The 72089-nt window shown below is 37.7% G+C and overlaps 1 long non-coding RNA gene across 3 annotated transcripts; it reads right to left on the bottom strand.

The window, feature by feature from the left end:
- Nucleotides 1–20320: 20320 nt before the first annotated feature.
- Gm35632 lies at nucleotides 20321–69237 on the bottom strand. Of its 3 annotated transcripts, XR_380302.1 has the most exons (4): nucleotides 69186–69221; nucleotides 68336–68375; nucleotides 67198–67392; nucleotides 65051–65376 (listed from the first exon to the last, which is right to left on the bottom strand). It is a non-coding gene; the product is annotated as a predicted gene, 35632 (long non-coding RNA). The 3 variants fall into 3 exon arrangements; XR_871637.1 differs by lacking the exons at nucleotides 65051–65376; nucleotides 68336–68375 and adding an exon at nucleotides 20321–20371 and having other exon boundaries at nucleotides 67198–67338; nucleotides 69186–69237; XR_380301.1 differs by lacking the exon at nucleotides 68336–68375 and having other exon boundaries at nucleotides 67198–67338; nucleotides 69186–69237.
- Between the last annotated feature and the right edge of the window lie 2852 nt (nucleotides 69238–72089).

Here is a 72089-nt window from a genome sequence, read left to right as displayed (position 1 = left end):
TTTTTGGAGGCACTCAGAGCTATGAGTTTTCCTCTTAGAAATGCTTTCATTGTGTCCCATAAGTTTGGGTATGTTGTGGCTTCATTTTCATTAAACTACAAAAAGTCCTTAATTTCTTTCTTTATTCCTTCCTTGACCAAGGTATCATTGAGAAGAGTGTTGTTCAGTTTCCAAGTGAATGTTGGCTTTCTATCATTTATTTTGTCATTGTCAGCCTTAGTGCATGGTGATCTGATAGGATGCATGGGACAATTTTGATATTTTTGAATCTGTTGAGGCCTGTTTTGTGACCTATTATGTGGTCAATTTTGGAGAAGGTACCATGAGGTGCTGAGAAGAAGGTATATCCTTTTGTTTTAGGATAAAATGTTCTGTAGATATCTCTCAGATCCATTTGTTTCATAACTTCTGTTAGTTTCACTGTGTCCCTGTTTAGTTTCTGTTTCCATGATCTGTCCATTGCTGAAAGTGGTGTGTTGAAGTCTCCCACTATTATTGTGTGAGGTGCAATGTGTGCTTTGAGATTTACTAAAGTTTCTTTAATAAATGTGGCTGCCCTTGCATTTGGAGCATAGATATTCAGAATTGATAGTTCCTCTTGGAGGATTTTACCTTTGATGAGAATGAAGTGTCCCTCCTTGTCTTTTTTGATGACTTTGGGTTGGAAGTCAATCTTATCAGATATTAGGATGGCTACTCCAGCTTGTTTCTTCATACCATTTGCTTGGAAAATTGTTTTCCAGCCTTTCATTCTGAGATAGTGTCTATCTTTTTCTCTGAGATGAGTTTCCTGTAAGCAGCAAAATGTTGGGTCTTGTTTGTGTAGCCAGTTTGTTAGTCTATGTCTTTTTATTGGGGAGTTGAGACCATTGATATTAAGAGATATTAAGGAAAAGTAATTGTTGCTTCCTGTTATTTTTGTTGTTAAAGTTGGCATTCTGTTCTTGTGGCTGTCTTCTTTTAGGTTTGTTGAGAGATTACCTTCTTGTTTTTTCTAGGGTGTTGTTCCCGTTCTTGTATTGTTTTTTTTTTTTTTTTTTCTGTTATTATCCTTTGAAGGGCTTGATTCGTGGAGAGATAATGTGTGAATTTGGTTTTGTCATGGAATACTTTGGTTTCTCCATCTATGGTAATTGAGAGTTTGGCTGCGTATAGTAGCCTGGGCTGGAATTTGTGTTTTCTTAGTGTCTGTATAACATCTCTCCAGGCTCTTCTGGCTTTCATAGTCTCTGGTGAAAAATCTGGTGTAATTCTGATAGGCTTGCCTTTATATGTTACTTGATCTTTTTCCCTTACTGCTTTTAGTATTCTATCTTTATTTAGTGCATTTGTTGTTCTGATTATTATGTGTCGGGAGGAATTTCTTTTCTGGTCCAGTCTATTTGGAGTTCTGTAGGCTTCTTGTATGTTCATGGGCATCTCTTTCTTTATCTTTGGGAAGTTTTCTTCAATAATTTTGTTGAAGATGTTTGCTGGTCTTTTGAGTTGAAAATCTTCATTCTCATCCACTCCTATTATCTGTAGGTTTGGTCTTCTCATTGTGTCCTGGATTTCCTGGATATTTTGAGTTAGGATCTTTTTGCATTTTCCATTTTCTTTGATTGTTGTGCCGATGTTCTCTATGGAATCTTCTGCACCTGAGATTCTCTCTTCCATCTCTTGTATTCTGTTGCTGATGCTCGAATCTATGGTTCCAGATTTCTTTCCTAGGGTTTCTATCTCCAGTATTACCTCACTGAGTTTTCTTTATTTTGTCTACTTCCCCTTTTAGTTCTAGTATGGTTTTGTTCATTTCCATCACCTGTTTGTTTGTTTTTTCCTCTTTTTCTGTAAGGACTTCTACCTGTTTGATTGTGTTTTCCTGTTTTTCTTTAAGGACTTGTAACTCTTTAGCAGTGTTCTCCTGTATTTCTTTAAGTGAGTTATTAAAGTCCTTCTTGATGTCCTCTACCATCATCATGAGATATGCTTTTAAATCTGGGTCTAGGTTTTCGGGTGTGTTGGTGTGCCCTGGACTGGACGAAGTGGGAGTGCTGGGTTCTGATGATGGTGAGTGGTCTTGGTTCCTGTTAGTAAGATTCCTATGTTTACCTTTCGCCATCTGGTAATCTCTGGAGTTAGTTGTTATAGTTGACTCTGTTTAGAGATTGTTCTTCTGGTGATTCTGTTACCATCTATCAGCAGACCTGGGAGACAGATTCTCTCCTCTGAGTTTCAGTTCTCAGAGCACTCTCTGCTGGCAAGCTCTCTTACAGGGAAGGTGCGCAGATATCTTGTGTTTGGACCTCCTCCTGGCCGAAGAAGAAGGCCCAAAACAGGACCTTTCTCAGAAGCTGTGTTGCTTTGGCAGGTCCCAGAAGCTGTCAGCTTCTGTGGTGCAGACTCTCACTTGTGCAGACTAAATTCCTAAGTTCGGTGGAGTCCCGGAACCAAGGTGGCGTCCGCTGCTCCTGAGTCTGAGACCTTCCGAGCCAGTTGGACACCTGTCCTCTGGTCGGGTCGGTGGCCGGCTGTCTGAGGCCCGCAAAGGGTGCTGCCTCAGTGGCTCTGTGCCTCTGCCTGTCCCAGAAGCTGTCCGGTTCTGTCTATTTTCTTTTCTGAGTTTACCTTATTTTTCTTAGCATGATAATTTTCAGTTCTACCCCTTTTACTATAATAAGAGGTTCATACTTTTTTTTTTTTTTAAATCAATGGTAACTCAATTGCTGGATGCAACAACTAAAATCCTAATCTTTAAGCCATATTAAATATAAATTCTCCAGTGGTGAATCCTGGTGGATTCACTAAACTGGGGGCCACTTGTAGCTACATCTTGTCCTCCTGCTGTCCCCGTCCAAAAGCTCATATCTTTCTCCTGCCTCTTCTCTTCCTCTCTTTGACCCAGAAGTTCTGCCTCCTCACACAGTGATTGTTTTCTTTCTTTATTAGAAGGGTCACATGAAGTCCTGAGTAAGTGATTTACTCCTCATCCCAAGTTGCCCCCTTAGGGAAGCTGAATTACCATAAAAATACAAACAACACTAGCATTATCCACAACACTTCCCCTTTTCTGTCCAATTAAAAGATTCTTTTATCTCAGATATAAATTGAGAAAAACTATCACCATTCTGTAATTTATAAAGTGCAAAATACATGTTAACACCCAGTTCATCATCTTTTTTTTTTTCAATTAAATAGAACACTGTTATCTATCCTAACTTAAAAGAGGCTTATAAACCCATGTCATAATCTGGTTTAGCTTATATAGTACCTGAAAACAATCTTTTAAATATATTTTCTCAATGTTAAATAGCCTGGGTTGGCTATGAAACTATAACTAGTCTTTCAACCCTATCAGAAAACCTGAGAACAACCAACACTATCTGAAAATATAGGAAGCCTAACACAGCTTCCGGAACTAAGACAAATTGGAGAGAGAGCTGTCTGCCTATACAGCCCCAGTATGCCAGGAAATTGGAGCATAGTCTTCAGCCTTCTGGCCCAGGATATTCTGAGAGACCTTGAAAAACAGAAATTATTAAGGACTAGCTTATTCTGTCTCAGTAGAGCTAAGCTATCCTAACTTGTAACTTGTGTCCTCTCAAGAGCAGTATAGGTCTGGAGGAGAAAAAGTCAATTTCTGCCCAGTAGTCACTTAGCCACAATGTACAACCTCACCTGGAGGTAGAGATGCTCAGTTGTTTCTTTGAATCCATGAATGAGGAGCTGTTAGGTGTCAGCTCCTTGCAGGCAGGTAGCTGCGAGGAGAGAAGCACAGGACTGGTTCTCACCTGGGCTGAGCAAGATGGTGAGTGTTGGCGACACTCAAAGAACCACATGGGGCCAGGAGTATTGTCAAAGCAGGAACTCTACTTTATTGCATCACCCTCTTGCTTATATATGTTTGGAATATAGGGTAGGGGGGGTTGGTGGGGTGAGATGATGTAGGAGGTGGTGAAGGGTGACAGAGAGTATGGGACAACTAACAGGGCCAATGGTAAAACTTCATATAAGCAATGGTGAGGCAAAGGCAGGGTCAAACAGGTCTTGCTGAGTCAATCCTATATGTAAGTGACTGAGACAGGTCTCAAAACTTGAGACAGGCTTAGGCTCTCACACAAGGCTGCAGGCTCAGGTTTGACATGTCCCAACAGTTAGGAGCAGATTTGTCTCAACAACAAGTGAATAAATAACATTAAATGCCACATTCTGTGGGTTTCTGATGTTTTTGAAAACCAACTATCTATGTAATCTAGACTGTTGTCTGTTAACTACTCTCAGCTATTTCTAATTAGAATATCTGAACACCTCCTAATGATAAACTCAGAGCCATGAATTTGCTATCTGGCCCTTAACTCACAGGCTTAAACATCTCAGATCAGTTTGTAAATGGAATTTATAGAAGGACTGGGTCCAAGCCTCCTACTTTTCTAATTTTTGTTGACAATAGAGGAAATTTATACCAATGAAAATCTAGATTCTGTATCAAAATAAATTCTGTACCAAAATAAGAAATTATGACTTCAACTTAGTAACTATTGTAAAGATTTCTACCAAATGAGATTTTGGTTGCACAGTCAGTTCTAGCTATTTCCTCTCTGCTCATGTTATGACCGTTTCAAGATTCAGTAGAAAGTCAACTAGAATAACCACCTATAGAAACCCCAAATCCAGGGAACTGGGGAGACGACTCTTCATAACTTCTGTCAGCTGAATACAGGCATTGAGATAAGATTGGGGGTCGAGGAGGGGGTTAGGGAAAATGGGGGAATTGGTTGGCTTTAAAAGGCCACACCAATGATTGTTTTAGTCTCTGATGTCTGTGTCCTGATTGGATCCAGCTGAAAGTGCAAGAGATCAGGAGTTCAAAGCAGGTCAGTTGAGCATGTTTGACAATGAGACTCACCAAAGCTGATACAAATATATACATTTATCTGTATATAAATCTATCCTAAAAGGAAATAATTCCAAAAATAATTCCAAAGCTGTATATGCTGTAATATACACATCTCAAAACAAAATTTTAGTATCATCAAGATAACTGTTTCGTTTGATTCTCTAGAATCTAGTCCTCTGGGAGTCTCCCTTCATCATATCTGATCCATATAAACCTGGAAGGTGCAATCACCTTTTGTAAAAATGCAAAGACAAAACCTTTCTCCCAAATCTGTGCTTCCCTGAGCCAGTAACCAGAAAAACCTTTAGATTGACCTCCCTTCCAGAGGATAATATAACCACAAAACTCAAAATCACACCCATTTTGAGAATTAAAACAATCCAAAACAAATGGAGTAAACTAAAATACTGTATTTGCCTATTCTTAGGCTTTTTCTATTTTGTCATGCCAGGAAATTAACCCAAAATTCCTGTGGAGCCCATGTTCTAAGAATATGAATTATCCTTCAGGACTTCAAAGCTTCCCTAAAATAATCTTTTTCATACAATCTCCCTACTATCACCCAAAACCTTTTTTCTTATTGTGAAAACCTATTCTCAGGCCTTTTTTCTAATCTTTCATGTCAGGATAATTAATCCAAAATTCCTGTGGAGTCCATACTCGAAGAATATGAATTATCCTGCAGACCATCTATTTGTTATGCTTTCTACCTGGAGCCACAGATTTCTATTTATTAATACCTGTTCATAATAGGCAAATATCTTTGATCTTTATTTGGATTCAGTGACTAATTTTCCCTATCCTAGTTCTGAATCACGGGCAAAGTTCCCCACATGATTCGGACAAAATATGTATATAAATCTATCCTAAAAGAAAATAATTCCAATTTTATAAATTCATAGTTCAATCAACATCTTCCCCAAGAAGTTGGCAGCTTCCATTCTTCATCTCTCTGACTCAAAGCAGCTATCTTGTCTTTCCGTATCAGGGGACCTCAGAGCCCTCTTTCTTTGTTTAAGGTTCCCATGCTTGGGTCATGTGACTTGACTTCCCTAGCTTACCAAACCTCCAAATTTCTAACTTAATTTCTCACTCATAGGCTGAGAAACTTACATTTCTAGTGGATTCTAGCCTGCCATGTTGGACACCCTCTGTAGCATGAAATATTAATAAAAACCAATCTAAGCTATGCTGGCAGGTTCTAGCAGACTGGCCAGCCAGGCACTGGCAGGCATGGCTGGCCTGTTCTCATCTAGTAGAGACTCTCTGACTCAGAGCTCTGAAATCTCTCCAGCCAGCTTGCTAAGTTCCCACTGGCCGGTCACTACCATGCCAGCCCTACACTTTCAAATTTCCATGGTGTTTTCAGATCCATTTCTTGCAATCCCATGCTTTGCCACCATACATTTCTCTCTAGAACCCAGTTGAGCAGGCACATGAAGGAAAACACCACACAAACTTAGTTCAGAGTCAATGGTAATTAAATTGCTGGGCACAACAACTAGAATCCTAATCTTTTAAACCATATTAAATATGAACCCTCCAGTGGCAAATCCACCTAAACAAGGGGCCACTCATAATAACAAAGTTATTATGGTTACAGGCTTTGGGAAGATGCAACTTGTCCAATTTACATGGTGTCTGGAAGTAACACCAGATCAGTGTTTGGCCTTGATCTCGCTCAGGGCAACCTGGATCTCTCTTCTCTTCTGCAATTTCTTGGATATCATACTTCTTGTGAGTCTCTCTAGCAAAGGCTGGTTTGGAGCTGAGTTTCTTGAAAGCCCGTCCATGGTTTTAGAGTTTGTATACTTCCAGTTTATACATGGGTTGGATTATCCATCAACTGATCCATTCTCTGACATTTTAACAGTCATTGATTATCTGTAGGTTAGATTATCTAATAATTAGTTTTGCTCTCTCTTTTCTTTTATGAAAAGCAGATTAGGTGAGACAGACAGTGCAATTTCCAACAACTCAAGCCCTGTCTGCATCACTGTGGTGGAGCCATTAGATTCATTCTTTACTAAGAAAACCATTGTATTGTATAGGTATGCCACATTTTCTTAGTTCTTTCATGTGTTGATGGGCAGCTAAGCTAATCAGCTTACATTACTTATCAACTGAGAATCAACTGTCATTAGTGTTGCAATAATAGTGATGTTTAGGAATCTTTCCAGGGTACAGATATGCACAGGACATATGGTAGCTGTCTTTTCAGCTTTTGGAAGAGTGTCCATATTTATTTCCATACTGGATGTCAAACATATGTAAAGGTATCTTCATCTATATATAATAATAGTACCTACCACCCTCTTTGTCCATCTCATCAACATCTTTCATTTGCATATGTTAAAACATACCAATTATTTCAATTATTTACTTATTTATTGATAAAGTGCATACATTATTTTATGACATAGTGCATGTATGGAAATCAGAGGACAACTTTTGAGAATCAGTTCTCTCCTTCCACCATTTAGGTCCCGGGAATCAAACTCAGGTTGTTATCCTTGACAGCAAGCAATTTTTTCCATTGAGCCATCTTTCTAACCTTGTTTTGCTTTAAAATGGATAGCCATACTAATAGAGGTAAGGTAGACTTCGTTAATTTTGATTCCATTTATTAATTGCTCATTTATTCTTGATTTTTTTTCAGAATTTTGTGTCTGTCTTACCTCAAGTAGGATGATATTTTCTAGTTCCATCTATTTGCCTGCAAATTTCATGAAGTCATTGATTTTAATCACTATGTAGCACTCCATTGTGTATATGTACCACAGTTTCTGTATCCATTCTTCTGTTGAGGGACATCTGGGTTGTTTCTAGCTTCTGGCTATTATAAATAAGGCTGCTGTGAACATAGTGAAGCATGTGTCCTTATTATATGCTGGAGCATCTTTTGGATTATACGCCCAGCAGTGGTATAGCTGGATCTTCAGGTAGAACTACTTCTAATTTTCTGAGAAACTGCCAGATTGACTTCCAAACTGGTTTTTACCAGCTTCCAGTCCCATCAGCAATGGAGGAGTGTTCCTTTTTCTCCACATCCTTGCCAGCATCTGCTATCACCTGCAGTTTTGATCTTAACATGGAATCTCAAGGTTGTTTTGATTTTCATCTCCTTGATGACTAAGGGTGTTGAACATTTCTTTAAGTGCCTCTCAGCCATTCAAGATTCCTTAGTTGAGAATTCTCTATTTAGCTCTGTACCCCATTTTAAAATAGGTTATTTGGTTCTCTGGAGTCTAACTCCTTGAGTTCTTTGTATATTTTGGAAATTAGCCCTCTATCAGATGTAGGGTTGATAAAGATCTTTTCCCAATCTGTGGATTGCTGTTTTGTCCTATTGCCAGTGTCCAAACTTGAAGCAACCCCACTAAAACTAGGAACAAGACAAGGCTGCCCACTCTTCCCCTATCTAGTCAATATAGTACTAGAAGTCCTAGCCAGAGCAATTAGGCAACAAAAGGAGATCAAAGGGATACAAATTGGAACGGAGAAAGTCAAGATACCACTATTTGCAGATGATATGATAATTATATAAGCAGCCCTAAAAATTCCACCAGAAAACTCCTATAGTTGATCAACAACTTCACCAACATGGCTGGACATAAAATTAGCTCAAACAAATCCGTAGCTTTCCTCTACTCAAAAGATAAATGGGATGAAAAAGAAATTAGGGAAACAATACCTTCACAATAGTCACATACAATATATAATATCTTGATGTGACTCTAACCAAGCAAGTGAAACATCTGTATGACAATGGAAAATGGAAAAATCTCCTATGTTCATGGATTGGCAGGATTAACATAGTAAAATTGGTTATCTTACCAAAAGCAATTTATAGATTCAGTGCAGTTCCCATAAAAATTCCCATAAAAATTCCAACTCAATCCTTCACAGAGACAAAGAGCAATTCATCTGGAATAACATAAACCCAGGATAGTGAAAACCATTCTCAACAATAAAAGAACTTCTTGGGGAATCACCATTGCTGACCTCAATCTTCACTGCACAACAATTGTGAGAAAAACTACATGGTATTGGTACAGAGATAGGCAGGTCGATCAATGGAATAGAATCAAAGACCCAGGAATAAAACTATGATCATTTGATCTTTGACAAAGAAGCCAAAACCATACAGTGGACAAAAAGACAGCATTTCCTGCAAATGGTGCAGGTTCAACTGGTGGTTAGCATGTAGGATAATGTAAATTGATCCATTGTTATCTCAAATCCAAGTGGATCAAGGACCTCCACATAAATCCAGATACACTGAATGTAATAGAAGGGAAAGCACCTCAAACACATTGGCACAGGGAAAATTTTCCTGAACAGAACACCAATGGCTCATGCTCTAAGATTAACAATTGACAAATAGGTTCTGTCCTATTTTTAACCATTTTATTTCTTTCTCTTGCCTTATTTTTCTTGCTGTGACTTAATGCTGTTTTTTGAAAAAGAGTGGAGAGAACACTTTTATTTCTGACTTCACACAAATATTTTTTATTTCATTTACTATGATATTATGTTTAAGTCTGCCATTTAAAACATTTATTATATTATGGTTGTACTCTTATTCCTAGTTTCTTCGTAGATTTTATTATTAGGGGATGTTGAATTTTTTTAAAGGGATTTGTTTATTGAGACAATCATGTAATTTTTGTCTTTTGTATTTTTATATAGTATATCACAATTGTCTATTTGTATATCTTGAATTGTCTCTAGATCACTAGAATGTAGTCAAGTTTATTACTGTGTTTGTCACCAAGTTTTGTTTGAAAATATTTTATTCAGAATATTGTTGTCTGTGTTCAACAACGCTCTGGTCCGTTCCCAGTGTCGGCTTCAGTTAGAATGTGGGCCTGTTAATTTTGATTTTGTTTTGCACTGTTAGATTTCTTTCCCTTTTGTTTAGAAGGTGGATTGGGAGGAGGTTCTGCTTTCTCATAATTTTGCGTTTGCTTCTAAGTTGAGATATGTTTCCTTTGTGAACTTAGTAGCCAATATTTCATGACTGTCTTTCATATTATACTGTTGGTTTTAGACTTCTTTATATATTCCATACTTTTCACATCTTTCTTACACTAACCAATTGTTTGTTTTCTTTTGGGTTTATAGGTATTCTGGGGAGTAGTATTTACTCCTCCTCTGCCATCTTTCTTCTGTGAAAAATTCAATGTTTATTATTCTACATATTTGGTTCTTATTCTGCACTTTAAGATACTATAAAGCATTTATTAAACTCTTTGACATTAAAATATTAGATTTTGAAAATACAGGTAAGACTTCAATAGTGTGTATGGGAATGCACTAAATAGTATGCACGGGGATACAATTTCTCTCTTTTTTGTCTTTTAAGAAGTTAAAGTTTTAAAATTTTACAATACCTAAACTTTTGAATTAATAACTAGTTGACAAAACATTTAAATACATGGCTGTAAAGGGGCAGTGACTAATTGCACTTTTAATCAATTTTCTTAAGGAGCAGTTGTAACTAGAAGGCTTGCAAAGTTATTAAGAGTCACATGTGCATAATTTATTTATTTATTAACTAGAAATATGTATAAGCAATTGTAAATTTGAGAATAGTATCTGAGGGATGAACAATTTAAGCAATTGCAAGCTCAGAGATATGGCATTGACTATTAACATACAAATTAAGGTTTGATTGTTTAGCATTTTAAAACACCATCTACAGCACACAACTAGATCATCTGTGCTGGAACAGGGAAAACTGTGTCTTAAGACTCTGCCTCACAGAAGCTAGTTGGGCCCATGTGGGCCAACGATTGGCTGGGAGGATGAGAAAAATGACTTTATAATAATGTTTTCTTTTTGGCCAAAGAATTGTTTTGGGCACAACCAATTTTTAATTACCAATTAATAACAATTATAAAAGCTTTATTTTTTGTAGAAACTTTTGTAGTAAACCAAAACCCTAAGTAATAAAAGGATATTGTCTCTGAATCTTTTGGGTGAGAGCAAGGATTTAAGGTAAACTTTAAGAAGCATTAGTTAATAAAATACTTTTTACTTAGGAAACAATATACACTGAAAGATTAAAACTCTTGGCTTCTTGTATAGAAACAGAAACAATACAATTTTTTCTTACATAATGTAAAGTTACATTAGCCATACCTAGAGGCAAAATTTTCTAGTGATTACAGTTCACTAGAAGCAAAACTCTTTGAATTTAAGCATTATTTTAAACATCTGAATAGATCTGTAACACTGTTAAAAAGAAATTTTCTTGAACACAGGGAAAAAAAAATTTTAGGCACTGTTTGCAAAACAAAAGAAAGGCCACAAGCCGCTCTGGGGCTGCCCAGAACTCTGCATTGACTCAAACGTAAAATACTTTTTAATCTGAGCATCTTGGCCCTCTTGTAATAAGGACCGATTTTAGAGAAACAATATAACTGTCTACGCCTCTAAATTTTGATACTCTTTCTTAAGATGACTTACAGTTAAAACGTTCTTCACAACTTTAGTGTTGTGAAAAAATTGCCTGTACTATAGTTTTTTGTCAGGCAGCAACTATAACCAAACTGTTTGTCTAATCTATTTACAAAGACAAACATAACTACATAACTCTGTTACAGTTTTGTTTGAAGTGAGCTGTATGAGCGCTCTCATAAGATGATTACTCTTGTAATTATCTTAATTACAGTATACAGGTGAATTAAAGATCTTAAATTTGAAATCAAACTGCAAGCTGCAGTCAATGGAACAATAGCAGTTTTAACCATAATTTTTAAGTTTTTTGTGCAAGGTTAGGATAATACCTATAACCTTGGGAAAGCAAAACCCAAGTTTAAAACAATTTATTATCTTTAAAATCATTATTAGAAGCATTACTATCATATTACGAAGTTTGGATGTCAATTAATACCTATGAATACCTATTAAAGCAAGCTTTAATGCTTTAATAAAAAGACATTGCTTTAAATCTTATCTTAAATTTTACTATTTAGGATATGAACCACATTAATTATTACCTAAACTAGAAATATCTTTAGAGACCCAGCCTCTTGGGCTGCCTTATGTCATGTGTCGGAAGGACTCTAAACTTGAGTTATCAAATTTAACACTAACCATCTGTAGCAATGTAACAATTATTAATCTTAACCAACAACTTATGAGCTGAATGTGAAGACACTCAGAGCACATTACCAATAAAAAAGAACCAAATGAAGCAGTTACATTTAGACCAATCAGAGAATAATAATTTTTGTAGCTACAATCATAAACACATTAATCATGAACCATTTATTAGCTTTTTTACTCCGAAACTTAGAGGCTGTGCACTCGCCTTTATTTTCTAAAACGAACAGTTTTTTTAGCAGGGGCCCTCCCGCCACGTGTCTGATTTTTGGATGAAACACATGGCAGCTCTCGGCATTGTAGATAAAGTTTTTTATATCATCTTTATTTTTTTTTCATTTTTTATTAGGTATTTAGCTCATTTACATTTCCAATGCTATACCAAAAGTCCCCCATATGCACCCACCCCCACTCCCCTGCCCACCCACTCCCCCTTTTTCGCCCTGGTGTTCCCCTGTACTGGGGCATATAAAGTTTGCAAGTCCAATGGGCCTCTCTTTCCAGTGATGGCCGACTAGGCCATCTTTTGATATATATGCAGCTAGAGTCAAGAGCTCAGGGGTACTGGTTAGTTCATAATGTTGTTCCACCTATAGGGTTGCAGATCCCTTTAGCTCCTTGGCTACTTTCTCTAGCTCCTCCATTGGGAGCCCTATGATCCATAGGGCTGACTGTGAGCATCCACTTCTGTGTTTGCTAGGCCCCAGCATAGTCTCACAAGAGACAGCTACATCTGGGTCCTTTCAGCAAAATCTTGCTAGTGTATGCAATGGTGTCAGCGTTTGGATGCTGATTATGGGGTGGATCCCTGGATATGGCAGTCTCTACATGGTCCATCCTTTCATCTCAGCTCCAAACTTTGTCTCTGTAACTCCTTCCATGGGTGTTTTGTTCCCAAATCTAAGGAGGGGCATAGTGTCCACACTTCAGTCTTCATTCTTCTTGAGTTTCATGTGTTTAGCAAATTATATCTTATATCTTGGGTATCCTAGGTTTGGGGCTAATATCCACTTATCAGTGAGTACATATTGTGTGAGTTTCTTTGTGAATGTGTTACCTCACTCAGGATGATGCCCTCCAGGTCCATCCATTTGGCTAGGAATTTCATAAATTCATTCTTTTTAATAGCTGAGTAGTACTCCATTGTGTAGATGTACCACATTTTCTGTATCCATTCCTCTGTTGAGGGGCATCTAGGTTCTTTCCAGCTTCTGGCTATTATAAATAAGGCTGCTATGAACATAGTGGAGCATGTGTCCTTCTTACCAGTTGGGGCATCTTCTGGATATATGCCCAGGAGAGGTATTGCTGGATCCTCCGGTAGTACTATGTCCAGTTTTCTGAGGAACCGCCAGACTGATTTCCAGAGTGGTTGTACAAGCCTGCACTCCCACCAACAATGGAGGAGTGTTCCTCTTTCTCCACATCCACGCCAGCATCTGCTGTCACCTGAATTTTTGATCTTAGCCATTCTGACTGGTGTGAGGTGGAATCTCAGGGTTGTTTTGATTTGCATTTCTCTGATGATTAAGGATGTTGAACATTTTTTCAGGTGCTTCTCTGCCATTCAGTATTCCTCAGGTGAGAATTCTTTGTTCAGTTCTGAGCCCCATTTTTTAATGGGGTTATTTGATTTTCTGAAGTCCACCTTCTTGAGTTCTTTATATATGTTGGATATTAGTCCCCTATCTGATTTAGGATAGGTAAAGATCCTTTCCCAATCTGTTGGTGGTCTTTTTGTCTTATTGACGGTGTCTTTTGCCTTGCAGAAACTTTGGAGTTTCATTAGGTCCCATTTGTCAATTCTTGATCTTACAGCACAAGCCATTGCTGTTCTGTTCAGGAATTTTTTCCCTGTGCCCATATCTTCAAGGCTTTTCCCCACTTTCTCCTCTATAAGTTTCAGTGTCTCTGGTTTTATGTGAAGTTCCTTGATCCACTTAGATTTGACCTTAGTACAAGGAGATAAGTATGGATAAATTCGCATTCTTCTACACGATAACAACCAGTTGTGCCAGCACCAATTGTTGAAAATGCTGTCTTTCTTCCACTGGATGGTTTTAGCTCCCTTGTCGAAGATCAAGTGACCATAGGTGTGAGGGTTCATTTCTGGGTCTTCAATTCTATTCCATTGGTCTACTTGTCTGTCTCTATACCAGTACCATGCAGTTTTTATCACAATTGCTCTGTAGTAAAGCTTTAGGTCTGGCATGGTGATTCTGCCAGAAGTTCTTTTATCCTTGAGAAGAGTTTTTGCTATCCTAGGTTTTTTGTTATTCCAGAAAAATTTGCAAATTGCTCCTTCCAATTCGTTGAAGAATTGAGTTGGAATTTTGATGGGGATTGCATTGAATCTGTAAATTGCTTTTGGCAAGATAGCCATTTTTACAATGTTGATCCTGCCAATCCATGAGCATGGGAGATCTTTCCATCTTCTGAGATCTTCCTTAATTTCTTTCTTCAGAGATTTGAAGTTTTTATCATACAGATCTTTCACTTCCTTAGTTAGAGTCACGCCAAGATATTTTATATTATTTGTGACTATTGAGAAGGGTGTTGTTTCCCTAATTTCTTTCTCAGCCTGTTTATTCTTTGTATAGAGAAAGGCCATTGACTTGTTTGAGTTTATTTTATATCCAGCTACTTCACCGAAGCTGTTTATCAGGTTTAGGAGTTCTCTGGTAGAATTTTTAGGGTCACTTATATATACTATCATATCATCTGCAAATAGTGATATTTTGACTTCCTCTTTTCCAATTTGTATCCCCTTGATCTCCTTTTGTTGTCGAATTGCTCTGGCTAATACTTCAAGTACTATGTTGAAAAGGTAGGGAGAAAGTGGGCAGCCTTATCTAGTCCCTGATTTTAGTGGGATTGCTTCCAGCTTCTCTCCATTTACTTTGATGTTGGCTACTGGTTTGCTGTAGATTGCTTTTATCATGTTTAGGTATGGGCCTTGAATTCCTGATCTTTCCAAAACTTTTATCATGAATGGGTGTTGGATCTTGTCAAATGCTTTTTCTGCATCTAACGAGATGATCATGTGGTTTTTGTCTTTGAGTTTGTTTATATAATGGATTCCATTGATGGATTTTCGTATATTAAACCATCCCTGCATCCCTGGAATAAAACCTACTTGGTCAGGATGGATGATTGCTTTAATGTGTTCTTGGATTCGGTTAGCGAGAATTTTATTGAGGATTTTTGCATCGATATTCATAAGAGAAATTGGTCTGAAGTTCTCTATCTTTGTTGGGTCTTTCTGTGGTTTAGGTATCAGAGTAATAGTGGCTTCATAAAATGAGTTGGGTAGAGTACCTTCTACTTCTATTTTGTGAAAAAGTTTGTGCAGAACTGGAATTAGATCTTCTTTGAAGCTCTGATAGAACTCTGCTCTAAACCCATCTGGTCCTGGGCTTTTTTTGGTTGGGAGACTATTAATAACTGCTTCTATTTCTTTAGGTGATATGGGACTGTTTAGATGATCAACTTGATCCTGATTCAACTTTGGTACCTGGTATCTGTCCAGAAATTTGTCCATTTCGTCCAGGTTTTCCAGTTTTGTTGAGTATAGACATTTGTAGAAGGATCTGATGGTGTTTTGGATTTCTTCAGGATCTGTTGTTATGTCTCCCTTTTCATTTCTGATTTTGTTAATTAGGATTTTGTCCCTGTGCCCTTTAGTGAGTCTAGCTAAGGGTTTATCTATCTTGTTGATTTTCTCAAAGAACCAACTCCTCGTTTGGTTAATTCTTTGAATAGTTCTTCTTGTTTCCACTTGGTTGATTTCACCCCTGAGTTTGATTATTTCCTGCCGTCTACTCCTCTTGGGTGAATTTGCTTCCTTTTTTTCTAGGGCTTTTAGATGTGTTGTCAAGCTGCTAGTATGTGCTGTCTCCCGTTTCTTCTTGGAGGCACTCAGAGCTATGAGTTTCCCTCTTAGAAATGCTTTCATTGTGTCCCATAGGTTTGGGTACGTTGTGGCTTCATTTTCATTAAACTCTAAAAAGTCTTTAATTTCTTTCTTTATTCCTTCCTTGACCAAGGTATCATTGAGAAGAGTGTTATTCAGTTTCCACGTGAATGTTGGCTTTCCATTATTTATGTTGTTATTGAAGATCAGTCTTAGGCCATGGTGGTCTGATAGGATACATGGGACAATTTCAATATTTTTGTATCTATTGAGGCCTGTTTTGTGACCAATTATATGGTCAATTTTGGAGAAGGTCCCGTGAGGTGCTGAGAAGAAGGTATATCCTTTTGTTTTAGGATAAAATGTTCTGTATATATCTGTCAGGTCCATTTGTTTCATAACTTCTGTTAGTTTCACTGTGTCCCTGTTTAGTTTCTGTTTCCACGATCTGTCCATTGAAGAAAGTGGTGTGTTGAAGTCTCCCACTATTATTGCGGGAGGTGCAATGTATGCTTTGAGCTTTACTAAAGTGTCTCTAATGAATGTGGCTGCCCTTGCATTTGGAGCGTAGATATTCAGAATTGAGAGTTCCTCTTGGAGGATTTTACCTTTGATGAGTATGAAGTGTCCCTCCTTGTCTTTTTTGATAACTTTGGGTTGGAAGTCGATTTTATCCGATATTAAAATGGCTACGCCAGCTTGTTTCTTCAGTCCATTTGCTTGGAAAATTGTTTTCCAGCCTTTCACTCTGAGGTAGTGTCTGTCTTTTTCCCTGAGATGGGTTTCCTGTAAGCAGCAGAATGTTGGGTCCTGTTTGTGTAGCCAGTCTGTTAGTCTATGTCTTTTTATTGGGGAATTGAGTCCATTGATATTAAGAGATATTAAGGAAAAGTAATTGTTGCTTCCTTTTATTTTTGTTGTTAGAGTTGGCATTCTGTTCTTGTGGCTGTCTTCTTTTTGGTTTGTTGAATGATTACTTTCTTGGTTGTTCTAGGGCGTGATTTCCGTCCTTGTATTGCTTCTTTTCTGTTATTATCCTTTGAAGGGCTGGATTCGTGGAAAGATATTGTGTGAATTTGGTTTTGTCGTGGAATACTTTGGTTTCTCCATCTATGGTAATTGAGAGTTTGGCCGGGTTTAGTAGCCTGGGCTGGCATTTGTGTTCTCTTAGTGTCTGTATAACATCTGTCCAGGCTCTTCTGGCTTTCATAGTCTCTGGTGAAACGTCTGGTGTAATTCTGATATGCCTTCCTTTATATGTTACTTGACCTTTCTCCCTTACTGCTTTTAATATTCTATCTTTATTTAGTGCATTTGTTGTTCTGATTATTATGTGTCGGGAGGAATTTCTTTTCTGGTCCAGTCTATTTGGAGTTCTGTAGGCTTCTTGTATGATCATGGGCATCTCTTTTTTTATGTTTGGGAAGTTTTCTTCTATTATTTTGTTGAAGATATTAGCTGGCCCTTTAAGTTGAAAATCTTCATTCTCATCAATTCCTATTATCCGTAGGTTTGGTCTTCTCATTTTGTCCTGGATTTCCTGGATGTTTTCAGTTAGGATCCTTTTGCATTTTGTATTTTCTTTGACTGTTGTGTCGATGTTCTCTATGGAATCTTCTGCACCTGAGTTTCTCTCTTCCATTTGTTGTATTCTGTTGCTGATGCTCGCATCTATGGTTCCAGATCTCTTTCCTAGGGTTTCTATCTCCAGCGTTGCCTCGCTTTGGGTTTTCTTTATTGTGTCTACTTCCCCTTTTAGTTCTAGTATGGTTTTGTTCATTTCCATCACCTGTTTGGATGTGTTTTCCTGTTTTTCTTTAATGATTTCTACCTGTTTGGCTGTGTTTTCCTGCTTTTCTTTAAGGGCCTGTAACTCTTTAGCAGTGCTCTCCTGTAATTCTTTAAGTGACTTATGAAAGTCCTTCTTGATGTCCTCTATCATCATCATGAGAAATGTTTTTAAATCTGGGTCTAGATTTTCGGTTGTGTTGGGGTGCCCAGGACTAGGTGGGGTGGGAGTGCTGCGTTCTGATGATGGTGAGTGGTCTTGATTTCTGTTAGTAGGATTCTTACGTTTGCCTTTCGCCATATGGTAATCTCTGAAGCTAGCTGTTTTAGTTGTCACTGTTAAGAGCTTGTTCTTCAGGTGACTCTGTTAGCCTCTATAAGGAGACCTGGAGGGTAGCACTCTCCTTAGTTTCAGTGGGCAGAGTATTCTCTGTAGGCAAGCTCTCTTCTTGCAGGGCAGGTACCCAGATATCTGGTGTTCGAACCAGACTCCTGGCAGAAGTTGTGTTCCACTCACTAGAGGTCTTAGGATCTCGTGTGGAATCCTGTGTGGGCCCTTGCGGGTGTCAGGCAACTCCGCTGGCAAGGTAGCCCGGGGCTCGAGTGGAGTGGAAGGGGTTTGTGCCCCAGCTCAAGCCCGGGTAGCCTGCTTCCCTATGTACCGCAGTCTCAGGTTCCGAGTGATTGGATTGGGGCAGGCGCTGTGTTCCACTCACCAGAGGTCTTAGGATCCCGTGGGGAGTCCCGTGTTGGCCCTTGCGGGTGTCAGGCGACTCCGCTGGCAAGGTAGCCTGGGGCTGGAGTGGAGTGGAAGGGGTTTGTGCCCCAGCTCAAGCCCGGGTAGCCAGCTTCCCTATGTACCGCAGTCTCAGGTTCCGCGCGATTGGATTGGGGCAGGCACTGTGTTCCACTCACCAGAGGTCTTAGGATCCCGTGGGGAGTCCCGTGTGGGCCCTTGCGGGTGTTGGGCAAGACTCTGCTGGCAAGGTAGCCCGGGGCTCGAGTCGAGCGGGAGGGACTTGTGCCCCAGATCAGGCCCGGGTAGCCTGCTTCCCTATGTACTGCAGTCTCAGGTTCCGTGCGATTGGATTGGGGCAGGCGCTGTGTTCCACTCACCAGAGGTCTTAGGATCCCGTGGGGAGTCCCGTGTGGGCCCTTGCGGGTGTTGGGCAAGACTCTGCTGGCAAGGTAGCTCGGGTCTCGAGTCGAGCGGAAGGGACTTGTGCCTATATCATCTTTATTATCCAACACAAAACATAGAACATTTATTTATACAGACTGGACACAAACATACATGAATTGAACACGAGAACAGATTGGTGCACCGGACATTAGACAAGACACAAAAGGGAACAGAGTACTCCTGCTATAAGGCCCAGAGAGAAATTTCTCTCTGCTTTTTGGGACATTTTCCTCCCTTATGATGCATTTTTTATTAACTGGGGCAATCCGCCTATTCCTTTTAATAAACCCTTTCTTTTCTCACACCTCATGTAGCTTCGGAGCTACGGCCTACCGTCTGATACCCAGCTCCTCACTGCTGAACCTAAGTGAACCAGTGCTCGGGTTTAACGCTGTCTCAGCTTAGCCCATACCTTCTCCGGTATGAATTTCCTTTATCTTTTATTTTATGGAGCTCCGAACCAGCAGCGTCTCTTCCAAAAATCCTTTGCCGTTTTTTTCAAGCCCCACGTTGGGCACCAATTGTTGTGTCTGGCCAGCAGACCACAACCTGGGTTTTAGCCTGGAAAGGCATTTTGGAAACCTGGAAGAGAAGAGGGGCTAGGTGGCGAGAAAAAAGAATGTAGCCAAGACAGTTACTCTGATCAAGGCTCCAATTTTATTGTTGTGACACTAGTTATGAAGGAAGGGGGAGGGGACCCGATTCCCACCAAATAATCTCTGGTCCAGTAGAAAGGTGCACGTGTGTGGCTCCGCAGGTTCCAGCAGTGGGCGTGACAAAACAAATGAGCAGGAAGCTCCACCCCTAAACAAGCAGGTTTCAGGCTGGGGGAGGAGAGACTACAATTAAAGATCTTCCCTGTATTGAATATCAAAAATAAGCTGATTTAATTTTCTCAGTATCACTACTCAGTCCTATGAGATTTTTTTTAAAAAATTAGGTGAAGCTTTAATCAGGAAGGTATTTATATATGTGACATTTATAATATATTATGATACATGAAATTGTTGCTAGCATAATATAAAAAGACAGAAATTAAATTGAAAAATAAGCATAGAAGTAAAAACAGTGATTGGTTAGGCATGGCTTATTATATTTTCTTTTTTCCTTATACTATTTATAATCAAAAGTGATTAAACTTATCTCACCTAAAATCTCCAAGAATAAGTCACTTATGAAACAAATTTAGGGACTATTTTAAGAAGATCTTATCTGAAGAGCAAAATATGTAATAACCACTCTTAGTAATTGTTATTTGAATGAAAGTAAATGACACATTATAGTTAAATTCTGTCAGAATTAATATTTTCCAACTTGTAATTGAAATGTACCTATGTATTAATAGTCATAATCTTCAATATATATTGCTGTTACTTACTTTTGAAATCATATTGCCTGTGATATCTCAACTATGCAGGGCACAGTGGTGCATAAATTTTATACAAGCACTTGGGAGGCAGAAGCAGGTAGGTCTTGTGAGTTAAGAGGTCAGATCAATCTACATGATGAATTGCAGGATATATCGGTGTTAGGAAAAAGACAACAAAGAAAAAAGCACAATTAATATTGTAAAATTTTGAGGGTTTTTAAAAATCTTCTATTTTGTAAGATTTTTTTGAGGTGGTGCATGGTGCAATGAGAAAAACTTTCAACTCTAAAATTAACACTATTAATCTTTTTTTTTTGATTTCTTATTGTCTTATATGTTTTCATAGTAGTTTAGTTTATTTTTCACAATTTCTGAGATGCAGAGAGAATGTCTTTAAACTTTTCTCTATTTTCAGTTGGTTTTAACATTTTCTCTTGAGTAACTAAACATAATTTGGGATGACTCAGGGAGAAGGAGTGAGTGGTGACTATAGTACAGGGTGTGTATGATGTTGCCTTTCCCTTCAGTGTCTTGAGTCACACCTTTCCTGACAAACTCATCTTTGTATTTGAGGAAAGGCCCTTATTTATCAGCCTTGTTGATTGTTATGTGGTTGTGGTGGAGTGGACTAACTCATTCCTTAAAACAATGTGTTTTTTATGTTGCGAGGGCTCCTCTTATTTCCTGTAGGTTTATGGTTTATGAAGGAGAATGAGCTAGCCTGCAAAATAGGCTATTTAATCTTCATTTGTTAAAGTTGTGGGTGCTGTGATCCTGTGATTCAGATGATATAAAGTTAAATTTCTGCTAGATTTGTCTTCTACAATTGTTCTATTTTTAAGTCACAAATAAGGTTTTATGACTTAACTAGTAAGCATGATGAATAGAAAAAACAATTCAGCATGTAATGACATTATTTATATTATTTATTTATTTATTATGTTTACTTCCAATTTCTTACAGTAATTTCAGGAATATTAAAGGATAATCATACAAAAACTTTAAACAACAATAAAACTCATGAGGTGGAAGTACATGTGTTTTAATTAGATTCATCATGTTTAATACATGTCCTTTAAACACATATAAATTAATTTATTCTTTAAACAAAGAAAGACTAAATTTTGTCCATTAGTAAATGTAAATGGTAGCTAGATGTGTATTTGACTACAGACCATAATTGTTTTCCTTCAGAATAGCCTCATTTTATTTGGATAATTATTTTTTAAATGGTTATAGAAATCCCAAAGGCTTTGGATTTAAAAACTACTATGAGCATTTTTTTTCTATTTAGTCAAGGGTTTGAATATTTTGGGCTGATGTTTTCATTACAACATCACTGATCTGATCTTACTTACAGAAATTATTACTTACAAAAATTGTTTACATTAGATCTTAGGTCTGAAACCAAGAGCTATTCATCTGTTGCCTAATAAATGAACGTTACTCACTTCTCAGAATTCGGAGAATATGATGTTTGATAAGACTTTTGAAAACAGAATTCATACCCTTTGATAGGAGAGAAATACAGTGTCCTAATCACGGGCATCATGTGTATAGGGTACATCGAACAGAATGACTATGAAAAGATACTTTTGAAGGTAGTTTTCTGCCTTCTGAAAAGAAGCACCACTGGTAACCAATGTAGTTAGTAAATTTCAGAGTGCCATGGAGGAAGTGCAGTACTATTAGCCTGCAGAATCTAGATATTAAAGTTAGCCTCCTGGACACTCTTGGGGAGAATAGAAAGCATACAAAGGAAAATTATGTGACACTTGCTATTTGAGTTCAACAATATAAAATGGGAAAACAGCAAAAGGTCTAACAGAAACCATGTTTCAAGAAAGTAAAATGTGAATACTATGCAATGAACACATTGGAAATTCAAACAGCCTAATGGTAAGGTCAGAAGCAGTGTTGAGACTCATTTAGAAGAATGCCCTAAAAACAGAGTGCAATTTACACACCCAATAATGAGAATGTGATTCATGAGCATTCCTAGGTTCTTATGAATTTAGATAAGGAATGAATGACTCGTACAAGGCCCTCAGGTTCAGTAGGGGAAAGGGTTAAAAAAGTGGTGGTTATAGAAATCCCAAAGGCTTTGAATTTTAAAACTACTATGAGTACATTTTGTTTTATTTAGTTAAGGGTTTGAATATATTGGACACATTTTTTTCATTACAACACCATTAATGTGATTAGTATTATAAAATATTTCTTACAGAAATTATTTACATTATACCTCCCCTCTTGTGCCAGTAACCCCCTGCTAATAGCTGTGCTTGCCATGTCATTGTCTATATGCACTATTGTACAGAAAACACATTCTGCTTTAATTCATGCACAGGCAGTGACAGTCAGAAGTATGGCTTGGAGCTATATAATAACAAAAGGGGAAATCTTACATTATAGAAATAAGTCATGCTATGATTTAGAGAAGTAGGGTGATATAATTGCTTCTTAACTGTTTCTTTAATTACTGAGTATACAAAGTTCGGAGCTGAGATGGAAGGAAGGACCATCCAGAGACTGCCCCACCTGGGGATCCATCCCATATACAACTATCAAACCCAGACACTATTGCATATGCCAGAAAGATTTTGCTGACAGGACCCTGATATAGCTGTCTCTTGTTAGGCTATGCCAATGCCTGGCAAACACAGAAGTGGATGCTCACAGTCATCTAATAGATGGAACACAGGGTACCAGTGAAGGAGCTAGAGAAAGTACCCAAGGAGCTAAAGGGGTCTGCAACCCTATAGGAGGAACAATAATATGAACTAATCAGTACCCCCCAGATCTGTGTCTCTAGTTGCATATGTAGCAGAGGATGGCCTGTCAGCCACTAATGGGAGAAGAGGCTTTTGGTCTTGCGAAGATCATATACCCCAGTACAGGGGAATGACAGGGCCAGGAAATAGGAGTGGGGGGGGTTGGGGAGCAGGGCGGGGAGAGGGTATAGGGGGCTTTAGGGATAGCATTTGAAATGTAAATGAAGAAAATATCTAATAAGAAAAGAGAAAAAAAGAAAAGAAATTTCACCCATTAAAAAAAGAAAAAAAAATATTCTTACATTATAGAAATGTCATGCAATGATTTAGAGAAGTAGAGTGATATAATTGCTTCTTAACTGTTTCTTTAATTATTGAGTATACCTCTTTCTTAGGTATTTTAATTTTTAAATTTTGAATTAAGTGTTACTTAAGAATTATTAATTTATAATTGTAAATGAATGTTTTACTTAACCTTTATGTTCTCATTATGTATAAAAGTAATAATTTGATCACTAAAATATTCATTAAAATGAACTATTAGCAATGAATATTTAAAGTAAGATTCAGGAGAAAATAACGGTTTACTTGACAAAAAATGTTATGGCTTTGGATGAGGCTAGGTTGGTAGAGTGCTTGCCAAGTACACATAGAACCCTGGGTTTGATCCTTAATACAGTTTATACTGGGCAAAGTAGGGCATACCTGTCATCCTAGCACTCAGGAAGTAGAAGCAGAAAGGTTAGAAGTTCAATGTTATCCTCATAACTTAGTGTTCAAGGTCAACCAAGGCTACAAAAGGTACTCTATCAACACACCAACTAAACAAATAAATAAGATCATTCCAAATGTCAAAGAGATATTTCAGCAAATAGAATATATGTGTAATGTATCTAAGGAATCTTCATTCTTTTGTCTTTAGCATTTAGTAACATATGACCATCTTAATGTAGCTTGTAAAGTATCAGAAATGTAGTGAGAGTTTTGGTTTCTTAAAAAACTCAGTTATGTTACATGAATATGCTTTTGTTTTAATCTCAGGTATAGGATAAGAGGCTGCTTCATAGCAGGTGATTGTAATTTGCCCCATGCACTTGAATAGGTATGATCTTTGCCAGCTACGTAGAGTTTAATCCTGGGAAATCTGGAGAGGGTATAAATGGGAGAGCCCCAAGAGAGTCTGTGGCAGTTGCTGTTGGTCCATGCTGCTGTATTTGTTGTTGCATTTGCTGTTGCTGGATTGCTGGTTTATTGGTGCACTGGCTTGCTGAATTGATAGATATTCTGACAACATAGATTGGACTTGCCCTTAGAAATTCAATGCCCCTTATCTTAGTCAGGGTTTTTATTCCTGCACAAACATCATGAACAAGAAGCAAGTTGGGGAAGTATTCGGCTTATATTTCCATACTGCTGTTGATCACCAAAGGATGCAGGACTGGAACTCAAGCAGGTTAGAAAGCAGGAGCTGATGCACAAGCCTTGGAGGGATGTTCTTTACTGGTTTGCTTCCCCTGGCTTGCTCAGCCTGCTTTCTTATAGAACCCAAGACTACCAGCCCAGAGATGGTCCCACCCATAGGGGGCCTTTCCCCCTTGATCACTAATTGAGAAAATAAATGCCTTACAGCTGGATCTCATGGAGGCATCTCTCCAACTGAAGCTCCTTTCTCTGTGATAACTCCAGCCTGTGTCAAGTTGACACCCAGAACCCACCAGTACACCCCTAATCAGCAGGAAGTAGCCTAAAAAAGTCTATATCCCCTTTCTCTCTAGTCTTCTTTCTCTCCTATTTAGTGTTGGATGTTTAGAAGGCCTTGGGGTAGAAATAAGAGTTAGAAAGTAGGTAGAAATATAAGAACCTAATAAAACAAATAAAATAGTAAAAACAAACAAACAAAAAACCAAAACCATGCCAACGTACAAATACACTTGTGTGTGTTTAGAGTTAGTGATAATTTTTTATTTGCCTTCAACCTATAATACACAACTATAATTCATTCCTAAAAGGTTTTACTGTTTTTTTAACTTTCCTTGATTTATCTACCTACCAACCTATCATTTATTTTCCTGCTTATCTCCCTACATAATCAACACACAGAAATTATAAATATGATGTAGCATATGATGTTATGTCATGTCATGTGCTTTTTGCATAATGCTCAAATACAAATAAGCGTACCTATTTCTTCAAACATGTCTTTATAATGATTTTTAAATTTTTTTGAAATATCTATCTCATTTTTGCTGTCATACTCACCCTAGTTTATAACAGAAAACCAGAAGTCACATGTTAAGTATATACTCCCACTGCCTTACACTCCTATCCCTTTTCTGCTTCCAACTGCAACTCAGTATCCACTGAAAAATTTTCTTCCATCCCTCCTTCCTCATTCTTTTGAGCCTCTAATAATCTCTATTATACTTTCTATGTGGTAGACTTTTTCAATTTCCACATATGAGGAGAGATTGTAGAATCCATGTTTCATGTCTCATTTGATATAATTGACTTTGGTTCTATATTTTATCAAAATGGATGAAATTTTTCTTTTATAATAGTGGGATAGCATTTACTTCTTTTTATACAACATATTTTTGATACTTTAGCATTTCTACTTGTTTTTTATGACTAACAGTGCAATCAATTTGAGGCATGTAGACTTGTCTTGAACATAATGATTTAATTTCATTTTATATACCCAATTAGTGGGATTGCTAGATTGCAATTCTATTTTTAATTTCTTGAAGAATCCTCATAGAATTTTCTATGGTATCTTCATTAATTTATATTCCAATCAAAACTAGATATTTCCCTCTGTTCATATCCCTGCCAGCAGTAGCCCTTCTTCATATAACAACCATTTCCTTTTATTCTCATTACTTTCTTCAACTCTTTCCATGTTTTTCCTCTTCTTCAATTCCTGAATTCCTATTCCTTAATTATTATTATTATTACATATATGTGAATAAATATATAAATATAATCTGCTGAGTTCATTCAGTATTGCCTGTATACACAGGACTTCATGACTGACTACTGGGTATTGGATAATCAGTTGGGGGACTCCTTCCTGGTGAAGACTACTCTTGCTTTCAGTGCTCCTTAGTTGTCTCTAGTTCTTTGTCTACAGGTAGAGATCTTTGAGATTTCCCCCTTTAATGTTAGCAATATTTATGGATTTTTTTCCTTGTTAAGGTTTCGTTTAGGTTTCATATTTGTGAGGTATCATGAGTGAAGCTTTCCTGTCATTTTGAAGAGACAATCTTATAAGTCTTATAGAAGATCTTGTGGTCCTCCGGCTTTTAGATCTTTTTTTTTCCCACCTCCTCCTTGGTGTCCCATGAGGCTTAGGTTTAGGAGCTGTGTTGTAGATACATCCACTGGGCTTGGGTACCCAACACATATTAATTTTTTGCATTTTGACAAATCATGGAGCCACACCCCCTAGTCATGCCTAAACTGTTCACTGGAGAAAAAAATATGCAAATATATGAGCTCATGAAGGGATTCTCATCCAAACCACCACAATATGTATAGGTTATGTGCATATTCTTGTTACACATGCATATAAAAGTCAGAATACAACCTTGGTATTTGCTGATGTTCCTCAGAAGCTATCTACCTTGTCTTGAGATAGGATCTCTAATTGGCATGAAACCATTGGTAGGCTAGATCCCAGAGCGCCTCATATCCCTATAGACCCACCAGTGGGATTTCAGACACACTACACAACACTTGATTGACTCAGACAGCTCAGTCAGTCAACAAGTTCTCCAGCACAGGAGTGAGGATTAAAAAGAAAAAAAAAAAAGACAATTAGACAACATTGTAGCATGACCCCAGCCAGTTCTGAGGCTGAGGCATATTTAATTTTTCCCAATCCACTTTTATACCATTTTAATTATATGCAAGTATTAATGGCAAGTGGTACAATGAAGAACAAGCAAGACAATAAACACAGATTGTCAAGGAACAATCAAGACAATAAACAAAGCCCCATGATCACTCATGTGGCCACTGTTTCCAAGGGCTTATCAGGATGATCAAGATATCTGAGCCTACTTCTCCATCATAGCCCAAAGTCATATTCATGCCTGAAGCCTACTTCTTTGTTCCACCCTAAAATCAAATTCTTGCCTGAACTTACTTCCTTGTCATGGCCTAATGTCATTTCCTTGTCCTTGGCCAATGTCAGATTCCTGCCAAGTGGGGGGTGGGGGGGGTGGCAAGGTTCTCCATACTTGATATTTCAATTGACTGTTGAGGTTCAAACCTAGGTCCTCATGCTTATGTAGAAAGTATTTTACTGAATACAGCCCCAATAATATAATTTTAAATGTGGAACTTCAAGCTATTTGCAAACCTATAAGCTTAGTTCTAGTCCCAGGACCTTTCCCAGTAAGTCGTATTCTCTGCTTGTTATCCATCATTTCTTCTCAATGTGTCCCCCATTAGTGATCACCACACCAACAGAAATAGCTCCAGATAGGTGGCCTTCAAATCTACTTTCTTTGTTTTGACTGAGGAGATACTTCATCCGTTTTCTATCCTTCCCTCTGCCTGCCATACCACCAAGCTTAGCTCCAGATCCATGATTTCAGAGATATCTTTCCCTGGTTCAATTAAACACCTCATCCACCAGTTCTTCCTTCTTTATCTCAGGTTACATATCTCCTGGACTAACCCAGTCTATTAGATTAGACAAATAACCAAAGAAAGAAATCCCTATGGCTAGGTCAAGTAACCAAAACAAAACAAAGACAGAAACAACAACTATCATGAATGGTCAAGGCATCCTGTCTCCCATCAAACCCACTAGTCTTATAGAAGGGTTCTCTACTGAGACCTACATAAATAAACTTCAGGACACAGAATTTACAGAATAATTATAAACTTTATCAAGTAATTTAAAGAAGACCTAAGAAAACATTTCATCAATTGAACCCCAAAGAATTATAATAAATGTATTAGTGATGTCCAAGAAAATACAAATAACCAGCTGAACAAAATGTTGATGAGAATTTAGAATTTGAAGACCAAACTCAACAAAGAGAGAAAGATTGTGGGAACACAAGATAAAATGAAGATGAAATTGAAAGACTCATTTAAGTAGAAACAAAATGAAGCAAACAGACGATAACAATACTCAGAGATAAAGTAAACTATCTAGACAAAATAAACAAAGAATATGAAAAACTTAAAGAGCAGAGGAAAAAAAATTAAGGAAATGTGTGGTACTGGTGAAAAGACAAAATATTCAAATTATAGTCATGTATGAGGGAGAAGAATCCCAAATTAATGGCACAGACCAGATCTGTTCTGGATTATTTTATGTCAACTTGATATAAATTAAAATCATCTGAGAGGAGAGGCCTCAATTAGAAAATGCCTCCAAAAACTGAGTGTAGGCAAGCCTTGAGGGCATTTTCTTCATTAGAGACTGATATGGGGGGGGCAGCCCATTGTGAGTGGTGCCATCTCTGTGCTGATGGTCCTGGGTTCTATTAAAAAAAAAAAAAACAGGATGAGCAAGCCATTAGAAGCTAGTAAGCAGCACTCCTCTCTGATCTCTGCATCAGCTTCTCCCTCTAGGTTCCTGTCTTCACTTTCTATTCTGACTTCTTTCAATGATGATGATTTGAAAATCTAAGCCAAATAATCCATTTTCTTCCAGAGTTGCTTTGGTCATAGTGTTTGATCACAGCAATGGTAACTCTTAAGGAGGAAAGGATCATTAACCAGATTAGAGAAGAAATCTTTCCCAAACTAAGACACACCCATACAGATAGAGAACACTAAATAGACAAGACCAGAAAAAAAAAAAAGTACATCATAGCTGGGCGTGGTGGTGTATGCCTTTAATCCCAGCATACCATATTTAAAACAGTGATTATACATAATAAAGGAAGTGTAATGAAGCCTTGAGAGAAAAAACTCAAGTCACATAATAAAGGAATATTCATTAGAATAAGAACTGATTTATTATGGAAAATTTGAAAGCCAGAAGAGTCTGGAGCAAAAAATTTCAAGTTCTAGAGACTGTGATTGCCAAAATAACTGCAAAATTGTCATAATTGAAGAAAACTTTCCATGTTACACATGGCATAAAAGATCAATATCTTATAACAGTAGCTTCAACAAACAACCACAAAAACAGAATACTGGAAGCAATACTTTGAATTGAAAATAAGAATAAGCCAAACCAAGTGAATCTTGAAAGAAAACAAAGCTATAATTGAAAGAAGTACAAAACAGAACAAAGAACATAAATTTGAAAAAAAATTATCAAAATGATTATACATGTTTCAACATTATTTCTAAATATTAATGGCCTCAACTTTTCAATAAAAATTACAGGCTAGCTAAATGGATTAAAAAAGAAAACCCATCCAATTACTGTCTATAAGAAACTCCCCCATCTTAAAGTGAAAGAAAGGAAAAAATTATTCTAAGCAAATGTGATTAAGAGGTAAGCTGAAATTGCCCTCCTATAAACTTCAAACTACAAATAATTGAAAGGGACAAAGAAGGTCACTTCATTATAAACGAGATTGTTTAATCAGGAAAATATCATGATTCTAACATACACCAAATTATAGTAACTCAGTTTTATAAAAAGAATTTTAATAAAAGTAAATATAAAGATTAACACAAATCCTACAATTGTAGGGGATTTTTAGAACTCCACTTTCTCCAATAGGTAGGTCATCTGAACAGAAAGTAAACAGAGAAAACTCAGAATTAAATGACGTCTTACATCAAGTGAACCTAACATACATCTACAGAATATTTCACCCAAACATCAGAGAGTATGCCTTTACTTAACAGTACACAGAGACTTCTCAACTATAGGCTACATGCTGCATCACATAACAAATCTTAGTTAAATACAGAAAAAAATGGAATAATTCCATGTATCCTATCTGACAATTATGCAGTAAACCTAAAGCGAACAGCCAGCAAAACTCCAGTAAGCGTATACACTCATGGAGATTAAACAGCTCATTGCTGAATGATGAATTGGTTAAAGAAGAAATCAATAAAGAAAGGAAATATTCCTGGAACTAATTGAAAATTAAAGTAATACAACAAAACAAAAGTTTAATGATGTATTTAAAGTAGTTCAAAAAGGGGAGTTCCTAGTCACAAGTATCTATATTAAAAGGTCTGAAAGGTCACAAACTTAGTGATACAAAAAAATAATTTTGAAAAAACAAGAACAAACAAATTCAAACTGTATAGGCGGCCAATTATAAATAATAACAGGGCAGAAATTAATGAAATAGAAACAAATAATAACATAAATAATCAATAAATTGTAGATTTGGCTTTTTAAGATGATAAGTAAAATTGACAGACAGTTGGGTTAACTAACCAAAAGAAAGAAATAAAGAAAGAGATGACTCAAATGAGCAGGAAAGAATTACAAGAGACAGAAAAAGAAACACAGAATAATACAAAGGAAAATCTTTAAGAACTGTATGCCATTAAGTTGAAAAATCTAAATGTACATGAATTTCTTGATTCATCCAATCTATTAAAGATAAACCAAAAAGAGAACAACAATCTAAATAGACCTGTAATGCAGGAAGAGATTCAAAATGTAATAAAAGCCGTCTAACTAAAAAAAGGCCAGGCTCAGATGGACTTCCAGCAGAATTCTACCATACTTTTTTTTTTTTTTTTTTTTTTTTTTTTGATGTAAAAGCATGAGGTAGTTTAATGAGCTCCGGGCCGACACATATCTCCCACAGGAGACAGAGGTGTCGACCACATGGTGGAGCCATAATTTTAAAAAAGAACCAATCCATTTTAAACAAGTAAAAAGAAAAGAATAAGAGAAACAAAATGAAACCAAAGGATTACTCGCAAACCCATCCTGTGAAACCACTATTATTGAAATACCCAAACCAGGTAGATACCTAAAAACAAAACTACAGACCAATATCCCCAATAAACATAAATGCAAAATCCCTCAATAAAGTACTACTAACTTTAATACAGGTACAAATTAAGAAGATCATACAATATGATCAAGGTCATGATATACCAGAAATAGAAGGTTGGTCATACATACATAAATCAAAAATATAATAAATTATAAAAATTGACTTAAAGAAAAAATCATATGATCACCTCAACACATGAGGAAAGAACTTTGACAATATTTAACATGCTTTTATGGTAAAGGTCGTAGAGAGAGTAGAACTGGAGGGAAACTATTTCAACATAATAAAAGTTGTATATAACAAACCCACAGTCTATATTATCCTAAATTGAAAAAAAAAACAAACAAACAAACTGGAAGCAATCCTAATAAAATCATGAATAATCCTTGAATGACGTCTTAGGGTTTTTATTACTGTGAAGAAATACTATGATCATGGCAACTCTTATAAGGAAAACATTTAATTGGGGATGGCTTACAGTTTAGAGGTTTAGTCCATTATCATCATGGTGGGAAGAATTGTAGCACTCAGGCAGATATAATGCTGAAGAGGTAGCTGAGAGTTCTCCACCTGGATTTGTGGACAGCAGGAAGAGAGAGCAACAGTGGGCCTGGCTTGAGCTTTTGAAAGCCTCAGCGTTCACCCCTAGGGCATACTTCCTCTAAGGCGTCTATACCTACTCTAACAAGGCCACACCTTCTAATAATGCCACTTCCTGTGGGTTTAGTACCTTTTAGCCATTTTCATTCAAACCATCACAGTGAAATGATCTGCAAATACCTGTTAGGTACATTTAAAAAAAAATAATATCAGCTCTAGCATTTCTCTGTTGAATTTTTGTCTGAATAACTTGGTGAAAATGGCATGTTGAAGTCTCCCACTACAAAGTCTTGAGGGTAAACCTGTGACCCACCTTTTGAAAAATGTGGAATATTGAAATCTCCCACTACCATTGTGTGAGGATCAATATGTAATTAAACCTATAGTAGTGTTCAGTTTTTGCTCTTGTCTTCACTTGTTATTTACTGTAGCCTGCCTCTGAGGACCACAGGTCCTGGCCAAGGGAGGTAAATTAGTAGACAGGTGTGAAACAGAAGCAGATAGTTCCTGTGGCTAAAAGTAAGGCATCCCCCCAACTCTAAATAGGATCCAGACAGAGTGTTATCACACCCTCTGAATCTTCCATTTGATTTCAGATCTGAGATTTGAGCTATTTTTTCCTTTTTTTTTTTTTTTTTTTTTTTTGGTAAAATGACAGAAAAGACAGTAGGGTATTCCTCAATGTCAAAGATGGGTTGTGATGTTGAGAGGCCTCTTTGTTTTCTTGTTGAGAGAGAGAGAGAGAGAGAGAGGGAGAGAGAGACAGAGACAGAGACAGAGACAGAGACAGAGACAGAGACAGAGACAGAGGAGAAAGAAGATCCTTAGCTACATTGCCTCTTGCTACACATACTTAGTCTTTATTTACCTGAATACCCAAATTGTTAATTTGTTAATGGTGGAAGATTTTAAAAATGTAACTTTACTGTCACATAGATGTGATGATGAATCAAATTGTCCCACATTGTTACATTTAAAAAGTACAACTTAAAAAAACATTTTTTTTATATTGAGACAGGGTTTCTCTGTGTAGCTCTGGCCTCCTGTAACTCATTCTGTAGCTCAGACTGGCCTCAAACTCAGAGATCTGCCTGCCTCTAAAAAGTACAACTTTTTTGGGGGGGGCGGTATTTTTTTTAATTAGGTATTGTTTTCATTTACATTTCAAATGCTATTCCAAAAGGAACAAGTATAACATAAGACAAAGATTTTCAAATATGCATTATGGTATATAGCTATGAAATATAGAAATTAGAAAGTGGAATCTTGCAATCATAATCCTAGATAGTAGAATTATTAGTATTTTGGACTTATTACTACTTCTTCCATTATACTTTTATAATATAGATTATTTTATTCATAAGTCAAAAGATTTTGAAAAACATACAGATCTATAAGTAAATTTCTTCGTATATATATATATATACACACATATAAAATTAAGATTGCTTTTGGTTACAGAAGTCATCAGAAATCATTCAATTGGGACCATTCATTGAACCAACTGACTCCATATATATATATATATATATATATATATATATATATATGTATATATATATATATGTGTGTGTGTGTGTCTGTGTGTAATAAATAATACATGTTTTTTTCTTACCTTGTTAAATGATAGAGATTTTAGGGAAATCTTTTTAAAGATCTGAAAATTGATCCTTTGAAGAAGTTCACAGGCAAATTTGTCCCGATATCATATAGTTAATATTTATCCTGGACTATGTATGTGTCTTGTCAGTACATATTCAGTGATTTTGGATCATGTCTTTTTTGTTCTTAAATAATAGTGACTGTTTTTATACATGTAAGCCTTCCTCTGCATGTTTCTTATGCAGTACAGTATTTTTTCTTTCTCCTTGAGAAATTAAAAGAAAGATTGCTTTTGGTTACAGCAGTCATCAGAAATCATTCAATTGGGACCATTCATTGAACCAACTGACTCCATTATCCAAGTAAATTTCTTAGGTATAAGCCAAAGAAGTATATAAAGTTAAATTTGCCAAGAGCTATAAGGTATTTTCTATGCCTTACCTATTAGAATACTTTGGATAGTACCCTTACACTATAATACAACAGTGCTTAGGAACCTAAGATTCTTCAATTTTTTCATAAATTTTATTATTCCTTAATATTTTATATGCTTAATACTAAATTATACTAAAATTTTCATACTACAATTTTGTTTTATATTACAATAACTATGTATACACATGAAAAATTTGGTTAATTGACTTGGCCGGTTTTCCTTTGAGGACTGTGTATGAAGAAATATTTTGCAAAGAAAGTAAAAGTTGTTCACCTAAAGCGATATAAAAGGACAAGATTCCTAGAAATAATTTAAAGATATAGCTAATAATATGCTCAGTGATCAATGTATTAAGAATTTAAGAACTGCTGATAATGTAAGAACAGATTGATCACAAAAGAACTATATTCTTCTCTACTCTAAATACAACTGGTCATGAACAATTTTCTGTGGTCATTAATTTGAAAATGTGCATTTATAGAGAAGATGACCTCCAGGAGATGATGAGATTTTGGGGCTTATAGGTTTGGGTAGTTCATTGATAAGTCTGAAGTACTAGCAGAAAGTAAGCAAAGTTTACAAGGAAACAAAGCATTGAAATAATGAAACTGACTTGTAAATTCTTTTGAGGAATTTACAGGGGAGGGAGAAATGTGAACCAAAGGTAAATATGGAATTGAACTTCAAGATCATTGGTCAGCAAAGGCTTCCTGAGAATCTATTTGAGTTACCCTTCCTGGGAATTTTAGCAGTGAGGGATATGGTGCCTGAAATGGCTATTTACTGTGGTGAGAAAAGACTTCCAATGAAGGGACAGGGACACTAGTTCAGCCACAAAACCTTACACCCACAATTTCTCCTGGCAATAAGATGTACAGGGTAAAGATGGAGCAGAAATGGAAGAAATGGCCAACTAATGACCAGCCCAGCTTAAGACCCATGCCATGAGAGAGAGCCCATTTCTGATACTATTAATGATATTCTGATATACTTTTAGAAAAGCTCAATGCATTGCTATCATCTGTGAGGTTTCATCCAGTAATTGATGGAAACAGGTGTGAAGACCCGCAATCTAACATTGGGTGAAGCTTGAGGGATTTTGGGAAAAAAGGGGGAGGATAGATAGAAGAAGCCAGAGAGGTCAAGGACACTACAAGAAAACATACAGACTCAACTAACCTGGGACTATAGGGGCCGCAGGGACTGAACCACCAATCAGAAAGCATACATGGGACAGAACTAAGCCCTTGGCACATATGTAATAGTTGTGCAGCTGGGTCTTCATAACAGTGGGAACAGGAGTTGTATCTGACTCTGTTGCCTGCCTTTGGATCCTTTCTCATAATTGGCCCGCCTTGTCTAATCATGCTGAGAGAGGATGCACCCATTCCTACTGCAACGTGATGTGCTGGGCCAAGTTGATATCCATAGGAGACCTCCCTTTTTTGAGCCTTTTTCTGAGTAGAGGGGCTAGATGGGAGGATGGTGTGGGTGTGGGTGAGAGGGAGGTCTGAGAAGAGAGGAGGGAGGAGAGCATGTAATTGGGATGTAAAGTAAATAAATTAATAAGAAAATATAACAGCCTCCTGAGGTGAAGGGGTGAGACATGCAGAAGCCCTACCCACCATATGTCCCACCATGATGTGAAAGTATGGGGTGGAGATATGGGAGAGAAAGAGAAGCTGAACACTATGAAGAGAGGTGGATCTGCAGACTCACATGTATACTGATGTGAGTCACCTATGATGTTATTTGAGGCTATGGTGATATCTTAGTCAGGGTTTCTATTCCTGCACAAACATCATGACCAAGAATGAAATTGAGGAGGAAACGGTCTATTCAGCTTACACTTCCATACTACTGTTCATCACCAAAGGAAGACAGGATTGGAACTCAAGCAGGTCAGGGAGCAGGAGCTGATGCAGAGGCCATGGAGGGATGTTCTTTACTGGCTTGCTTCCCGTGGCTTGCTCAGCCTGCTCTCTTACAGAACCAAGACTACCAGCCCAGAGATGGTCCCACCCACAAGGGGCCTTTCCCCCTTGATCACTAATTGAGAAAATGCCTTACAGTTGTATCTCATGGAGGCATTTCCTCAACTGAAACTCCTTTCTCTGTGATAACTCCAGCTGTGTCAAGTTGACACAAAACTAGCCAGTACTAGCTGGTGAAGTTCCAGCCTGAAGTCTCAGTCCATTGACATTCAGCCCAAGGGGTCTGTGTTGAAGTCCATGGCCCATATTATCACCAAAGGCCATGTGGATATACCTTGTCTGTGCTGCTGCCTGGGATTATGTTAATATTCAAGGGCTGAGCCAAGCTATCCCCAGTCTTCACTGGCTATAACACTCAGGAGACCAGGCACTGAAACTTGCCCAAGCAACACAGTAGAGCTGGCATTCCTGGCAGTGAGCTGACCCTGCTCCTGTTGCTGTGTAGTGACATTGGCAAGGGAGAAATGCCTTCCTCCCTCCCTCTCCTCTTGATACCTGTAGCTGGCCCAAGGGTCATGAAAGTAGGAGAGCGGCCCCTCTCTTTCCCAGTTGTGGCATTCAGTGACCTAGCCAAGACAGCTCTGAAGAGCTCTCCCTGGTGGTGAGTGTTAAGGGAGACCTAATGATATAATCAACTCAGCTACCACCCAGCCCAGACCCCAGGGTGATGAGTTAGATCATTCCAAAATCTCCATCTATGAATTCCTGGAGTATATGAAGTAGCAAGTCTTGCAGATTCAATGTTTGCTATATACAGCAGAACAAAGAGACATATTTAAGTGACCTTTGTAGGAACAGCCTCTCTAGGGGAGCAGTCTTCAGGATGAAAATACTGGGGGAAGAGAAAGTTAAATCGAGTATTTTCTGCCATGTTAACTGCATGGCAGAGGAAGGCCTTGCCACTCTTGTGAGTCTGAGATCTTTGACATGTTATGGTCATGTCAACAACACATATTCACTCAGGACTTTGCTTGATAGCTACAGAATGCTTTTGGATTCTTTATATATTTTGAATATTAAGATTTTACTAGGTATCCAGTTTGAAAACATTTTCTCACATTCTGTAGGTTGTTTCTTCATTCTGTTGCTTGTTTTCTTTACTATGTAGAACCTTTAGCTTTGATACAATCCTATATGATTCTCCCTCTCGCTGCCTATGGTTTTGGGCTGGTATCTACAAAGATGCTATATAGACTAATATGAACCTTTCTTCCTATATTTCCTACTAAACTATTTTTAAATGTTTTACAGTTTTAGGTTCTATGGTTTAAATCCACTTTAGGTTGACCTTTGTGTATGGTTGCAGGATACTTAATCGATTGCACTGTGAATCCTGAGAGTGTATAATTTACTGAAAAGAAACTTTTTCTAGTTGAGGTGTGGCTCAGCCCTTAGCACATACCTTTAATTTCCCTGGCTGGGATACAGTCATGACCTTAATACACATCTTTAATCCAGACAATGACGGTAAAATTAGTTTGTAGAAGGAAGCACCCATGTTTGAAAGCAATATTTGAATGACAGTCAAATTAGATGAATTAGAGGAAGATTTGACAGCATAGACTATACCCAACTCTCACAGGAAGAGAAAGAAAAGAGGAGCTACTTAAGGAGCAGAGCAGAGAAAGAGAAAGAAAAGGAGAGAAGAGAGGCAGTTTTCCTGGGATGGTTGTACAGAGACAGATTCCAGAGAGAGAACAAACTAGACAGAGGAGAGGACAGAACACGCCCGAGAATGCAAATGAGCCAGAAGATTAGGACATATTGCCAAAGTTAGGTTGAGGCCAAATAGAACAAAAGTCAGAAACTGAGAGAGAAGCCAGACTGAGTCAGTCAGCTTGGAAAGGAGATAGAACCAGGACAGCTGAGTCGACCAGCCAGCCAGAGTTCAGAACGTAGAAGAAAAGGTGAGCTTATTCAGCAGTACATCTCAGAGATAGAAACCCTTCTAGGCCTAGATTACATTGTACAGAGGCTCGAAGCTTCCAGGACTAGGCCAAGGTTAGCAGAATGAGGCAGTAAGCCTGGGAGATAAAATTTACTACAGGCAAATAAAAGATACATGTACAGTGTGTGGTATAAGATAAGGTTCTACTTTCATTATTCTGCATTGTGACTGTTCAGTATTCTTGATTACATGGTTTTAAAAAATTGTCTTAGTAAGAATAAAAACAATAGGTTCATCATGACATTTTCATAAATATATATTTCTCTTTGCTCTCTGTTTCTACTCTCAAAAGTAGCCCCCCTTTTCACATGTAAGAAAAGATATATTTTGTTTCTCTTAATCTCTGCTATTCTCTCTGCTCTACTTCTCTTGTCTTTGTGTCCTTTACTCCCCTTTCATAGCTTCCTTTCTATGTCAGTGTTCTAAACACACACATTCTTTCCCCCAAAGCTACTGGAGTCTTTTTTTTTTTTTTTTGAGACCAGATCTGTGTTATTTATCATTTCTCTTTCTGCTTAGTCTTGCTTTGACTACTCCCAGTCTTTTTGCTTCCATATGAGTTTTAGAATTTATTTTTCTAGTTTTTGGAAGAATGCCATTGGAAAGTTGATGGGAATTGTGTTACTGCAATAGACTGATTTTAGAAATACAGAAAATTTCACCATGTTAATTTTTCAGTGCATGCATAAGAGTTGTTTTTCTATCTTTTATACTTCTGCAGTTTGGTTAGTGATTTAAACTTTTGATTTCATAAATCTTTCAACCCCCTTGGTTTGTTATTTTTTGAAGTTATTGTATGAGAGATTTCCTATCCCTATGATTTCTTCCTCATCATATCCATTATTAGTATATAGAAAAGTTGCTGATTGCTGTATGTTGATCTTTCCTTGGGCTACAGTGCTATGTTCCAGCATTTTCTGCTGGAATCCTTAAGATTATAAAATCTGTAGACATGAATAATTGAATTCTGCTTTTTCTATTTGAGTTCCTTTTATTTCTTCATGTCACCTAAGCCTAAGACTTCAAGCCGTATATTGGGTAAGTGTAAACAGAGATTTTTGTATCAATACAGATTTTAGAAGTAATGATCTCATTTTACTCATTTAATGTAATAGTGCCCATTGATTAGTTGCGTATAGCATTCACTATGTTGCAATTTGTTTCTTTTCAGTTTCTTCAGAGCCTTTATCATGTCAGAACTTTAATGTTACCAAAGACTTTTTCTCTGCCTATTGAGATGATCATGTGACTTCTATCTTATATCTTCTTGCATTGTGTTACATGTACTGCATAAGTTAAACCACCCTAGTATTCTTAGAATAAAGGTGTTTTATATGATATGTGTTACTTTATTATTTCTTTTTTATTATTATTAGATATTTTTTCCATTTACATTTCAAATGCTATCCTGAAAGTCCCCTATACCCTCCCCCACCCTGCTCCCTAATCCACCCACTCCCACTTTTTGGCCCTGGCATTCCCCTGTACTGGAGTATAAGATTTTTGCAAGACCAAGGGCCTTTCCTCCCATTGCTGGCTGACTAGGCCATCCTCTGCAACATATGCAGCTAGATACATAGTTCTGGGGGGTACTGTATTATTGATCCTCCTATAGGGTTGCAGACCCCTTTAGCTCCTTGGGTACTTTCTCTAGTTTCTTCATTAGGAGCCCTGCGTTCCATCCAATAGATGACTGTGAGCATCCACTTCTGTATTTGCCAGGCACTGGCATAGCCTCACAAGAGGTAGCTATATTAGGGTTCTGTCAGCAAAATCCTGCTGGCATATGCAATAGTGTCTGGGTTTGGTGGTTATATATGGGATGGATCCCTGGGGAGGGCAGTCTCTGGATGGCCCTTTATCCCTCTCAACTCCAAACTTTGTCTCTGTAACTCCTTTCATGGGTATTTTGTTCCCCATTCTAAGAAGGAACAAGTATCCACTTGTTGGTCTTCCTTCTTCTTGAGTTTCATGTGTTTTGCAAATTGTATCTTGGGTATTCCAGGTTTCTGAGCTAATATCCACTTATCAGTGAGTGCATATCATGTGTGTTCTTTTCTGATTGGGTTACCTCACTGAGGATGATATACTCCAATCCATACATTTGCCTAAAAATTTCATAAATTCATTGTTTTTAGTTTCTGAGTAGTACTCCGTTGTGTAAATGTACAATTTTTTTTGTATCCATTCCTATGCTGTGGGACATCTGGGTTCTTTCCAGCTTCTGGCTATTACGAATAAGGCTGCTATGAACATAATGGAGCATGTGTCCTTATTGAAAGTTGGAACATCTTCTGGGTATATGCCCAGGAGAGGTACTGCTAGATCTTCCAAGTACTATGTCCAATTTTTTAAGGAACCACCAAACTGATTTCTAGAGTGTTTGTACCAGCTTGCAATCCCACCAGTAATGGAAGAGTGTTCCTCTTTCTCCACATCCTCACCAGCATCTGCTTTCACCTGAATTTTTTATCTTAGCCATTCTGACTGGTGTGAGGTGGAATCTCAGGGATGTTTTGATTTGCATTTCCCCGATGATTAAAGATGTTGAACATTTTTTCAGGTGCTTCTCAGCCATTCGGTATTCCTCAGGTGAGAATTCTTTGGCAAGCTCTGTACCTCATTTTATAATACATTTACTTGATTTTCTGGAGTACATCTTCTTGAGTTCTTTATGTATATTGGATATTAGTCCCTATCTGATTTAGGATTGGAAAAGATCCTTTCCCAAACTGATGGTGGCCTTTTTGTCTTATTAACAGTGTCTTTTGCCTTACAGAAGCTTTGCAATTTTATAAGGTCCCATTTGTCGATTCTTGATCTTACAGCACAAGTCATTGCTATTCTATTCAGGAATTATTCCCCTGTGCCCATATCTTTGAGGATTTTCCCCACTTTCTCCTCTATAAGTTTCAGTGTCTCTGGTTTTATATGGAGTTCCTTGATCCACTTAGACTTGAGCTTTGTACAAGGAGATAAAAATAGATCAATTCTCAGTCTTCTATATGATAACTGTCAGTTGTGCCAGCACCATTTGTTGAAAATTCTATCTTTTTTCCACTGGGTGGTTTTACCTCCCTTGTCAAAGGTCAAGTGACCATAGGTGTGTGAGTTCATTTCTGGGTCTTCAATTCTATTCCATAGATCTACCTGCCTGTTGCTGTTCCAGTACCATGCAGTTTTTATCACAATTGCTCTGTAGTACAGCTTGAGGTCAGGCATGGTGATTCCACCAGAGGATCTTTTATTGTTGAGAAGAGTTTTTGCTATCCTAGGTTTTTTTTTTTTCCCAGATGAATTTTCAAATTGCCCTTTCTGTGAAGAATTGAGTTGGAAATTTGATTGGGATTGCATTAAATCTGTAGATAGCTTTCGGAAAGATAGCCATTTTGACTATATTAATCCTGCCAATCCATGAGCATGGGAGATCTTGCCATCTTCTGAGATCTTCTTTGATTTCCTTCTTCAGAAACTTGAAGTTCTTATCATACAGATCTTTCACTTCCTTAGTTATAGTCACACCAAGGTATTTTATATTATTTGTGACTATTGTGAAGAGGGTTGTTTCCCTAATTTCTTATTCAGCCTGTTTCTCCTTTGTGTAGAGAAAGGCCAGTGATTTTTTTTTTTTTGAGTTAATTTTATATCCAGCTACTGCACTGAACTGTTTATCAGGTTTAGGAGTTCCCTGATGGAATTTTTAGGGTCACATATATACTATCATATCATCTGCAAATAGTGATATTTTGTCTTCTTCCTTTTCAATTTCTATCCCCTTGATCTTCTTTTTTTTTTTTTTTTGTCTCATTGCTCTGGCTAGTATTTCAAGTACTATATTGAATAGGTATAGAGAAAGTGGACAGCCTTGCCTAGTCCCAGATTTTAGTGGGATTGCTTGAGATTTCTCTCCATTTAGTTTGATGTTGGCTACTGGTTTGCTGTAGATTGCTTTTATCATGTTTAGGTATGGTCCTTGAATTCCTGATCTTTCCAAGGCTTTTATCATGAATGGGTGTTGGATTTTGTCAAATGCTTTCTCAGCATCTAATTAGATGATCATGTGCCTTTTATCTTTCACTTTGTTTATACAGTGGATTACAGTGATGGATTTCTCTATATTAAACCATCCTTGCATCTCTGGAATGAAGCCTACCTGATCAAGATGGATGATCGTTTTGATGTGTTCTTGAATTCAGCTAGCGAGAAATTTGTTAAGTATTTTTGCATCCATATTCATAAGGGAAATTGGTCTGAAGTTCTATTTCTGTGTTGGGTCTTTATGTGGTTGATGATCATCGTAATTGTGGCTTCATAGAATGAATTGGGTAGAGTACCTTCGGTTTCTATTTTGTGGAATATTTTGAAGAGAGTTGGAATCAATTCTTCTTTGAGGGTTTGATAGAACTCTGTACTAAACCAATCTGGTTCTAGGCTTTTTTTGGCTGGGAGACTATTAATGAGTACTTCTATTTCTTAAGGGGATATGGGACTATTTAGATCATCATTCTGATCCTGATTTAATTTTGGCACCTGATATCTCTCTAGGAATTTGTCCATTTCCTCCAGGTTTTCCAGGTTTTTTCGAGTATAGACCTTTGTAGTAGGATCTGATGATGTTTTGGATTTCCTCATGTTCTGTTGTTATGTCTCCATTTTTCTTTTGATTTTGTTAATTAGGATACTCTCCCTGTGCCCTCTAGTTAGTCTGGCTAATGGTTTATCTATCTTGTTGTTTTTCTCAAATTACCATCTTTTGCTTTGGTTGATTCTTTGAATAGTTCCTTTTTTTTTTCCACTTGGTTGATTTCAGTCCTGAGTTTGATTATTTCCTGCAGTCTACTTCTCTTGGGCGAATTTGCTTCCTTTTGTTCTGGAGCATTTAGGTGTACTGTCAAGCTGCTAATGTGTGTTCTCTCTTGTTTCTTTTTGGAGGCACTCAGAGCTATGAGTTTTCCTCTTAAGAATGCTTTCATTGTATCCCATAAGTTTGGGTATGTTGTGGCTTCATTTTCATTAAACTCTAAAAAGTCTTTAATTTCTTTCTTTATTTCATCCTTGACCAAGGTATCATTGAGGAGAGTGTTGTTCAGCTTCCACGTGAATGTTGGCTTTCTATTATTTATGTTGTTATTGAAGATCAGCCTTAGTCCAAGGTAATCTGATAGGATGCATGGAATGATTTCAGTATTTTTGTATCTGTTGAGGCCTGTTTTGTGACCAATTATATGGTCAGTTTTGGAGAAGGTACCATTAGGTGCTGAAAAGAAGGTATATCCGTTTGTTATAGGATAAAATGTTCAGTATGTATCTGTTAAATCCATTTGTTTCATAACTTCTGTTAGTTTGAATGTGTCTCTGCTTAGTTTCTGTTTCCAGGATCTGTCCATTGATAAAAGTGGGGTGTTCAAATCTCACACTGTTAGTGTGTGAGGTGCAATGAGTGCTTTGAGCTTTACTAAAGTTTCTTTAATGAGTGTGGCTGCCCTTGCATTTGGAGCATAGATATTCAGAATTGAGAGTTCATCTTGGAAGATTTTATGTTTCATGTGTATGAAGTGCCCCTTCTTGTCTTTTTTGATAACTTTGGGTTGGAAGTCAATTTTATTCGATATTAGAGTGGCTACTCCAGCTTGTTTCTTCAGACCATTTGCTTGGAAAATTGTTTTCTAACCTTTCACTCTGAGATAGTGTCTGTCTTTTTCCCTGAGGTGGGTTTCCTGTAAGTAGCAAAATATTGGGTCTTGTTTGTGTAGCCAGTATGTTAGTCTATGTCTTTTAATTGGGGAATTGAGTCCATTGATATTATGAGATATTAAGGAACAGTACTTGTTGCTTCCTGTTATTTTTGTTGTTAGAGTTGGGATTCTGTTCTTGCAGCTGTCTTCTTTTAAGTTTGTTGAAGGATTACTTTCTTGCTTTTTCTAGAGTGTAGTTTCCATATTTGTGTTGGTGTTTTCCGTTTATTATCCTTTGAAGGGCTGGATTCCTGGAAAAATACTGTATGAATTTGGATTTGTCATGGAATACTTTGGTTTCTTCATCTATGGTAATTGAGAGTTTTTCTGGGTATAGTAGCTTGGTCTGGCAGTTGTGTTCTCTTAGGGTCTATATAACATCTGTCCAGGATCTTCTCGCTTTCATAGTCTCTGGTAAAAATGTCTGGTGTAATTTGAATAGGTCTACCTTTATATGTTACTTGACCCTTTTCCCTTACTGCTTTTAATATTCTATCTTTATCTAGTGCATTTGTTGTTCTGATTCTTAAGTGTTGGGAGGAATTTCTTTTCTGGTCCAGTCTATTTGGAGTTCTGTAGACTTCTTGTATGTTCATGGGCATGTCTTTCTTTAGGTTTCGGAAGTTTTCTTCTATAATTTTGTTGAAGATATTTACTGACCTTTTAGGTTGAAAATCTTCATTCTCATCTACTCCTATTAGCCATAGGTTTGGTCTTTTCATTGTGTCCTGGATTTTCTGGATGTTTTGAGTTAGGATCTTTTTGCATTTTGCATTTTCTTTGATTGTTGTGTCCATACTCTCTATGGAATCTTCTGCACCTGGGATTCTCTCTTCCATCTCTTGTATTCTGTTGTTGATGCTCCCATCTATGGTTCCTGATATCTTTTCTAGGATTTCTATCTCCAGAGTCATCTTCCTTTGTGTTTTCTTTATTGTTTCTACTTCTATTTTTATATCCTTGATTATTTTGTCCAATTCCATCCCCTGTTTTGTTGTGTTTTCTTGTAATTCTTAAAGGGATTTTTGTGTTTCTTCTTTAAGGACTTCTACCTGTTTAGCAGTGTTTTCCTGTAGTTCTTTAAGGGATTTTTGTGCTTCCTCTTTAAGGCCTTCTACCTGTTTGTCTGTGTTCTCCTGTATTTTTTAAAAGTGATTTATTAATGCCCTTCTTAAAATCCTCTACCAGCATCATGAGATATAATTTTAAATCTGAATCTTCCTTTCAGGTGTGTTGGGGTATCCAGGACTCACTGTCGTGGGAGTGCTGGGTTGTGATGATGCTGAGTGGTCTTGGTTTCACCATCTGGTAATCTCTGGTGTTAGTTGTTATAGCTGCCTCTGGCTGGAGCTTGTTCCTCCTGTGATTCTGTTAGCCTCTGTCAGCACTCCTGGGAGTCCAACTCTCTCCTGAGTCTCAGTTGTCAGAGTACTCTTTGCAGGCAAGTGTGCAGAGTTCTGGAGCTCAGCTCTGTCTTCTGGCTGAAGATGAAGGCCGATAGGGACCCTGTCCCAAAAGCTATGTCGCTTCTGCCACCTGTGCGCTCTCCTGTGCAGACTGCTATTTTTGGGCGCTATCCTGTGTGGACTGATCTCTTTGGGACCAGGGATACAAGATGGTTCATACCTGGTCCCGCGGACACAGCTCTCCTTGGAGGCCACCTCTCCTCTGGCGGGGAAAGAGTGCAGAGGTCTGGGTCTCAGCTCTAACAAGTCCAAAGTTCCAAAGTCCTTCCACAGTCCTCCCCAAAACATGGTCAGGTTGTCACAGAAATACCCCATTCCTGGTACCAATTTGTTTTAGTCAGGGTTTCTATTCCTGCACAAACATCATGACCAAGAAGCAAGTTGGGGAGGAAAGGGTTTATTCAGCTTACACTTCCATACTGCTATTTATCACCAAGGAAGTCTGGACTGGAACTCAAGCAGGTCAGGGTGCAGGAGCTGATACAAAGGCCATGGATGGATGTTCCTTACTGGCTTGCTTCCCCTGGCTTGTTCAGCCTGCTCTCTTATAGAACCAAGACTACCAGCCCAGAGATGGTCCCACCCACCAGGCATCCTCCCCCTTGATCACTAATTGAGAAAAATTCCTTACAGCTGGAGCTCGTGTAGGCATTTCCTCACCCGAAGCTCCTTTCTCTGTAATAACTGCAGCTGTGTCAAGTTGACACACAAAACCAGCCAGTATAAGTCTTATATATCAGACTCTGGAGAGTGTTGTATCAGTTCCACCACCAGAACTTGCCTGATGACATAAGATGGCCGACTCAGGCTCAATTCGATCCATTACTTACGAGTCCTTACTAGGATGACACTCATAGAGAAATGGAAATGTCCACTGCTCTAGATTTTCATATTGTCTTCCAAATGCCCTCCAATTCCAGTTGTTTCTCCCCCTACTTTCTCCCTTCATCCCCTCCCCTGACATTATCTCTCCTGTTTCCATTTCTACCTTTCCTGATCCCACCCACAAAACCTATTCTATTTTCTCTTCCTAGGGAGATCCATGCCTTAGACCCTGCCTTGTTCCTTAGCATTTCTGGGTCTGTGGATTGTACCAAGATTATCATTTATGTAATGTAGGTGGGTTGTTCTGATGCTGTGATTGGAATCTGTGTGTGAACACTGAAGATCCTTTTTCCCAATTAGTTTTAATTGATCAATAAAGGTACCAGTGGCCAATGGCCAATGCTTGGGGGAAAGAAGTGGTACTTCCAGGTTCCTGCAGGCAGGCTAGGAAGTGCAGGAGGAGGAAAGAGGATTCACCATGCTTTGGAGTAAGAGAGAGTCACCAGCCATGTGAGATATAGGTTGGAATGGCCATTGGCTGCTTCCTCAACTGGGCTGGGGGTAGCAGGCACGATATTAGAAATGCAACTAAGCTAAGGGCAGATTTAGGGTTCTGAGAAAGGAGAAGGTAACTGAGCAACTAAGTTGAGGGCAAATATAGAGTGTTGAGCAAGAAATAAAGAGAAGAGAGGTGTAAGAGCCCAGCCACCGTAAGGCAGGTTAAAAATAAGCTAATGTGTTAATGTGTGTGTGTGTGTGTGTGTGTGTGTGTGTGTATTTCATCTGCAGATTCAAGGGAGCCAGGGTGGTGGCTGGTAGTGGGGTCTGCCTAGGGCTTAAAGTAGGGTAGTAGAAACTACACTTTAGAATTTTACAGCTAAAATCAACTTAAAAGTGAATCTATACTACCCTTCTTTTTCTAGGCCTGGGTTACTCCACTTAAGAGGATTTTTCTTTCTAGTTCCATCCAATTTCATGATATCACATTTTAATAGTGGAGTAATACATTCTATTGTGAAAATGTACCACATTTTCTTTATCCATTCTTCAGTTGAAGGACATCTAGTTTGTTTTCAGATTCTGAAAAATAAAGCAGTTATCAGCATAGTTGGCAACTGTCCTTATGGTAGGATGGAATTTTATTTGGATATATGCCCAAGAGTAGTATAGCTGGATTATAAGTTAGAACACTTCCAAATTTTCTGAGAACTATTCAAATTGATGTCCAAAATGGTTGTATGCAGCTGTACTCCCACCAGCAATGGAGGAGTATTCCCTTTGCTCCACATCATACTCAACATGTGCTGTCACTTCAGTTTTTGATCTTAGCCATTCTGATGGGTATAAGATGAAATTTCATAGACATTTTGATGTATAGTTCCCATATTACTAAGGACACTGAATATTTCTTTAAGTGCATCTTGGCCATTTAAAATTCCTGTGTTAAAAATTCTCTGCTTATCAAAGATCAACTGATCATAGGTGTGTGGGTTCATTTCTGGGTCTTCAATTCTATTCCCTTGGTCTACTTGTCTGTCGCTATACCAGTACCATGCAGTTTTTATCACAATTGCTCTGTAGTACGGCTTTAGGTCAGGCATGGTGATTCCACCGGAGGTATTTTTTATCCTTGAGCAGAGATTTTGCTATCCTAGTTTTTTTGTTATTCCAGATGAATTTGCAGATTACCCTTTCTAATTTGTTGATGAATTGAGCTGGAAATTTGATTGGGATTGCATTGAATAAGTATATTGCTTTTGGCAAGAAAGCCATTTTTACTATATTGATCTTGCCAATCCATGAGCATGGGAGATCTTTCCATCTTCTGAGATCTTCTTTAATTTCTTTCTTCAGAGACTTGAAGTTCTTATCATACAGATCTTTCACTTTCTTAGTTAGAGTCACACCAAGGTATTTTATATTATTTGTGACTATTGAGAAGGGTGTTGTTTCCCTAATTTCTTTCTCAGTCTGTTTATCCTTTGTGTACAGAAAGTCCATTGACTTGTTTGAGTTAATTTTATATCCAGCTACTTCAATGAAGCTGTTTATCAAGTTTAGGAGTTCTCTGGTGGAATTTTTAGGGTCACTTATATATACAATCATATCATCTGCAAAAAGTGATATTTAGACTTCTTTCCAATATGTATCCTCTGGATCTCCTTTTGTTGTCTAATTGCTCTGGCTAGGACTTGAAGTACAATGTTCAATAGGTAGGGAGAAAGTGGGCAGTCTTGTCTAGTCCCTGATTTTAGTGGGATTGCTTCTAGCTTCTCACCATTTACTTTGATGTTGGCTACTGGTTTGCTGCAGATTGCTTTTATCATGTTTAGGTATGGGCCTTGAATTCCTGATCTTTCCAAGACTTTTATCAGAAATGGGTGTTGAATTTTGTCAAATGCTTTCTCCACATTTAATGAGATAATCATGTGGGCTTTGTCTTTGAGTGTGTTTATATAGTGGATTACTTTGAAGGATTAATATATATTAAACCATCCCTGCATACCTGGAAGGAAACCTACTTGGTCAGGATGGATGATGGTTTTGATGTTTGACAAGGGAGCTAAAACCATCCAGTGGAAAAAAAGACAGCATTTTCAGCAAATGGTGCTGGCACAACTGGTGGTTAATGTAGAAGAATGCGAATTGATCCATTCCTATCTCCTTGTACTAAGGTCAAATCTAAGTGGATTAAGGAACTCCACATAAAACCGGAGACACTGAAACTTATAGAGGAGAAAGTAGGGAAAAGCCTCGAAGATATGGGTACAGGGGAATAATTCCTGAATAGAACAGCAATGGCTTGTGCTGTAAGATCAAGAATCAACAAATGGGACCTCATAAAATTGCAAAGCTTCTGCAAGGCAAAAGACACTGTCAATAAGACAAAAATGCCACCAACAGATTGGGAAAGGATATTTACCTATCCTGAATCAGATGGGGGACTCATATCCAATATATATAAAGAACTCAAGAAGGTGGACTCCAGAAAATCAAATAACCCCATTAAAAACGGGGCTCAGAGCTAAACAAAAAATTCTCACCTGAGGAATACCGAATGGCTGAGAAACACCTGTAAAAATGTTCAGCATCCTTAATCATCAGGGGAATGCAAATCAAAACAACCCTGAGATTCCATCTCACACCAGTCAGAATGGCTAAGATCAAAAATTCAGGTGACAGCAGATGCTGGCGAGGATGTGGAGAAAGAGGAACACTCCTCCACTGTTGGTAGGATTGCAAGCTTGTACAACCACTCTGGAAATCAGTCTGGCGGTTTCCCAGAAAATTGGACATGGTACTACCGGAGCGTTCCGCAATACCTCTCCTGGGCATATATCCAGAAGATGTTCCAACTAGTAAGAAAGAAACATGCTCCACTATGTTCATAGCAGCCTCATTTATAAGAAGCTGGAAAGAACCCAGATGCCCCTCAACAGAGGAATGGATACAAAAAATGTGGTACATTTACACAATGGAGTACTACTCAGCTATTAAAAAGAATGAATTTATGAAATTCCTAGGCAAATGCTTGGACCTGGAGGGTGTCATCCTGAGTGAGGTAACCCAATCACAAAAGAACTCAAATGATGTGTACTCACTGATAAGTGGATATTAGCCCAGAAACTTAGAATACTCAAGATATAATTTACAATTTGCAAAACACATGAAACTCAAGAAGAACGAAGACCAAAGTGTGGACACTTTGCCCCTTCTTAGAATTGGGAACAAAACACCCATGGAAGGACTTACAGAGACAAAGTTTGGAGCTGAGACAAATGGATGGACCATCTAAAGACTGCTATATCCAGGGATCCATCCCATAATTAGCCTCCAAACGCTGACACCATTGAATACACTAGCAAGATTGTGCGGATAGGACCCTGATATAGATGTCTGTAGTGAGACTATGCTGGGGCCTAGCAAACACATACATGGATGCTCACAGTCAGCTATTGGATGGATCACAGGACCTCCAATGGAGGATCTAGAGAAAATACTCAAGGAGCTAAAGGGATCTGCAAGCCTGTATGTGGAACAACATCATGAACTAACCAATACCCCTGAGCTCTTGACTCTAGCTGCATATGTATCAAAAGATGGCCTAGTCGCCCATCACTGGAAAGAGAGGCCCATTGTACTTGCAAACTTTATATGCCCCAGTATAGTGGAACGCCAGGGCCAAAAAGTGGGAGTGGGTGGGTAGGGGGGTTGGGGGGAGGGTATGGGGGACTTTGGGGATAGCATTGGAAATGTAAATGAGGAAAATACCTAATTAAAAAAAAAGAAAATAACTTATGCTAAAAAACTATGTACCAAAAAAAATTAAATAAATAAAAAAATTCCTAGGCAAATTCATGGACCTGTCGGGCATCATCCTGAGTGAGGTAACACAATCACAAAAGAACTCATACAATATGTACTCACTGATAAGTGGATATTAGCCCAGAATCTTAGAATAATACCCAAGATATAATTTACAATTTGCTAAACACATGAAACTCAAGAAGAATGAAGACCAAAGTGTGGACACTTTGCCCCTTCTTAGAATTGGGAACAAAACACCCATAGAAGGACTTACAGAGAGAAAGTTTGGAGCTGAGACAAAAGGATGGACCATCTAGAGACTTCCATTTCTGGGGATCCATCCTATAATCAGCTTCTAAACACTGACACCATTGCATACACCAGCAAGATTTTGCTGAAAGGACCCAGATTTAGCTGTCTCTTGTGAGACTATGCTGGGGACTAACAAATACAGAAATGGATGCTCACAGTCAGCTATTGTATGGATCACAGGTCCCCAAATGGAGGAGTTAGAGAAAGTAACCAAGGAGCTAAAGGGATCTTCAACCCTATAGGTGGAACAACAATATGAACTAACCAGTACCCACCGGAGCTCGCGTCTCTAGCTGCATATCAGAAGATGGCCTAGTCATCTTACACCCATACACAAGTATTTACAATGGCTTAGGGGGAAGGTGGACTATACAATAAACTAGAATAGGAACTATGGCAAGGGCACAAAGTCCTTGCCCCTGACTTCTAAGATTAAGTGGACCTTAGGTGGGGCTGTTTTTTATCCCAGTTATTAACATTGAATTTTTTCCCAGGTGGTTCCTGCCTGTTCTTCGTGTTTGCCTTCCTTTGTTTTGTGTAAGAATCCAGTAACCTCATTGCACCTTGCCGATGTGTCACCTAACTTCCCTGTTTTCTTCTGTATAAAAAGCTTGATGCTCTATTTGACAAATTACATTCAGACCCAGCACACTCTCTCATGTCTGTGTCTGTCTGTCAACTCCTGCCGACTCTATGCCCATCTGTCCGAACCTCTGATTCCCACGGATTGAGGGGGGGGTGGCGACTGGGCCCGGTCCATAGCACTATATACCATCTCACAACTATGTATGATTTTTCCATGCACATGATTAAAACCAGTACATCATTAAAAAGATAGGTGTAGGGAACAAAGGTTTACATAAGCCAAAATTATCAATCAAAATAGAAGCTTACTATTACTAGCAATGAACTATTCTTTCTCTTCCCCTCCTCCTCCTCCTCCTCCTTCTTCATCTTCTTCTCTTCTCTCAGAACCCAAAAAATTTTATCAGAACATTTTTGAATCTGATAAACTCTTTCAGAAAATTTACAGTATACAAAATTAGCATATATAAGCCAATACTGCTTTTATATTACAATAACAAACTCACAATAAATAAATAAAACAATAATATTCAAAGAAGTAAAATACAGAGCCTGAGAAGACTGGGTAATTACTCATCAGAAAGCTGTCAAAATATGAAGAAAAATGGCCATGAAATGGTAGTCAACATTATTTACCACCAGAGAAATGAACATTAAAACTGCTTTGAGATTCTGTCTCACCCAATTCATGATAAAAGTCTTGGAGTAGTCAGGGATACAAAGGATATACCTAAATATACTAATGCAATTTATAGCAAGTCCATAGCCAACATCAAATTGAATAAAGAAAAACTCAAAGCACTTATACTGTTGCCAGTTAACGGTGGGGGTGGAGTCCGGACAGAATACCAGGAGCTTGGGGTTTTGCCCTACATGACTGATGGCCAAAGAATTATAGAGAGCTGGGGCCAGATGTCAGGAGCCTAGTGTCTGGGAGCTCGTGGGAGACTTCCTTCTGTCACTTGCCGAGTTATATGCTGTGTCTCGGGGGTTTAAACCTAGCTCAACCAGAAAACAGGCTGCCTTTCACAGTCCCACACATGTTCAGACTAAGACCACAAGGAGCAGCCCTGTTGGGATCCAATCTTTCTTTTGTAAACTTGTCCCATAATCCCAATTTTTACTCTTTGTTTTTATGCATCGGAAGTATATAAATTGATTTTTAAAAAATATAAAATGCGCAACTACAAGATTGCCTGACTTGGGCTCTAAATTTACTTTGAACAGTTTTTTTTTGAAATTTTTAAAAGACAATAAAGTTGCATTAAATGCATTTTGTGTCATGTGATAGCCATAAGTCTGTGGAGACAAGAGACAGAAGGATATGGCTTCAGGGTTGGACTATTAAGGTGACAAGATGTGGAGTTATGATGGTTTATCTTGATTGCCTACTGAGTCATAATTAGAATTAGCCTGGTAAGAAACCTCTGGGTATGCTTCTGAAGGTATTTCTAGATTAAACTAATTGAGATGAAAAGAGTCATACTAACTGTGGTTATAGGTTGTGGTCTGGACTGAATAAAAGAAGAAAGTGAGCTGAACACCAGCATTCATTGCTCCCTGCTTCCTGATTGCAGAAGCAATGTGATTACCTCAATCTCCTGTCACCATGACTTCCTTAATATGCTGTGGATTTTTACCAGGGTCACCTGGTTATGATTTGGATAAGGCGTCTGCTTTCCTCATCAATCCAGGGAAACACTCAATTGGAGTGACAGATGCTGAGTTTTGTAAGAGTCCTCTTTTTTTCAGCACATTTTTAGTCCAATCATTCTCTGAGATTTTGTTCTTACTCTATTGCTCCTTTTGAGGTAGAATCTATTGTTTCTTACCCTTACTCTTATCAAAATTGCTTTCAAACTTTGGGGGTCTTTTGTTTTTTTATGAATTTTTGAATTCTCTATTTCTGTGAAAAAAAATACTGGTATTTTAACAGTGACTGCCCCTTGCTGGTTCTTCCTCTTCTATTGATTATTATTCTTGTACATTGTGCTCAGCTTTGGTTTACTTTCCTCTTTCTTTGAAATCTTCTAGTTTTAGGACTTTAAATATTATCTATGCGTTAGGAATTTATATGCACAGTCCACTCATTCTCAAATTCTGTATTCAAAGCTTAATTCACTGTGAGAAAATGCTTAACAAAAACAAGTTAAAGAGAGAAAGATTTTTGGCTCAGGTTTTTAAAGATTCCAATATGCAGACACTTGACCCCAGGACTGTGAACCTGTGACAAAACAGAAGACCATGGCAGTGACAGTTCAAGGCTACTGGGAATTAAAAAAGGGGGCCCTTCTAGGATCAGGTCCCAGTAACCTTTTTCCTCCATTAACAATATATATCCAAGTTTCTACTATTTCCCATAATGCCACAAATCGTGCATTCACCCGTGGATTAATCTCTTGCTGTGGATTTTCACCAGGGCCACCTGATTATGTTTTGGATGAAGCTTCTGTTTTCAGAACACAGATATTAATTCAGTAATCTTGATTTGATCCATCAGGTAGAGTACAAACATTCTTTCATTCAACAGGTTAGACTCTAGGGCCGTGGTTCTCAATCTTTCTACTGCTTTGACCCTTTAATAGAGTTCCCCATGTTGTGGTGACCTCTAACCATAAAATTATTTTTGTTTTTATCTCATAAGTGTAATTTTGCAACTGGTATAAATCATAATGTAAATATTTGTGTTTTGTGGTTGTTTTAGATGATATCTGTTAAAGGGTTGTAGGACCCCCCCCCCCGACACACACACAAAGGCTTGTGACCCATAGGTTAAGAACTGCTGGTTTAAGAAGATATTTCATTTCAAAACCAAACCAACTCTAAATGTGTTAAATTTATATACCATTTCTTCACTTATAAAAATACATTTCTCATAAATGTATCTTTTTCAGAATATTTCTCTTCTATCTTTTATTAGAAATAGATTTTTTCATCATACAATATATATTAAATCTCCCCTTCCTCTACTCTTCCCAGTATTTCTCCATCTCTTCTTCTATCTGTATCTACTCCATTTATGTCTCTCGTTAGAAAAGAAGAGGCTTCTAGGAAATAACAATAAGCCAACAAAATATAATAGAATCAGATCAAACAAAAACTATCACATAAAAGTTAGATAAAACAAGTCAATAGAAAAAGAAAAATTAGAAGGCACAAAAATCAGGGACCACTTTTTCCACACGTTCAGAAGCCCTGATAAAAGTACTAAACTGGAATCTATAGCATATAGTTTCATATATTTGACTACAAATGTCATAATGTCATTTTTTTTAAACAACTGAGTAATACTCCATTGTAAAAACATACACGTTCTTTATCCATCATTCTACTGTTGAGGGACATCTAGGTTCTTTTCAACTTCTGGGTATTATTGAATCGAGCAACAATGAACACGGATGAGTGTTCTTGTGGTAGGATGAAGCATCCTTTGTGCATATGTACAAGATGGTATATCTGGATCTTACTATAAATGGAGCCCACTTTTCTGAAGTGCTGCCACAGTGATTTCGTAGCCATTTAGATTCACACTCCCCATCAGTAATGGAAGAGTGTCCCCCTTATTCCACGTAGCCAGCCTGTGCTGTCACTTAAGTTATTGAACTATTGATCTTAGCCATTCTGACAAGTGTAACATGGAATCTCAAAGTTGTTTTGATTTGCATTTTCCTGATGACTGAGGATGTTACATTCTGTTAAGTGTTTTCCCTGCATTTGAGTTTCCTTTATTGAGAATTTTTTGTTTAGATTTAGATTTAGAGAATTCTCTGTACCCCATTTTAAAACTGGATGGTCTAGTGTTTAAAGGTTTTTTTTTTATATATATTTTGGTTATTTGTCCTCTATCAGATGTGAAGTTGGTAAAGGCATTTCCCATTTTATACTTTGCTGCTTTGTCCAAATGATGATGTCCTTTGTCTTACAGAAGCTTTTTAATTTCATGAGGTCTCTTTTATTAATTGTTGATCTTAGTGCCTGCATTAACAGTGTTGTGTTCAAAAAGATTTCTCCTATGCCAATGTGTTCAAGGCTATTTTACACTTTCTCTTATTCCAGGTTCAGTGCAACTTGTTTTATGTTAAGGCCTTTGATACATTTGGAGTTGAGTTTTGTGAAGGATAAGTATGGATCTATTTGGATTCTTTTACATGCAGACATTCAGTTAGACCTGCAATATTTGTTGAAATGCTCTCATTTTTCCAGTATGTATTTCTGGCTTGCTTATCAAAAATCAAGGTTTCCTGATTCTACAAACTTATGTGCATGTTTTTATGCCACACTTTTTCTATCACTATAGCTCTGTGGTATAATTTAAGGTCAGGTATGGTGATACCTCCTGAAGTTATTTTATTGTACAGGATTTTTTTTAGCTGTGCTGTTTGTTTTTGTTTTGTCATATGAACATGACAAGTGTTCTTTAAAGATCTGTGAAGAATTGTGTTGTACTTTCTACAGGGATTGCATTGAATCTATAGATTCCTGTTGGTAAGATGGCTATTTTTACTGTTAGTCCTACTGATCCATGGGCATGAAAGATTGTTACATCTTTTGATATCTTTTTCAATTACTGTCTTCAAAGACTCAAAGTTTTTAGCATTAAAATTTTCACTTGCTTGAAGTTACCCCAAGATATTTAAATTATTTGGGGCTATTGTGAAAGGTGTTGTTTCTCTGAATCCTTTCTTAGTCCATTTATCATTTGTACATAGAAGGGTTATTGATTTTTGTAAGTTAGTTTTGTATCATCTACTTTGATGAAAGTATTTAACATCTGTACGGGTTCCCTGGTGGGATTTTTATGGTCACTTTTATATACCATCATATCACATGTAAACAAAGCTACTTTGACTTCTTCCTCTTTAATTTGTATCCTTTTGATCTCCTTCGGTTGATTTATTGTCCCAAGTAAGGCTTAAAGAACTATATTCAATAAGTATGTTGAGAGTAGACAATCTTGCTTTTTTTCCCTATTTTAGTAAAATGAGTTTCTTTCCATTCAAGTTGATGTTAACTATGGACTTGCCATAAACCTTTTAAATGCTCAGGTATATACCAACAAAAGAACACATACTGGCTTAACCTAGCACCTCCCCCGCACACACATATATAGCAGATGTGTAGCTTGTCCTTCATGAGGATCCCAAACAGTTGGAATGGGGGCTATCACAAAAGCTGTTGTCTGTACATGGGCTATTTATACTATCTGGGCTGCCCTGTCTGGCCTCAGTGAAGCGGAAGCTCCTAGCCTTGCAGAGGCTTGAAGTGCCCGGATTGTGGGGGTTACCCAGGGAGGCCCTCACCAACTCAGAGAGTAAGAGGAGGGAGGATGGGATAAATATTGCCAGGGGCATGACCAGGAGAAGGGCAGTGAGTGGGATGTAAAGTAAATAAGTAGAAAACATAAAATTAAATTTAAAAAAAAAAACTGCTTAGGTGTAGACCTTGGATCCTTAATCTTTCTAGGACTTTATCACAAATGGATTTTAGATTTTGTCAAAAGCCTGTCTGCATCTAATAAGATGGTCATGTCTTTCAGTCTGTTTATATAGTGGATTATATTTATAAATTTTCATATTTTGAACCAATCCTGCAACTCTAAAATGAAATCTCTTTAATCATAGTTAATGATCTTTTTGATGTCTTCTTAGATTCACTTTGCAAGTATTTCATTGAGAATTCGTACATCTATTTTCATAAGGGAAATTGATTGCCTCATCTATATTTGTTTAATGTATAGCTTTTTAATTCTAATTTTTTATTTACTTTACATCCCAATCAGAGCCCCCTTTTCTCCTCTTTCCCCAATCCCACCTTACAAATCTCTCCCCCAATTGTCCCCTTCTCCTCAGACAAGGGAAGCTCCCCTTGAGCATTACCCCACCCTGGACATCTAGTACCAGGTGGTCTAGGCACATCTCCTCCCACTGAGGTCTAATTAGTCAGTCCAAGTAGTGAGGGCAAGGATCCAATGGCAGGGGAGGGAGACCAAAACAGCCTCTACCCCACTTCTTAGGGGACCCACATGAAGACTAAGCTGCACATTTGCTACAAATATGTAGGAGGCATATGTCCTTTATGCTCCCTAGTTGGTGGCCCAAGCTCTCTGAGCCCCCATGGCTTCAGATTATTTGACTCTGTGGGTCTTCTTGTGGTGTCCTGCCCTTCCAATTTACTCACTTCTATCCCCTGTTTCCACAAGACTCCCTGGGCTCTGTCTGATGTTTGGCTGTCGGTCTCTGAATCTGCCTCCATCTGATGTTGGATGAAGCTTCTGAGGAGACAGTTGTGTTGGGTTCCTGTATGTGAGCATGGCAGAGTATCCTAAATAGTGTCAGGGGTTGGTTCTCTCTCACATGGTACAGGTCTCAAATTGGGACCATCATTGGTTGGCTATTCCCTCAGTCTCTGCTCCATCTTTTCCCCTGCATATCTTGTAGACAAGACAAATTTTAGATTGTAGGTTTTGTGGGTGGATTGATGTCTCTCTCCCTTCTCTGCAAGTCCTGCCTGGAGACAGAAGGTGGCCACTTCAGTCTCTATATCCCCCTCTGGTAGGAATCTAAGGTAGACTCCCTGTCTCCTCTCCTGTGTCTACCCTCCAGCTAATCACCAGAGATGCCCCTCCCCTTGTCAATTTCAATTCTCACTCCCAACTCTTTTTTGTCCCCCAACCCCCAACATCTGATTGCCATCCCTATTCCCACTCCTCACCTGCTATTTTACCCAGTTCCTTCTGTCCACCCACCTCCAATGGCTATTTAGTATCCTCTTCTGAGTGAGGTTTGTATTTCCTCCCTTGGGATGTCCCTATTACCCAGTTACTTTAGGTCTATGGATTGTAGCATGGCTGCCCTTCTTATTATGGCTTAAGTTCACTGATAAGTGAGTATAGACCATATATGTCTTTCTGGTTCTGGATTATCTCACTCAGAACAATTTTTAGTACCATCCATTTGCCTGAAAATCAATGCTGTCTTTGTTTTTGATAGCTTAATAGTATTCCACTGCATAAATGTGCCAAATTTTCTTTATCCATTCATTAGTTGGGGAACATCTATGGTGTTTCCAGTTTCTGGCTATTATGAATAAAGCTGCTATGAACATAACTGAGGCCCTGTGATATAGTGGGTATATGTTCAGGAGTAGTAGAACTATTCACAATAGTGATAGAATCAAATTGATTTTCAAAGTGACTGTACAAATTTTCACTCCCACCAGGAATGGAGGAGTGGTTCTATTTGCCCACATCTTCAACTACATGAGCTACCACTTGAGTTTTATATTTTAGCCTTTCTGATAGGTGTAAGATGGAATCTCAGGGTCATTTTGATTTGCATTTCCCTGTTGACTGAGGAGGTTGAAGATTTCTTTAAGTGCTTTTCTCCATTATTGATTCCTCTGTTGAGAATTCTCTACTAAGCTGTTGAACCTCATTTTTAAAATTGGGTTATTTGGGTTTTGGTGTCTAATTTCTTGAATCCTTTATAAATTTTGGATATCATCCCCCTGTCAGATATGGGATTGGTAAAGAACTTTTTCAAGTCTGCAGGCTGCCATTATTCCCTAAGAGCCTTTTCGGATAGTCCATCTCTAACAGAGCAAGCATGGTTACTGAGGTCAACATTCCTAACAGGGTTTTATTATGTGGAGTTTCATGCAGTGAATTAGGAATGTTTGAAAGAAGTTCCAAAAGAATGTTTTTCATATGTAGAAAGATGCTTCTTGTACAACAACTCCTTGGTATTCACACTAAAATTAGGGCTTGGGATGTTAGTAGTAGATCACTTGAACACCATGCCCAAGACTCTGGCTATGACTCCAGCACTGGCCCCTCAAATGTATGTTCATTTGGGTGAAATCTTTCATGATGTCCAATTTATTGATTGTTGATTGTAGAGTCAGAGTCATTGGTGTTCTGTTCAGAAACTTCTTCTCTGCCAATGAGTTCAAGGCTATTTCCTACTTTCTGTACATTTAGTTTATCTGGTTTTACATTGAGATTTTTTTGTCTACTTGGACTTGAATTTTGTGCAGGGTGATAGATTTGGATGTATTTGCATTCTTCTACTTGTAGACATCCATTTGGATCAACACATTTTGTTGAAGATGCTTTCTTTCTTCCATTGTATGGCTTTGTTGTTTTTGTCAAAACTCAAGCATCCATAGATATGTGGATTTATTTAAGGGACTTTGATTTTATTCCATTGATCAACCTGCCTGTTCTTATACCAGTACCGTGCAATTTTCATTAGTATTGCTCTGTAGTACAGCTTGAGGTCAGTGATGGTGATAACTTTAGAATTTCTTTTATTGTTCAAGATTGGTTTAGCTCTTCTGTTTTTGTTTATTTGATTGGTTGGTTTTTGTTTTGTTTTGTTTTGGGTTTTTTTTTCTGTATGAAGTTGAGTCTTGCTCATTGAAGGTTTGTAAAGAATTGTGTTCTTAATTTGATGGGAATTGCATTGAATCTGTACACTGCTCTTGGTAGGATGGTCATTTTTTTTCATATTAATCCTACTGAGTCATGAGAATGGGAGAGTGTTCCATCTTCTGATATCTTCCTTAATTTCTTTCTTCAGATAGTTGAAGTTCTTTGAAATTAGAGTTGATATAACTTCTCACTTCCAATTGGATAACCACATCCTTTTAGAACCAACCACAGCCTCTATTGTATAACCCGTGGATCAGGATTCAAACCCCAGCTATTAGTCACCACTGCCATGCTGTACAGAAGGGTCTATGCTGCTCTTGCCTGCAATACACAGATCTTGTTTTTCCCCTTTCCTCACCTTCCCCACCTATTTTCTATCAATACAGTAGCCAGAGCCATTCTCTTACTGGGTCATAGATGCTGTTCTGTTCAATCCTTTGAACTGTTACCATTTTACTCAGAGTAAAATTTAAAGCCTTTGTAACATTAGAAAAGATCTTGCCATGCAACTTCTTCAAGCTATTTTCTCTTCTCCTCTCACCAGACTCTTTGTTGTTCTTTGACCTTTCCAGGCACAATCTGGCCTTGAAGCTCTGGTTCTTGTGTACTTTTCTTATTGTGATAGTCCTCAAATATATGCAAGGATAACTTTATTTTATTTATGCTTTGGAAAAATACTAGCAACTCAATGTAAGTTATTTTTTACTTTTTTGTTTGAAAGTTATCTTCCTATTTATATCATTCATGGCCCTTTATTCTCCTCTAGTCTTTCTTGTTCTCTATCATGCAGCAGTTTCTAACTTAAGCTATAATTATTTCATATGTTAATTATTGTTTTAGTTCCATGGTATAAAGTATTAATAATCTTCATTATTAATTATTGATTGTTAGCTGATATATTCCAACTATTGAGACTTATTATTAACATTGTAGGTGGTTGGTAGCCTTTTTCTAATGAGTGGATGGATGTAAAAAGTATCAACTAATTACTTAAGATTCTTTTATTCATTTCAGGATCAGATTTTTTGGTTTGCTTAGGAGCAAAAAATTACTGTACAAAATAATTAGCTTCATAATGACATTTTAATTCCATGTACATTAAACATGTTTAACTTCATTACTCTTTTGTACCACTCTCCCTTTCTGATAGTTCTCTTCTTCTTCCAAATAGGCCTGCTTCTACCACCACCACCACCACCACCATCATCATCATCTTTGTTATCACCATACATACATATCTCACACATGTCTGAGTCATGCTTATTATTTTGCTTAATGTGACAGTTTACAGTTACAATGGCTTTTATGGCAGTGTCAAAATGTTGTTTTATATGGCTGAATGAAATTGTACTGTGTATGTATACATTGCATTTTCTTTATTGATTCATCTCTTGATAAATTCCTAGGCTGATTCTGTACCTTAGGATGGTAAATAATGCTGTAGTAAACATAGATATCCTAGTATCTCAGTCTTAGAATTGTGAAATCAGTGTGGTGATCATTTTAGTACTTTTTTTAATGATGTTAGTTATGTATGTCATAAAAGGATTCCTCTCTACCATAGGAATTGTGTGCAAGGATTTTCCCTTGATCTTTCTTCAGTCATTTCACTCCCCCCCCCCAAGGTTCTTTTTTATTTTAAAGTTAACTTTATTTTTATTTTTAATTTTAAAGTTAATTTACTATGTGCTTATAGCTTTAAAATTACATCTCCTTATTTCATTCCTTATTTCATATGTTATACGCCATTTTTTAAAAAAAATAAACTTATGGCTCAGTTCTCCTGTAGTACACTGGGAGTCCAACAGAAAGTTTTCAAAGTCCAGGATCCTTACTACCATATGTGTTCCACTGTTTGATTAGTGTTTCTTCATCAAGAAGTTTTGTAAAAGCTAGAAAGTAGGTTGGATATATAAAATGTTTTATATAATAAACAAATATCTAAAAGCATTTGTGATATTTACTGATTATTAATATGTGGAGAGCCGTGAGCAATTGCCATCACGAGCCTCCACTGTGCCTAACTGGTAAACAAGTAATGTGCGCAGGTGCAAGAGTAAATTCGTGCCAAGTCACTGCCCATCCCGGGGCGCAGTAGTGGGGTGATGAGTGAGCAGCTAATCAGGAGCTGACACGTCACATGGAGGGGTATATAAGCAGCATCATTTTCCTTGTTCGGGGTTGTTCTTCTTTCGCCTATGCAATCAATGCTCTCCCAATAAAGGTGTGCAGAAGGATCCTGTTGCAGCATCGTTCTTCCTGGCCAGTTGAGCGCATGCAAGATTAATACTAAAGATGGATTTTAGAAATCATATGAGCCCGTGACCTAGTGCTTTCTCTCTCTCCCTCTCTCTCTCCCTCTCTCCCTCTCCCCTCTATGTGTGCATATACACACATTGCCCGTGAGTATCCAGAGACTATGCAAATGATTTATCCTAAAAAATAGTTATTTGTAAAATTAAAGGCATTTTAATTTGCTTTTAAGTTATGTCTATTTTCTTTTTTTACCAAAATGTGAGGATAAGTGTGTTGTGCAGTATTTCAGCAGATGGCTGTCTTTGACACAATGTTTAGAAAAGCAACATGGTGACATTCTGCATTAGCTAGAGCAGACCGTCATTCCCCAAGATGTTAAGGCAACTTATGCTGAAAACTAGGGATGTGGAGTTGAGGATTCCAACCCAAGCTGTAGATTATCATTCAAGTTCCTTAAAATAAGTATTTCTTAAAGTACCCTTTGGTACATAGGCAAGGTCCTAGACATTTTTAGTTCTTATGTTGAGGGTGGGTGCTATTGGCATTTGGGGTAGAGGCCAGAAAGTCAACAATGTACTTGAAAGTTCTCAAAATAAGCAGATTACTTAGACCCAAATGGCAGTAGTGGTAAGGGCAAGAAACATATTGAACTAAGGTAAGTGAATCTACATTTGCTTTGCTTTCAATCACTTCAAAATGGGCACTACACTGGTTTAATGCAACATTTTTTGAAATATGTTATCAAATGAGTCCTATCGGATATTCTGTATGAAAAGAAACCAATGTGTATAGAAATGGTGTCTACTATGTTGCTATCTTGTAAATCTATGAAGAGAACTAGCACCTTAAATGCTCTGATGAGTCCTGTGAGGAGAATCCATTTGGCTTTGCCAGCTCTCTACTTGTATTCTACTGTATAACAGATTTGACATAGTCCCCATGAACCATGATGATGCTTCTAGACCCAGTAACTTCCTCAAAGCCCTGGAACAATTTGTCATACTAGATTATATTAACTCTTTAAGTCATAACTATGAAGTAACTTTAGCATTTTCAATCATACAAACCCTTTGTTCCAATATATCCTTTCACTATCATTTATGAGGGCCAGTGGGAATTTTTTATTAATCAGGATAAAGTTTTCTTTTAAAAATATTTTATTATTTGGTGTCAGATGATAATTTTCTGCATTAGATCTCTCCTGCTACCTTGCATGACTTGGGGACTGAACCCTGTTTACTAAGCTTGGATGCAAGTGTGACTTTCTTGCCCAATTTGTATTTTTTCTAACTATAGAATTAAAAGATTATCATTTTAGAAGATATATAAAATACACACAAGCAAAAAAATCTCCCCTAACTCTGTCACTCTTAATTTATTATATTTTCAGATTGATTTATGAGTATATTTTAAAACCAAATATAATTGTGACTGTTTCTTGCATTCTCTTTTAATTAGAATATATAACTTTGATATTATTGTATGATTATAACAACAACAGAAAAGGAATATTCAGGCATCATTTGGATGTAGTGAGAATATATTTGATATATTGGTTCAAGGTATTCAATCCATGCGGATGGATCACTTACATAACAGAGACCCCTATTAAAGGGCACTGTGTTTGTTTTGGTAGTTTTTAGGGTACACCTATGAATGATGTTCTACATATACATTTGTATACACTCTTATTTCCCAGAAGTGTTGTATGAACCAGCTGGGAAGGAGACAGAGTCAGGGATTCACTACTGACAGTGATAGATATAGCTTAAGGCTTTGATACTAAAACCTTGCTTTCTTTCCTCAAGATAATGAGCATGAGTGACACCAAGTCTTATCTTTATCTGCATGTCTTATGTGTGCACATGTGCATGTTGATGTCAGGTCCACTGGAGCTAGAGTTATAGCTGTTGTGAGCTGCACAATGTGGGTGCTGGGAATTGAACTCATGTCCTCTACAATACCAGCAAACACTCTTAGCCACTTAGACATCTCTTCAGACTCTAGGTCTTTTATTCTTATATTTTTCCTATCTATTTTAGAGACCCACAGCTAAACATTAGATAGAACTTATGGAAGAGTGGGGAGAAGGATTTAGGAACCCAGAGGGGATAGGGACTCCACAAGAAGACCATCAGAATCAACTAACCTGTATTTGAGGGAGGGGTTCCAGAAACTGAATCACCAACCAAAAAGAAAACAAGGCCTAGACAAATTCTCCTCACACATATGTAGTAGATATGAAAATTGGTCTGCATGTGAGTCCTCCAACAACTAGAGCAGGAGCTTATGCTGACTCTGTTACTTGCCTGTAGTTCCTACACCCCTAAATAGTTTGCTTTGTCTGGCCTCAGGGGAATAAGATGTGCCCAGTGCTGCTTTAACTGGAGGATCCAGGGAGGGCTGGTAGCCAAGGGGCCCTCTCCCTCCTCAAAGGAGAAGAAGAGCTTTAGGGGGAGGGGACCATGTGACATGGACTGGGAGGTAGAAGTTAGATGACAATTCATAAGCAATCCTGAAATGGAACTAAGGTTCTCTGATTTGGTGGTAAGAGCCTTCATCTACTGAGCTATCTCGCCACCCCTGGGTATGGATGTTCCATTGGTATCTCCAATTTATAAATACTACTGAGTCTGTATCAAAACATGTAGTAGGTCTAATTACTGTACTGGTTCTTGAGATGCACAGTATGCAGTGAAAATAGAGAAACCAACATGAAGAAACAGAGTGACACAGTTGACAGGTAACTATAAGAATGAACACTGGGACTTGGGAACTAGGAAAAGCTTCCTGGCAGACAAGTCCTCTTCCGGAAGACAAATAGGGGTTCTGAGGGTAAACACAGAAAATTATGGGTGCTTCTAGCCTTTGTGCCTGTGTAACATGTCAGACAGCACATATCTCTGAGTGTAGACAACATATCAGGGAAAAAATATGAACTCTATAAATACAAATAAGAAACAAGCCTAAGTGGAGCCCAAATTTTGAAAGCACAAGTGATTTAAGCTTTCTCCTGGTAAAGGGAGGGATTTGAAAGTAAACTGATTGATGCAAAGAATGCTGGGAGGTTATGATCGCAACTCCTTTGCATACCCACAATACCAAGGAAAAGATAGCTTCAAGCTTATGTGTGCATCTATCTTAAAATTTCAAATCATCACTTTGTATATCATTTCTAAAAAAGATTTTAGATCTTTGATTTATTTTTTCTGGTCATTACTATTCTTGTTAATATGGCAATTATTTATACTTCTAGTACTGGACTTAAAACAATAGGAAGGGAACACAAAATATAAGGGTTAGCAAACTTTATAGGAGAACTTTGTAGCAAACTTTGTAGCAAACTTTGTAGGGAAAGTTTTCTATGTTTTATACTCCTATGTTCATGCTGAACACATTTATGCTAATTTTGGGTCCTGCTACTTTTATACAAAGCCTTTCCAGACAGGGTGGTGATATGAGCTTATTTGATCATTTTCATGTACTTGGAAGACTTACTTTATTCCACACAGATTAATGAATAGTATCAATAGGTTGAAAAGATCTATTTTGAAGAAGTTACACTTTTTGGTCAGGAAGTGAAGATAATTTTTATTCTACAGAAGGAGACATTTTGTTTACACTCTGATCTTAATATTTTCGAAGTTTTAATTATATATTTTAATATAAAACTTTGAACTCTGAAAATGTAGCCATCTTGACAAAAGTTGGTGAAGACTTCTTGTCCTCTGTATGAAGGTTTCTGCTCACTTTCCATTTCCATCATGTAACAGGGATGGGAACAAATCATCTTTACTTGCTACTTGGCTCATGTTTGAACCAGAGAAAAAGAGTTGGATGTTTTCTAGAGAGATTTTTTTTTCTGCCTGAAGTTGAGCTGTTGAAAGCAACTTTTCACACTTTGTGGATTTACCTAATTACAGAATAATGGACAAGAGAGACAAAAACATATCCAATAAGTAGAACTACTTAGCAGAAAATAAAATTCACTCAAACTGTCTGGATTTTATGAAGTCTTCACCTGATCTCCTTCTGATAAGGTAGCTAATGCTTATCTTATAGATGGAGACATTAACATTTAGTGATTTTTTTAATAGAAGCGAATATATATAAATATGACCTGGAATGGGAAAAGGAATTATTTCTTATATTGTCATTACATCACTTTATCATCATGAACTCATAAATAAATCCTCACACAAGTACATTATAATAATCAGTCAAATATTGCCCAGTCCCAAACTCTGTCTACAACAGTGGACTTCTATACAATCAGAATGGCCATATGAAGCCACGAATCTTTGCACATTCACTACCAATGACACTTTCCTAGACATAATTTCTAAAAGGAAAAACTATGACAGAGTTGAAACTAGAAAAAAAGAATTCACTTTATGCCCTTTGTCAAGACTCTCGTGTGCTTTGCCTGCATTCCACCCTTCCTTATTATACCTCTCTTGGTCTCCTTTCTAAATCGTATACTAGCTTCCCACTGACAAGCAGTTTGTATATAAACATGCATACATTATTTCTCAGAAAATCTTCCAGGACCCACTCCAGATTCCTGCTGTGAAGATGCATCCGTAGGCAGGTGCGTTGCCTGGGGCAACCAGGTAAGTGTCAAAGGGCCTTGCATTTCTGAGACCTTTAAAGAAATCTGATGTGCTAATAAATCCAGAATGATTGGTCCTTCATCGTTTGTGAAAGGGGGACTGTGAAGGGCCACTCCTTTGTCATAAAGATTTCAAGAGCTTCTCATTTCATCTCAAGGTTAGGTATAGTTACACACTGCTGATAAAGTAGTGATTGCTAACTGACTGACATCTCAAAAAGAAAGAAAACCTCAGATCATTTATTAGAATGTAAACATTACAGATGCTCAATGATTCATGTTTTCCTAAAGAACTAAGGTTTAATTAGCAGAAATAGACTTTTGTTTACAAATAGAACATTAACTTATTGTTAAATTTTTGTAGGGGGTAATTTTGCTCAAATACACTTATCTTGAAATTTGTAACATATCATTTACTTTATATTCTTTTCCACTCCCAAGGATTCATGTAGAAAAATGTTTCTTTTTTCTTCCTAGTTTGGAAAGATTGTATATGAAGAAAAATGAGCTATTGGATGCTTCAGTTCCATTAATAACCATTACCAGCAGGATCTAACCCAGAATCTATGACAGTAACAGTCTCAGGGAGAAGCCCTGTCTTGGTTAGGGCGTTCAAGTCTCCCTCTCATGCCCTGTAATGATCCTTGCATGACTAATCTGCAGTTACATTTAAGTATCTCTCATCTAAAACTGTTCATATTCATTTTGAAAATTCTCATTTGTGGCATATTCACCAGCAAGAAATGCAGCTGAGAAATTAGAAACCCTTTTTACATAGGTGTTTATAGAATGCTATAGGATTTGTTCTTTGTGACCATAATGTCCAAAATAATGTTAAATAAAGTAAAATAGGACATTTAAAATACAATTAAAGAAAGACATTTTTAGAAATGCTTTTTGTAAATTGACAGAGAACATTTTAGATGCTTTATGAGAGGTATATCCCAGAGGAAGAAAAAGTATAATGGAAAATTGCCCAAGGAGGACATTTAAGTAAGTGAGTAGAGGCAAAGTAGGACAAAGGCTATTTGGCAAAAGTATGAGAGACTGGGCTGCTGTGTGCAGCAGGCTGACAGAAATGACAGGAAGTGCTGTAGAGCTCCGAGTATAATGACCACTCACCTCAGCAGAAGAAACTTTCAATTCTTTGAAAATTGTGCATTTGGAAAGATGTGAGTGAAATTGTCCATTTGACTTCATTGGTTTCATTGGTGGTGACCATCTTCCTGAGGATTTCCAAGGTTTTGCCTCTGTGTTGATTCACTGAATAAATAAATAGTATGTTTGCCTGCTTGGTTCTAACTTTTTTTCCTAAATCTGAGGAGAGAGAGAGAGAGAGAGAGAGAGAGAGAGAGAGAGAGGTATCGTAGAGTGTTGCTTTCATCTCTTTCATGTCTTGAGTATCTCTGTCACATGTGAACAACCCACCACATTTTTCTTTTGAATGAATGAATGAATCAATCAATCAATCAATCAATGATGCAGTGGTCTTCTATCTGTGTAGTTTAATTTCATTATTTCGGTTCCTGGTCTCCAGTGAATTTAGGTACTTATTTAAACCCTTCCCTCTTGAAGTTATATTTCTAACCTGAGTGTCTGTATTATTATTTTACTATGTTTGTCATCTGTACTTGTCCTTGATTTTAAAAATTCTTCTGCTTTGCACTATGCCTGGGGCAGCTTAGGGAGTCAGCAAGCATTTGTTAGGAATTTATATATTTCTCTCTCTGATCATAATTTCCATTCCCTGCCATTGGTCTCCAGCTGGGTCTTGATTGAACTCAACAACTGCATGAAAACATGACCTGACCAAATTGAAATCTGGACCAGAACCTCATTTCCCCACCTAGATTTCTGGTAGCCTGCTGTATTTCATTTACAGTATGACAAATCTATACAGAGAATTTAAATACCAGCTAATCTTAGATAGTACTTTCTATTGACTGCATCAAGCCTTATAAAAATTTGACTCTACAGATTCATATTTAGGTACAAATGACATGTTAAGAAAATGTTATGAAATGTTAAAAGACATTTCCACTCTTTACCATCCTTTGTATGTTGTGGTGTGTGTGTGTGTGTTCATATACAAGTGCTTTAAAATTATGGGCCTTCAAATGCCTAATTTTTGGTTTCTTTTAAAACCCTTTCTATTAATCATTAAATCTCTGCAAACATATACGCAATAGTGTTCTATATCAGAATCATTTTCAGATGTCAAAACAATAAAAAACAATTTAGAGTTGCAGGAGATATTTACCTTCAAATGTGCTGCTGATCAGTAATTGCAGTTGAGTAATCTAGAGTCAGGAAGACTGAGAGTCAGAGCACATGGTGGAGATAAGCTGGGTTTCTAATTTTCTCTATAAATGACTTGCTATTGGCCAGAAAAAAAAATGAAGGCAGATGCAAATGAGTGAAAGCAAGAGAGAATGAGCACACATGCCGGATGAGAAAATGGCAGATTTAGTTGAAATCTGGAATAAAGTTTCAGCATTGAGATGACATAAAATCAGATCTGAAAAGTAATTTAAAATGCAATTGTTAAATCTAGGAATTTAGTGTCATGCATACAGAGAGAAAGATGCAGCTGGGAGGGTGGGTGCAGAGTAAGTAGAATCAGTTCCAGATGTGAGCACTTACGAATTCAATACTTGTTGATTTACTGCAGGGGATTGTGGCAGAGCCACAGGTTGAGCAATTAGTACTGGGTTCCAAGACTTGAAAGGAAGAAGCAGCATGAAAAACAGCTTGTTCTGGAGCAGTTTCCCCCTAGTCCACACACTGGGGTCGCTTACCTAGCTCTATAAAGGAAGAATGCCTAGGTCCAATACCTAGAGTCTTAAATTTAATTGTTTAGTGTCTGGCTAGGATGTTGGGTTTCAAAAGATATCCAGCTCATTGTCATGTACAACCAAAGTTGAAAATTACTACTTGAAAATTATTACTATTACATCTATCTTTCTATCTATCTATCTATCTATCTATCTATCTATATACCTACCTATCGATATATATGAAAAAGATAAGAAGGAAGAATAATAAACTAGTTAGTGGAGGAAGAAATGGAGCTGAAGCAGACATCAACCCTCAGATAAGTTTTTGCTTACCTGTTTCACAGCTGTTCCCTGAGCAGAGCACCTACTGATATGGACACTGACCCCTGACAGAGTTTTCTATTCTAGGTACAGCAGTAAAACTTTAACTCAGTTGCTCATCTTATGGAACATAAAGTTTAAATTGTAATCAGGTTGTGGGGTCAGGTAGAGAAAAAGGAGAGAGGGGAAAGGCTCATCTTGGAAGAACCATAGGTAAGAGACAAATCAAACAATGGAACAATAGAGTTGGGAGGTGTCCTTTCCAAACTGAAATAAGCATGTTTGGGTGTAATGTATTCTGAACTAGGCACATTCTTGGTGTTTTTTAGTCAGGAAATAATTTTTAGGTTCCTAAATATCTTGATGGGAAGAAGTTCTGGTGCCAAAAGCTTGGGGCATTTTCCCAATTATCATTTAGAAGTGGCTAGGTTGATGAAGGACAGAAAAGTAAGACCTTCTCCAAAAGCAGAGCCAAGGTCCTCAACAGCAGTGAGTTGTGAAATTTCAAGGAAAATCAGGGCCTAATTAAACAACATTCTCCACCTTCTAGTATGCTCTATATTATAATTGCTATGGGATATTGACAATTTTATCTGTCTGTCTGTCTGTCTGTATTATGAATGTGTTTATCATTATCTTGATCCTGTTTTACTATTTCATTCAACGTGTATGTGATACAGCTTATTATGATTTTTCATTCTATTGTTTCCATAATAAAGGAAACCACACTTGGGGGAAAGCCTACTATACATTATTAGGTGATGAACTTCAAAACCTGCCAAATCCTGTTCCATTGTCCCTATGGAAGTGACAGATTCTGGAGCTGTTGCAGAAAGCCAGTGGGATAATGATGATCATGAATATGGAAGGAAAAGCCAAAAATGCCTCTAATGCAAGATACATTTTAAGGATTTAAAAAAAAAAAAGAATTACTGAATACCGGAAGGGATGCAGAAAGAAAGGAAGAATTAAAACAATTTTGAGGTTACACAGTGGTGTTGTGTCTTGAGATTGAGACTAAGGAGGAGAGATAAAAGGTTGAACATATTGATATTGAGTGTCATATAAAACAGTTAAAAGTTGGGAATAAGTAGTTGTTTTAGGAGTTTATATGGTAAGTTATGATTGTTGTAAGAAATCTAAGTTTCTGGGAGACACTCACAAAAATATTTCTAGTCAAGGTGTATATACTTTCATTAAAAAAAAAAAACAAAAAAAAAACAAACAAACAAAAAAAAAAAAACCTAGACCAGGGCTGAGCATGATGAATTTCAACATTTTAATGGACCTAGTATTAGGGAGTGAGAGACTGAAAAGGAAGGTTTACAGAGAATATCTTTTGTTTTGTTTGGATGCAAATTAAAACCTTACAGCCTACACAAAACGGTAGAACAGAAGGTGGAACACCCCATGTGAGAGGCAGAAAGAGTTCTGGGATAGTGCCAGATGTGGCAGATTCTCCCAGGAAGATGTGACACATGGGAACTGAGCACAGGTAACCAGCCATGAGGCAGAATGTAGATCAGAGTAAATAGGTTATAATAAGTTATGATCTAGTCAGAGAAGAGCAAAGCTAAATGGCCTAGGTTTTGTAAATATATTTTGAGTCTGAGTTTTATTTCTGGGAGCGTGGGGCTGAGAGGAAAAACTGGGACCTAACTTGTATAGGAAGGTAATAAGCAATGAAGGAGAGAGCACACCTCTTAGTGGAGAAAATGATTCTTCCCCTTAGTAAGGGATGGGTAGGTAGGTCTCATGCCTCTGTGTGGTTAAACATAAAAATATGCATACTGGGACAATGGGGACAAATATACAGAAGTCACTTGAGGAAGGAAAGGGGATGAAAAAGTAGACGGCTTCCTTTGAAGAATTTGGCTATACATGCGTGAACAGAAAATTTTGGGATAGATTAATTTATCTCATTTTAGATTCAGTATGTCATTATGAGTTTTCACAAAACAGGACTGATAGAGTAGAGAGGAGAAAATGACTGAGCAAACAGGGAAGACATTTGACTGAAGTCCTTGAGAAGGTGAGGTGGGGAGGGTTGTGGTATTTCCTACACAAGTAGGAACTGAACTTTGGTAGGAGAGAGGAAGGGGAAAATGAATTGAGATAAACAAAGCTTTGTGAGTTTAAGACTGAGAATATAAAGCAGATCATTGATTTTCTTATTCTCTGGGTAATGTACTCAGGTAAGGAGAAAGTATGTGTAAAAGAATTCATGGTGAGTTACAAAGTAACAGTGGCGGAGAATCACAGTAGTGACATCTACACCTGCCTTCAAATTTCACAGGATAAGTCAGGTTGGTTGAGTGATTTTTCTCCTTATCCATAGGTGTTGATGGGCTGTTTTATCCTCAGGACTAGTGGTCAGAGGAAGGAGTTAGGATAGGGAGCACATTAAGAAAGCAGTGAGAATGGTGGGCCTTGAGTATGGGCTGCACAGAGAAGTCAGTGAGTGCAAGTAGAAACTCTCCAGGGAGAAGCCTGCAAAGCACAAATGAAGATTTCACTGTTGCTGGAGGAACAAGCTGGGCGAGAGGCACTTGAAACCAACCTGGAGGAACGAAGACCATGGGAGTGGGTGGCTGAGGGGGAGAGAGAGCGTCCTTGGAGATGTTGAAGCAGCTCTAGTCCATGTGCAGGCTGTTGAAGTGACATGCTGAAGATGATAATGGTTCCTAGGGAAACTGTGATCCTCTACAAACGACCGTGATTGAGCAAGTCTTTGAAAGATGGTTTCAGCCAATATGGGGCTAGAGTGACCTGTCTGGTTGGCAAATGAAAAGACTCTCTGAGAGGTCTGCAGTGGAGCACACCCTCGATAATGTGTGCTGTCCTGCTGCAGGCAGGTAGGGAAGGTTCAAAGGGAAAACATACAAACAAATTCTTTCCTTAAAAGGGAAGGTGGCA

Source organism: Mus musculus, chromosome 10, assembly GCF_000001635.26.
Source record: "Mus musculus strain C57BL/6J chromosome 10, GRCm38.p6 C57BL/6J".
NCBI lineage: Eukaryota > Metazoa > Chordata > Mammalia > Rodentia > Muridae > Mus > Mus musculus.
This window is presented reverse-complemented; position numbering and strand designations above follow the sequence as displayed.